Genomic DNA, 72089 nt, shown 5'->3' with positions numbered 1-72089 from the left:
AGAGTTACAATTATTCATGAAGAGTTACAACCATTCATGAAAAGTTACAATTATTCATGAAGAGTTACAATTATTCATGAAGAGTTACAACCATTCGTGAAAAGTTATAATTATTCAAGAAGAGTTACAACCATTCATGAAAAGTTACAATTATTTATGAAGAGTTACAACCATTCATGAAAAGTTACAATCATTCATGAAAAAATATAACCAAGCTCTTGGATTTGAAAGATGTCTGATCAACATCTATATAAAGGGATCATGTGCTCTATTGAACTAAGAGACTTTTTCTCTACATTCTGTCATTCACTTAACACACAAATCAATTCGTAAGAATTTTATTCTTGTTTGACGTTAATACTAAGAGTGAGTATTATCGTTGTATGTGCTCTATTGAACTTAGAGACTTTTTCTCTACATTCTGTCATTCACTTAACACACAAATCAATTCGTGAGAATTTTATTCTTGTTTGACGTCAATACTAAGAGTGCGTATTATCGTTGTATTTCTTCTTTGTATCTCAAAAGCGGATTTCATGATCCCCTTCAATCTTATAAGGGACGAAATATTGCTTTAGGAAAGTGTGTATTCATGCCTAGAAGATTATATCAAGTCTACATTGTTGTTCATCTTATTTTCCTAAGTTCTTGGAAAATTGTTCCAACAGTCTAAAAGCAGACAACAATTCGTGAGATGTCTGCAATCTTTCACAAATTAGACAAGTTTGAAGGCGTTGGTTTCCAATGATGGCAAAAGAAGATGCATTTCCTTCTCTTGGATTACAAATGCAGAAGATCACTCTTCAACTAGTGGTTGGATTTTTCTCCTTGGGGGAGGTGCAATTTTTTGGTCGTCCAAGAAACAAACTTGCATTACAAATTCCACTATGGCTTCATAGTTTATAGCTCTAGCCTCGTAAGAAAGGAAGCCAAATGGTTGAGGAATCTCATGTTTGAAATATCATTATTACCAAAACCAATATCACCAATAGCAATACATTGTGACAATGCTGCAACATTGGCAAAAGCTTAAAGTCAAGTATACAATGGCAAATCAAGACATATTGGTGTGAGACATAGTTATGTCAAGGACTCATCAAAGATGGAATTATTACAGTAGATTTCGTACAAACAAAGTTTAATTTGGATGATGGATTTACTAAGGCATTGGCTAAAGATTCCATTTCCAGAATGACAATTGGAATAGGAATGGAGCCCACGATTAATCACAAGTAAGGGAATCTTAACTTAACGCTTAATATGACATTGAGTCTTAAGTTCAATAAGATTAAATCTCTTATTTGATGATTGAAAGCACAAATAATTAATTCAAGAGTGCTTTAGATTTATGATACTTAGGAGGTTGATTAATTCTTAATTGATTTCTTGAATTTATGTTTTGTCATAGAAACATGTTTACCTAAGAAATCAACTTATGTAAGTGTGAAGTTTGGCCGCTTCAAGAAGTCAAGGGGGCATGACTTTGTTGTACTTATGAATAGATATGGACGCATGGCCCTATTGTGTCAAGTATAACAAGAATATGCAATTTATCTTATATGTAGAGTATCTTCAAGACTTCATTATGTATTATGTTGGTTCAATCGTTTCGACACCAATAAAATACAAATTCCTAAAATGTGTATTCTACTAAGTGAAAGTTCAAGTCTATGTACACTTTCATTTATGTGTAAGATTGCAATTATTAAATTGATGTGTTTGTTAAGTAATTATACAATACTCTCAAATGGTGGAGGATTGTTGGAATTTAAGAGTATTAGAGACAGTTTTCAAATTCATGAAGAGTTATAATTATTCACGAAGAGTTACAACTATTCATGAAAAGTTACAATTACTCATGAAGAGTTACAATTATTCATGAAGAGTTACAACCATTCGTGAAAAGTTACAATTATTCACGAAGAGTTACAACCATTCGTGAAAAGTTACAATTATTTATGAAAAGTTACAATCATTCATGAAGAACTGTAACTAAGCTCTTGGATTTGAAAGATGCCTAATCAACATCTATATAAAGGGATCATGTGCTCTATTGAACTAAGACACTTTTTTCTCTATATTCTATCATTCACTTAACACACAAATCAATTCGTGAGAATTTTATTCTTGTTTGACGTTAATACTAAGAGTGAGTATTATCATTGTATTTCTTCTTTGTATCTCAAAAGCGGATTTCGTGATCTTCATCACTCTTATAAGGGACGAAATATTGCGTACATTCACGCCTAGAAGATTCTATCAAGTCTACATTGTTGTTCATCTTGTTTCCCTAAATTCTTGAAAAATTGTTCCATCATAATTTAGTTTATTATTTTTATTTTGTATACGATTCATGTTGAGAACTGTCTTCGTTTCTCGTTTAAATTATAATCTTATTCGTAATTAAATTAGTATGATTGGGCACATGACCCAAAGATATGATAAAATTGAGTAATAAGCGTCTGTCTTTCTACACTCAACTGTTCTGTCACGAAACTTGAAGAATTAAAGGAGTAGTTGGCCTCACCAAAGACACCTTTGATTCATTCATTGTGAAAGAAGACTAGACACAGACCATTATAATCAATTATAAGCTATTCTTTATTTTGTTTTATTATTTTATTACGATCACTACAATAAAAGTACGTATTAGCGAAGGCTTATTACCGACGGTCTTCATACTTTCGGTAATATATTGGTAAAATTGAATACGGAGGGGTTTTTTCCCTACGGTAATGCCTAGGATGTTTTAAGTTCAAAATTTGAGTATTTGTTGCTCAAATTTCCCAAAAGCAGAACTCTCTCCCTTATTCGTCAAACTCACTCTTGACTTAAGGTTGCAATTTTGGTGGCAGTCAGCCGGTTTGATGCTACGGTTTGACGGCGCGAGTTTGGTGGTATGGACGTTGACAGAGGTTCGTTTCTGGGTGGCGCTCTTCCATTCCCTACTCTCTGTTTGAAGCGGTTCGTTGGTTTGAAGCTTGAGGTTGTTTCCCTAAGGCAGTTTGAAGCGGTTGTTGTTGTGGACGCTGGCGGCGGTTCGTTGGTGGCTGGTTTGCGACTAGGGTTCGTGTTTTGGTCCTTGTGAGTGTTGCGACAGTGGTGGGGGTTGGCGTGTCGAGGGCGTTGCAGTGAAGTGGTGTTGGTTTGGCGACTTGGTTTGGGATTGGGTCGTGGATGTTGTTGTCGCAGATGTCAAGGCGGAGAAGGAGGCGGAGGGAGGATATCTGCTGTGGAATCTTGCCAGAGAAGTCATTATGGGAGAGATAGAGGAGTTCGAGCGGCTTTCGTGGAGTTCAAGGAAGTGGAGGTACACTAGTGGGGAGAGAGAATCAATTGGACCACGGAGGTTGAGGGAAGGGAGGAAGAGGTCCACCACTCTGCCGTTTGGGTTCCCTTCTCATCTGTCTCCCTTTATGGATTCATTCGAAGCTTTGAATGATTTGTTTCGCTCGTATTTTTTTTGTTTGGATCTTTCTGTTATTTGAATCTTAGGGTTCCTCTCCTTATGATTATTATCCTTGATTGGATGCTTTTTTATGCTTATGATCATCTGTAAAGCTCAAATTTTTATATGATCTATGTACTTGTGGCTGATTTACTTAAGTAGGTTACAACAACCGGAGGCAGTTCGCCTTTGTGGATTGCGACGTTCTTTGTTCCTGTTAGTATTTGAAGGTTGTGAAAGGAGTAGTTGATGGGATAGAGAAAATGTAGAGATAGTTGAATGTAGAAGTAGTAGTTGGAAGAAGTGTTGTAGTTGTCTTTAGTTGTAGTAGATGTTGGTTCATACAAATGATAGATGTTGGCTACATACATCAAATGGTAGAGTTCATGGGTATTTATAGACCCATAGATTATTCTAGAACATACTAGCCACAACTTATGTGGAATGTTCTAGATTTTTACCTATGTAGAATATTCTTGATTTTTCTTCCTATCTTAGGTTTTTCTATAATATTCTAGAACTTGTATTACATGTCAATTCTTCTATCTAAGGAGCTTCTACATTCTTCTAGAATTTGCATTACACTTTAATAGTTCCCTTTGGATGATAGCTTTTGGATTTTTCATGGATGTTTTTTTATTATAAGATGGTGTGGGATTCGTTCTCGTGTTTTCCTCTGTTATTTGATATTTTGATTTTGTTTGGTACTTTTTTTTCTTCTCTTTTTAATTCTTGGATGACATTGGTTGAAGTTTTCTATATTCCATTGCTTTGAGGAAATTTATGCAACCTCGTTGTAGCTAAATGTTTCAAGGTCATATGTTCCCTGTCTATACAATTTTAACCCATTCTGATGAAAGGTAACTTATTCTGCTTCTATGATGGAAGTTTAGTTGCTTTCTGATGACATTACCACTCTTGTCTCACTGGATGAATACTTTCTTGCAAAGTATTCTTGAATTTGTTATTCCTTAAGAAGATTTGTGTGTTACGGTGGGCCTAATATGCTGTTGTATGTTATGTTAATTTAGGGTTTTTGGTTTTGTAGTTTTAATTGAGGTTTGTGCATTTGTTGATTCTTTGGGTTATGCTCTTAGTTTTAACGCTTACTTTTTCATGGGTTAATTGGTTTAAGTTTATCTTGTCCAAGTTATGCTACTGATTCTCTGTTCCACCCTAAAGAAAACCACCTTATTCATGAAATTCCTACAACTGTTGCGGCTGTTAAAAACCCTTCTTCTAAAATTATATATGATGAACACAACCATGAGCGATTTGCTCCTGGTGATGGTTTTGTCCATGCCATGGTTCCCATTACGATATTTCTGGCAGAATTAGGAAGGGACTGACACTATACAATCTAGAGGTACCATGAACATTATACCCTTAATGTTAGCCTTTTGTTGAAAATTTAATGCTTTCACTAAGAAAACACTCATTGCGTTGCACAACACTAGGTGATTTCTCCTAAAAGTATAAGCAGTGTTGTTCTTGATGCATCAGAGGCATGCAAGCTACTGAGTGTGGTTGCAATTGCTTTGTCAAATTGTTCAAGGTAACTATTGTTCCTTGTTTTTTAATGTTTAATTAGTTGAGAAATTTACAATAACTTGTGTGCATGGGCACATCTATTTTGCATTTGCATTTTATGTCTGACTACTATTAGTTACTAAAGTGCTACTTGTTAGGATATTTGGGTTTATGTAGTCTCTTTTATCTGAAATAAATTACACTTGCGCCCTCAATATTTATCTGAAATAAAGTTTCCCACGCTCTTCCTGGCTTCAATCCTCTTCATTTGAAAACAAAATGGATATCTCAAAGTTCAGTAAATTGACTATGCTTGGTGTGTTTAATTTGAAAAGAAGGGTGGGATTTTAGACGGAGTGAGAAGGAAAACGTGGCATGATTGGAGAGAGTGAGTGATTGAAGAAGCAAAACGTGGCATGATTTGGTATATATGTCTTTAAGTTTTAGATTGATAAAAATAAAACAAAAATTATGATAGATAAGGAAAACAAAACTTTTATATATATATATATATATATATATATATATATATTAAGTCTTAAGGTTTTATTAAAAACTGTATTAGGTCTCTTTTCACTACTGAAAATGATTAACTAATTTTTTATTCCAAAATCATGTGTTTGGAGTAAAGTTGTTTGGCATTTTATTTGATGAACTTAAAGTTTCATAATCTTTAACAGTCTGCTACTAATAAAGTATTATAGATTACATTATGTTCTTATAATTATTTTGGTATTAATAAACATATAATAAATGATAAAAAAAATTGAAGCTATAGATTTTGGTATTAATTAAAATGTTGAAGGATTTGGAAACACTTTTACTTTCTCTTTTTATATAAGTGAGTTTTTTGGTGCAGATGTTGCAATTTGGCTGCAAAGAAGGGATGAAACACTTGTTCTGTAAAAGGATGGGAAGGATTTAACTAGCTTCAACTACTTTCCAAAATGTCACAGGTTTTTCAGAGCCCAAATCAGATGGGTCTTTTTGAAGAGAATCATATATCACTGTACTTTCCCTATAATAATGGAAATGAGGCAATGTTATTAGCTTTGTCTTTGGAGAAGTTGGTGATTGAGAAACTTCGAAATGTGCATACTGTAATGCCTTTTGAGCTATTTTCTTATTTAGAAGTAGAATTTAAATGTTTTTCCTATGTACTGAAGTGTAAGAAGTTGTAGTGTTGTAGTTTGATTTGATGTCATGAAAAATTTCATAATCTAAAATAGAAAAAGGAAACTAGGGCCATTGTGCTTCGGTAATTACAGAAGGCTTTTGACCTTCGATAATTACCGAAGGCTTTTGCCCTTCGGTAATTACCGAAGGCCTTTGACCTTCGGTAATTACTGAAGGGCAAAGGCCGTCGGTAATGGTTAGCGACAAACGATTTATCGATGACCAATTGACCCTCGCTAATCCGTCGGTAATAGGTATTATCGATGACTTTTTTGCTGTTTCCGACGGAGGTAGGCCGTCAGTAATGTCCTTTGTTTTGGTAGTGAATGCTGAATGTGTAAACTAAATGTAATACTCAAATGCAAAATGTAGTCAATAGGTTAATCTCCTCAAATAGATTTTTCTATTACCGTAGCTTCAAAGAAGAGACTAAAAATAACGCAACTATTCAAACTTAAACTTGGGGAGTCATTGAACTGTAAACCAACCATAAAACAGAGAACTACAAAGAAGAAACTAGACAAGCAGCTAGCCCAACCAAACCATATTTGACCATACCATACCAACTAGACAATTTTACTATTTACTCTTTTCACTAGTAAAAAAAGAGGATTTAAAATCGCTATATACGCTTCGGTTTAAGTAAACCCGAAGCATATAAAAGCGCGGTGGCAGAATCGTAAATAAAGCTAACATATATGCCTCGGTTAAGCTAAGACCCGCGATAGAATAATGATATTGCACCGGTTAATCTGAGACCCGAGGCCTATATCACTGCTACGTCAGACTTAAAGGCCTCGGTTCGTTAGGAACCGAAATCGTAAATGGTTTCCAGCGCTTTATACCTCAGGTGCCATTTAACCGGTGCCAAAGCAATAGCTTATTTTCCTCGGGTTGGCCATTTAACCGGTGCCAAAGCAATAGCTCATTTTCCCTGCCACTCTACACTTAGCGTCTTTGCGTCAAATCAACACTTCCACGGCTTCTCTTTCCTCAGCTTCTCCTTCCTCCTACTCTCCATTCTTCCTCTGCGTCGCGGGTTTCATCCACCGCTCCAGATCGCGACCTCTGCGTCGCGGGTTCCTCCAGATCGCGACCTCTGCCTCTGCCTCTGCCGGAAATAGGGTTCCTCCACCGCGCCACCGTCACTGCTGCGTCTGCCTCCTACAGTGCTCCAGATCGCGACCTCTGCGTCGCGGGTTCCTCCAGATCGCGACCTCTGCCTCTTCCTCTGCCGGAAATAGGGTTCCTCCACCGCGCCACCGTCACTGCTGCGTCTGCCTCCGACAGTGCTCCAGATCGCGACCTCTGCGTCGCGGGTTCCTCCAGATCGCGACCTCTGCCTCTGCCTCTGCCGGAAATAGGGTTCCTCCACCGCGCCACCGTCACTGCTGCCTCTACCTCTGCCTCTGACAGTGCTCCAGATCGCGAAGCCCAAATCGCGAAGCCCTAAATCAGCGTTCAACCTCGCGCGAGTTCGTCTCCTCCGCCTCGGCCACCATCGGCGTTTCTCCCCCAACGGCGAGTGGGTCGCCTCCGGCCCGGCACCATCGCGCGTTTCTCCCTCAACGGCGACTGGGTCGCCTCCGATACCGTGACGATCTGGGGCACGCGATCTTCAGTCCCGACGGCCACCGCAAAACTTCTGATTTGTTGATGATGTTTTTTACCTTGATGTTGTATACTGTGCTATGAAGCTTCTGCGTTGTGCATTTCTGATATGTTATTGTTTTTGCTGTGAACCCCAAATGGCTGGACGGCTTTTCTGATATGTTATTGTTTTTGCCGTGAACTCCAAATGGCTGGACGGCTGAGGACGGCTGAGGACGGTTGAGGATGGCTGGAAAAAAAAATAAAAAAAATAATACGTTACTGCCTCGGTTACCTAGAAACCGAGGCATAATCCTATTGTTTTTTACTCAACCATTAACCGAGGCATGAAACCTACTACTTTTTATCTCGTTCGTATACGCCTCGGTTGTAGAACCGGGGCCTATAAGGGAAAGGAACCGGTGCCATTTCCTGTTATTGTACTAGTGTTTGTTCAACTTATTTCTTTAATATTATTATTTTCTTTATTTTTCTCGTTGAAGCCAAACAGAAAATTAAAGTTCGGAGAGTAAAATCAATTGCTTTAGATGTCCTTTTTAATTCTATAAAAATATGTTATTTTAACCAACTGATTTCCTAATATATTGGTATAGACTTTTAATTCTAGTCTGTCACGAAAATATTTTAAGTTTTATTACAATTATATTATATAAATTTTTTTCAGAACAATTTTTAATTGATAGTATAAATTGTTTGAAAAAATAAAATATTAAGTTAAAGTGTTTTTTATTACTTATAAAAAATATATTTTCAATTTCTCTTAAATATGTAAATTTCAATTTTTTTCTAAAATGTTATTTTTTATTTTTTTAATTTAGAATGGATAATGATATCTCTACACCCCCAACAAATTTACATAAGATACAATTAAAAAAAATTATTTTGTAATGATTCTATTAATATTAAAAGCATGTAATCATAGCTTACATGGTTATATGGTTCTCAAACCATCATTTTTCCATAAATGTTATTTTATCTACTTTTATTTTCTTAGAAAAGCTCTATAAATCAATTAGAAGATGAAAACATACATAGATGTGAGTGAATTTGGCTGCAAATACTTCAAGGAATGACACAAAATTGAGCAGTTGATAAGGTTGGAGGAAATGTGGGATAGTTTTAATCATTACTATAAAAAATAAGTTTTGATTTCCAATGTTATAATGGGAAATATCAATTTGACGTGAGGAAAAAAAAAGACGTTGAATGATGTCGACCATCAAAGAGATCTGAATGCAAAGTCGTTGAACGCAATACCTGAATGCAAGTTTATTGGAATGTGAAAAGGAGACATTGATATTGGCCTTTACCCGATGTCGATTAGACATCCATCCTTTTTAAAAAAAAATAATTCATTTTTACGTTTTTATCAAACTTGAAAAATAGAAAACCAGTACAGATTGATATTTGAATATTTTTAGACTCATTTTTAATTTTGTATGAACTAATCAAAACTATAAACTAAAGTTATTACAAGTAAAACTAAAAACTAAAGATATAAAAACAAACTAATGTATGTTCTAACTCCATCACTCTAGAATACACATTGTCTGCTCCTATTGTATCTTCTTCATTATGACCTCCATTATTGGTAATGGATTCTTTATGCATTTCAAAAGTAAGACAACTTTATTATGTTTGCATTCTAATGTTTAAAGTTGAATGTGATTACTAATATAGAAAAGACATGTATTATTTTCTTAGTCTAATCATTTCTAATTCTTACTCGAATGATACTCTAGGGTCGAGCATTCTATTGCCTACAACACACCATCATAAACAGATACTCTAGGGTCGAGCACAAGAGGACTCCAACGATTGTGGACGAAAATCGACCTCCCAGCAACTAAGTATCTAGTTACAATGTTAATCAAGGTCATCTCAAGACAAGCCTCAAGCATGAATACAAATGTCCACTGATACAATGCCTAACGATGACCCAAAAATAACACATCCAAGAGATTAGAAAAAAATCATATTCCCAGATTTTTACTTAGGAATTCCCTATGTTGTTTAGTTATTTGCTTCTATCATTTATGTTACCAATCACAACAATGTCTCACGAAGGGCACGAAAGGAAGGGCAACCATCCACTACCAGAAAGCCCATTCAACGAACAGGGTACCACAAGCCCTTAAAAAAGCGAGGCACATCAATCACCAAGAAACAATAATCAAGTTTACAGAGATTGCAAACAATAAAGTCCATGAAGATGTCAGCACTAGACAAGAGGAATAACAATAAGTAGAAATAAGAAATGACCACGGAAGCAGTAATGAGAAAACACCACGCAAGTGGTAAATAAGCTACTGAAACATCCACCCAAAGCCCTCTAAGTGATGCACCATAGCTCTCTAGGTGAGGCATCCAAAGCCCTTAAAGCGAGGCACCATAGTTGTCCAAGTGAGACACCCAAGCCCTTCAAACGAGGCATCCAAATCCCTCAAAGGTAGAACTAAAACACTCCAAGCAAGGCACCCAATGTAACATCCCTTTCAGGAGGCCGCGTGTAGTTTATAAACATCCATTAACTTAAAGAAATATAACCTATGATACCATCACAAAATGGTGAACTTAAAGAAAAGCTTTATTTAATCATCATAAACGAAATTAAAACCATTCGGAAACAAAACCTTATTCCAATTCCAAAATTTAAGATATTGTTCAAAAATTATAGTTTAAAATAAATCATGGTTCCAAATACATTTTCAAACTCCCTAAAAGATTTCCCAGTGCACATCCTCACTCTAAGAATCTCTAGCATGATTTGTAATAATACGTGCTCTTGTATAACAATATTAATTGTACGATCATTGCACAGACACAAACATGCAAGGGTGAACTAACTAGAAAAACAACACAAGATGAATACACAATAATCATACTCACCCACACTGTCCAAATCATCCATTTTAATTCATGAAGTGAAAACCGCAATCATGAAACACATAAACACATTACCACCAAGTAATACTAGATAATATGTCACTCTCCTATAACATAGCAACCACACTCGTCTCCTAACGACAACTAGATTGATGAGCCATCACACAATCACGCCCTTCAATGCTAACTAAACCAACGTGACAACAACAAATACACTTGCCTTCCAAATCCAACCGGACCGACGAGCCCACACACTATCACACCTTCTAGTGACAATCGAACCGATGCAATACAACCACACTTGCCTCCCAACACCAACTGAACTGAATAGCCAACACACCATTATGTCTCTGAGTGACATCGAAACCGACAGAATATTAACAAATACACTCGTCTCCCAGCATCAGCCGATTCGATGACCTAACACACTATCACGCCTTCCAGCAACAACCAAACTGACGTAATAACAAACACACTCGCCTCCCAACACCAACCGGACTAACAAACCAACACACTATCATGCCTCCCAACGATAATTGAATTAATTCAATAACAAACACATTCGTCTCCCATCACCAATCGGACCAATGAGCCAACACCCTACCACCACCATAATGACAACCAGACCGATGCAATAATAAACACACTCGCCTCCCAACACCAACCAAAGTTATAAGCCAACACTCTATAACGTCTGCGAGCGAACACCAAACCAATGTAATAACAAACACACTCATCTCCTAACACCAATTGGACTGACGAGCCAACACTCAATCAAGCCACTCAACCAACAACAACGAACACAACTAGACTCAAACATAACAAAGCAATCAACCACACAGCTCAACAATGAAGTAGAACAACACATACAACTCAGCAACAAACAACTCGACAACCTTCACAAATAACTTGACTAAGGTTAGAAACCTTATGGTCGACCTCTAGAACATATAGACTGAGTTCTAGAACCTCGAAACTAACGTCCAAAATAACTTTATCCAACAGCTCAGCCAGAACAACCTAGCTCGACACAAAAAACACATTTCGGCTAAACAACCCAGCTCGGCCAAACAACACTTATTATAAGGATAAGCATACTTATTATCTCCTACAACAACCATGGTTCATTGTGGTGCATGGTGCCAAGTTTTTGGAAAATTTTCAAAGTCTTGGTTTTTGGGGTTTGATGGTTGGAATGCACTCTTTATATCACCAAAAGGCTACTGTAAAAATCTTAGTGCAAGAAACTTTTCATTTTGGTTGGTTTTGAAGCTAACCAAATTTGGTGGTGAAAGTTGGCTAAGTTGGTGCTTGGTGCCAAGTTTTGGGAAATTTTCAAAGTCTTGGTTTTTGGGATTTGATGGTTGGAATACACTCTTTATATCACCAAAAGGCTACTGTAAAAATCTTGGTGCAAGAAATTTTTCATTTTGGTTAGTTTTGAAGCTAGCCAAGTTTTGTGGTGAAACTTGACTAAGTTTGTGGTGCATGGTGCCAAGTTTTGGGAAATTTTCAAAGTACTGATTTTTGAAATTTGATGGTTCATGAACCACTCCAAACCAATAAAAAGAAGGAACATACTTTTAGAAGGATAAGCATACTTATTATCTCCTACAACAACCATGGTTCATGTATAAACTAATCAATTCCCCTACACATCATCGATAACGTGTTAAAGCCATCAAAGCATCACACCACAAAATGATGCTAGCATTTAAAAAAAAATGCCCTTTCCATAAAGTCAATTACTGACATTATGCATGACATGCACACCCAATGATAGAACACCCAGCGAAAAAATTCCAAAACCCAAGAATAATACCTTTACCACATCCTTCCATTAATTATTTAGATAATAATTAAACAAAAATAAACAACAAATCCACCAAATGATCACATGTTGCACTACATAAAGTAAGGTCATGAACATAAAACTAAAAAGAGAGAATTACCACAGACTGTTCAACGTATAATCCATTCAGATACAACTAAATAGAAATAAGGATAGATTGAATTTGACATAGAACAACATCGATTTGAAGCAACCAGTCATAATTAAAGTAGTCAACACCATATATAACAAACTAAAGGATAACTCCTCTTACCTTGGTTTTTGCTATTTCCTATCCTTGATCAGAAAAGACCCTTCTACCAAACTCACAATGTCTCACGAACCTTCAACACGAACATTATTTTCCTCACATGACACACTCATTTTTCTGCCTCTCTTGGTCGGTGTCTAGGATTTCTATCTTAACCTATTACAAATAGGAAACACATTTAACCCTAAGCACAAAGGTAACTAGGTAGAATTTGAGCACGTGAATTACGTAAAAGAATCGAGTACATGAATTACGTAAAAAAGCAAAAGCAAACCCTTAGTCCATGTCAAAAAAAGGAGTGCATAAAAAAGGAATAACAATAGAAGAAAACACGAAAGCTTGCCCTACCCGAACAACAAAATAGAAATTCAGCAAGATCAAATAGCCCCTTAAAGCATCCTAAAATGTCAACAGTCAAAGCCACCCATTTAGCCTCTCAACTGGTCAAAGTTGTCACCTCTATCTTGGCCACCCTTGCTCGGTGAACCTTGAAACAAAGTAGAAGAATAAATACTAAGCCATTCAAACCAGATTGAGTATTAGTATAAGCTCAGCATCTTGCTAAATGAACACAATGGAAGCACATCAATTTAGGAATAAGCTCGGTGTTTCAGTGCTCACGAACAAAAGAATGAAGTCAACATGTACTCGACTAAGAAAGAAGCTCGGTCTTACCATGCCTAGGCACAATTCAAAATTCGTAATAGTAGAGAACATAAACAAGGCAATAGCCTTGTCACCTAGATAACAAAGTCAAAAGACAATACATAAGGGAACCTCATCGTAAGAGGAAGGTGAATCAAAGAGAAAAACCCCAACAACACAATATAAAAGATCTAGAAAATGGCCTAACCTCAACTATCAAGGTCATTTTCTCCTCTCTCGAAGAACCTCACAGGAGATAAGGATCAACACGATAATTAAGCTCAAAGAATAGCATGGAGAAGACTCAAGGATAGGCAGAGAGGATGAAGAGCAAAATACAACATAAAAGCAAAGCATTAAGTCTTCCTCAACTTAGTCAAAATAAACAACAAAGTCATCAAAACCATGCCCGAAGGCGGCATCCAACTTAGTCAAAACAAACAACAAAGCCGACAAACGCATGCTCAAAGTCGGCTAGGTCACAAAAAAACAAGCCCAAAGTTGGCAACACTAAAAGAAAATAATGCTTGAAATCGGTAGTGATGTAACAAAGCCTGCCTAGAGACGGTGGTACCAACAAAAGACTACCTAAAGTTGACAAACACAAGGTAGAAAGGTCATTCCCAAACAACGACAAAGCTAGGCTTGACAAGCCACTTAATGAGCTCAGCCTCAAGGTCAATTTACATCAAAGAGATCTTCCTATAGGCAACTCAAAGAGCCCAGAGAAATGGCCAACTTGCCTAAAGAGCTCAACCTCATAGGCCACATAAGGAGCTCGACCTCGATGCCTATCACATCTAAAGAGTTCAGCCAAGTGGCCATTAAGGAGCTCGGCCAAAAGGCCATCACATCTAAACAACTCGGTCGAATGACCATCAAGGAGCTCGATCAAACAACCATCACATCTAAAGAGCTTAGTAGAATGGCCATCAAAGAGCTCATCCAAAACACTATTACATCTAAAGAGCTTGACCAAATGGTCAACTTATCTAAGAGCTCAACCTAATAGGTGACTCAAGAAGCTCATCTTGAAACGACCAAATCCACACTGAATAAGCTTGGCCTCAATGGCCAAATCCACACTGAATAAGCTTAGCCTCAACGGCCAAACTAAATAAGCTTGGCCTACACAACGGATGCACACCGAATAACCTCAACTTCAATGGCCCATGCAAACTAAATAAATTCGACCTCAGGCTCAATCCAATTACAAACATGGTTTGTCCATCTACAAGCTACACAAGTAAGGTCCAACATGACCTCATACACCAAACCAAACTCTCAGGACTAGGGGGTTTATGTTCCTACCCGGCCTAGTAGGTAGGAATATTAAAGAGTGTGGCCCAAAAAGATCCTTTAAGCCTTTACATTATGGAACATTCCAACCTATACTTATTTGGACCATATTTACATATTATGACTAAATCTCAGTAGTTTGGTATGTTGGTTATTATTTATGATTTTGCTACTATTTATTATATTGTTATTATATTATTCCCTAGCTAAGTATTTTTCTAATAAGAACATAGGCACACAACTCATATTAATTCTATATATACAACTAATATTTCTTAGGAAATATTCACTTCATAACTCACTTATAGATCCTAACTCTCTTACTGACTTGAGCTTGAGAGAGTCTTTTGTTGGTAAATCTTCCCCTCTCAGAAGCAATCAAACCACTGTTAAGATTTTGTCACTTGTTCACAAGTCCACATTCAAGATCTGGATAATAACACCTTTTTATTTGGAAATTTCTTAATTTATGTATTTGTTGTGGTTGTAGATGATATTTTCAATTTGAAGCATTGACCACCTCAAAGTTAAAATCTAGTACTTATTGTACCTGATTATATTTGTTCTTACACCAAGGATGAAAGAGTGAACACAACACTTCCAAATAACAAATGACTAGTAATTTTTTCTATATAAATCATGTTTCTCACTTGAGAAATTTCGATGGAATAGTCATTTAGAGGGGTTCACATTGGATACACAAATGTGGTTTAAAAAGCTATTAAACATGCATTTTTCATCCTTTTTCTCGTAGAGAGTTGACTTAACCATATTTGACTCATTCATTCATAAAACAGCGAGGAACAATGTTAATGAACAAAACAAACTATCATTAACTACAACTGTAGAAGCAGGTACCGCAACCAAACCATATTTGTAGTATTCCATTTTCCATTGCACACCCAACATCTTTTCTCCAGTCATGGCAGTATCTTGCTACTGTAAGAAAAGTTATGTACGTGCTTGTTTAACATTAACGCTCTTGCTTCTTATAACACCTCATGCAGCTTCATTGGAATTCGACTATCAGAGCTTTGGTGACACCGGAAACTTCTTCAATACTTCGGGAGATGTTAAACCTCAACAAGGAGTGCTCAAACTCACCAAAAATGAAACATTCAGTTATGGTAGAGTCATATATCCCAAACTATTGCATCTTTGGGACATAAACTCAGGGAAAGTCACGGATTTCACTACCCATTTCTCCTTTAGCATCAGCGCCTTAAATAAAAAACATGCAGATGGCATCGCCTTCTTTCTGGCACATCCGGGCTTTCCATCGCTTTCCCCAAGAGATGGAGCTGGTATTGGTCTTGCTAGCCGTGATCAACTCAGCAATCAAAACTACAAAGTGGATCATCCATTTGTGGCAGTGGAATTTGATACCTTCGTTAATGAGTGGGATCCTCAGTCGTATCCCCATGTGGGTATCGATATCAATTCAATCGTATCTTCTGCAACTGCAGAGTGGTTCACCAGCCAGTCTGAGAGTGGATACGAGGCTGATATTAGTTTCGATTCCAGTTCAAACAAATTAAGTGTCACCTTTACTGGGTATAAGGCGGACGTCGTAGTTCAAGGGAACTTATCCTCTGTGGTCAATCTGAAAGATGTCTTACCTGATTGGGTTGAATTTGGCTTTTCTGCAGCAACAGGAGATTATTACGACGAATATGCTCTTAGCTCATGGTCCTTCAACTCTAGTTTTCACATGGAAGCACATAAGGGTGGAAGCAAAAGAGGGCTGGTGATAGGGCTGAGCCTTGGACTTGGTGCAGGTATTTTAATTGTTATTTTGGGGGTAACTTTTCTTGTGAGATGGATGCTGAGGACTACAGGTATGGAAGACGCCTCACTTTTTGACCATGCCATGGACAATGATTTCGAAAAAGTCTCTCTACCCAAGAAGTTTTCCTTTGAAGAACTGGCCAGAGCAACTAATAACTTCGCTAGAGAAAACAAAATAGGACAGGGAGGTTTTGGGGCCGTCTACAGGGGATTTATTAAAGAGTTGAACACCGATGTTGCCATCAAGAAGGTATCTCGTGAATCTACACAAGGGGTCAAAGAGTACATATCTGAAGTAAAGATCTTTGGTCAACTGAGACATAAGAATTTGGTTCAACTCTTTGGGTGGTGCCATCAGCATGAGGACCTGCTGCTGATTTATGAGTTCATGGAAAATGGAAGCTTGGATTCTTATCTGTTCAAGGGAAAAGGCCTGCTAACATGGAAAGTGAGATATAATATTGCGAGAGGTTTGGCTTCAGCATTGTTATACCTGCATGAAGAGTGGGAAGAATGTGTGCTTCATAGAGACATAAAATCCAGCAATGTTATGTTGGATTCCAATTTTAATGCAAAGCTTGGAGATTTTGGGTTAGCCAGACTAATGGATCATGATATAGGATCAAAAACAACTGTTTTAGCAGGAACAATTGGGTATTTGCCTCCTGAAGCTATCACAAGAGGCAAGGCTAGTAGGGAGTCCGATGTGTACAGCTTTGGAGTTGCTGCTTTGGAGATAGCCTGTGGTAGAAAGGCTATTGAAGCTAATATGGTCGAAGATATTTATTTGGTAGATTTGGTTTGGAAACTCTATGGTATGGGTGAACTCCTCAAAGCCTCTGATCCAAGCTTATATAGACACTTTGATGAGAAGGAAATGGAGACTTTACTGATAGTTGGCCTTTGGTGCACTCACACAGATTACCTTCAGAGGCCTACTATGAGGCAAGCAGTTCAAGTGCTTAGTTTTGAAGTGCCAATGCCCACACTCACACCACGGGTGCCATTCTCTGACAATAACACATCATTCAGCTCTATGGACTCTATGACTCCTCCTTTTTCAAATAACCACTTCACAATCTAGCACAACGCTTGAAGTCATTTCTCCAGGAGCTGCACATTTCCATGATTACTAAGTTTGATATTTATATAAAATGCCTTTCTTTTCTTAGAGTGAAATTCTGCATGTTTCATGTTCTGGTCAATTTGTTTTCTTCGTACAATTTCAAGTTAGAAACTCGCTTTGCCATTTTGTAATGTTACAAAGGATGCCTGAACTGAAGTTGTACATAAGAGACACAAGTGACTACCGTTTCTAATTTGATACGTAGCATCCGATGTCTAATTTTTTTTTCCTGCAACATCTAACTCATTGCCATTCTTCATTTGCGTCAACTTCAAAAGCATAGTCACACTATATTAAGATGTCGTTTAGATTAAAGGAAATGTGTTTGTCTTAAAAACATGTTTCATGATCACCGACTTTATGATCCGAACACAAGGGGAAAGGGGAAGGAATACACTGGAACTGTTGGACTATAGCTATTTATTTCAAAATAAAATAGATTTATCATTTCCTAACATTTGAAATTAGATTTAATTTAATATCGAAAAATCAACTTCCGAAAGATATAATATTTCTTACTTGTATACATTTTAATTTGGTTATATCAATATGAAATCTCCAATACCCCTTTCTTATCACAAATACTACACATATTGATGGTGAAGTTTTAAAGAAATAAATATTTACATATAGTTCTTCTCCTTGCCTGACCTGATAGACCTAGCTACAATTGTTAGATTCGACTCTGATATCTTTATCATTTAAGTTTGTTTCTTACTTGATCATCCAAATCAATGTGTAAAAACAAATTGTTACCCATTTATATTCATATACTTTATGTAGGGTGACTTTACCACAACAATTCTCTGGTACAAACCTTATAACATGCTTTTTAGAGTTAAGTTTTGGAGACAGAAAAAAGACACACAAAGTATTTAATTTTAAATTAAAAAATATATTGTATAGAATAATAAATAAATGGTTAAGACACACTAATGTATTTCACTACCTCTCATTTTCCCTATATCTTAATTAATCTAAAAAATTATTCAATTGTTATAATATGATACAGGATCTATCCAACTCATGATGTATTGTTTATCATAAGGGTGTAAGTCATTTCTTCATTGTAACCTTTTGAATTTAAATGTAATAAATCACATTTATATACCATATGTCATAAAATTTTTAATTTAATATATGTTGAGTTAACGCGTCAATTAATGATTTATGGATTCAACTTTAAATTCAATAACTCGGGGTCTCAGTGGCCATGATTCGTAGACAAGGAAGATCATGGTGGGGTAGAGTGGATGGTAGGACAATAAAACCTTTCTTGTTCTCCAACTTCCCCAATAACTACTAGAATTTAAAATATGAAAAATCGTTCAAATATGTGGTGGAGGTCTTTATTGCAAGAACGCTAAACAAGAGTGGTGGGGGGAGGTACGGATTTGTCCAGTTCTCTGATGTCAAGAATGTAGAAAAATTAGAAAAAGAACTGGACAGTATAACTATCGAAACTATGAAGCCGGATGTGAATAGGCGATGACGGAGGTATGATCAAAAGCATATAAAACGAGACACTCAGAAGGCCGTTGTGAGATCCCTAATAATTAGCAGTAATAATTTCTGTCACATCAAATTAATACACACCACAATCAATGCTTATTTCATTAAAACCCACTCCCAAATCTGATACACCACTCTGCTGTGCACTGTGAACCGAGCCTCATCATTACTCTGAAAGCATTAAAAACGCACCTTGCACCACATGCACACACGCCACCTGTCGCGGGAGAAGCTTCCAATTCAGAGTTTGGTGTGCAGGTGTCGGCTTGGGAGGCGTTCGTTCAAACGAACGTAAGCTTAACAAAATTTGATTTTTGAAAACTCTCTCTCTCACCTGCACCACTCATCTTCTACCTCACGAAACTCAAACCTTCATCTTCTCCAACTTCTCTCTAAAACATCTAAACTTCTCTCTTCTGTAACTCACCGGTTCCTTCTCCGATCACGTTTCAGAACCGTAGGAACGTTCGTCCAGCTGTGATCTTCCTTTTGGACCGAACAGAACTTGGATCGGAACTGGTAAGTTCTCGTCGTCAACCTTTTATTTTTCTGGATTCATGCGAACCTTAGTTTGGTTACACGCATGGGTTCTAGGTCTGAGTTATTCTGATTTTGGTGTTTAGATCAAGTGAAAGTGTCTAGTGAAACTGAGGGTAGAACGCTGTGAGAGACAAACCCAACTTTTGCATTAGGGCGTACACTGCTATCCAGGTAAGGGAAGCTTATATGTTTAATTTATACTTGTATGCTGCATGATTTGAGCTGGATATATGAAAAGTATGCTGTTTGAGTTGTATGAACGATCGCTGATGTTGAGTATGTTTTTTGTTGGTTGAAATGTATGTTAATTTGGGTACGTATGAAAGATGCATGGTTATGGTACGGTTGGATGTATTAAAATGATGAGATCTGTATAGTATGAAAATGAAGCATGAATATGAATTTACTAGAAATGAATCATATGAAAAATGTTAAAGTTAAGATAGTTGAAAAATCTGGATATGATAATTCTCCTATGATAAATTACGCTCGTCACTGAACGGTCTTATACCGTTCGTGTCCCCTGGAATTAACTTAGAGTAGAATTCTTTCATTTGGGAAGAATTCAATTTGAGAACGAGCGTCCTTATTTCGAATTACTATGTTTGAGCGCTCGGCTCAGCATAGAGTTGTCGTACGCTTTAAATGGTACGGAATTAAGTAACGATCGGTTTTACACTGAACGTTCGTTCTAAAGAGTGTTCGGTCTAATACCGAACGTTCGTCCTAAAGAGCATTCGGTCTAATACCGAACGTTCGTCCTAAAGAGCATTCGGTCTAATACCGAACGTTCGTCCTAAAGAGCATTCAGTCTAATACCGAACGTTCGTCCTAAAGAGCATTCGGTCTAATACCGAACGTTCGTCCTAAAGAGCGCTCGGTCTTGAACTAAGCGTTCGTCATGATTGGTCTTCGGTCATCTACCTAACGTTCTCTTTAAGGTAGCGTTCGGTCTTAAACGAACGTTCGTCCTGGTGATTGATTTCTTAACGAACGTAAATAGCGTTCGTCATAAATGGCTAGTGATTGTATATTGGCGCGTTCGGTCATTGACTGGCAGTCGTCCCATTTTAACCAAAAAGTTCCCAATTTAATTAAGTATTCCTCTTAATGTATATTCGTCCGAGTTGAGTCAATCTGACCTCTTGGTATCTAAATTATTAAGAAAATAGTCCTATTCCTTTGGAGTCTTCCTGATTGTTATTGGAGTCCTTATAAATTCTGATTTTTCACGTTCGTCCTCTTCCTTCATAAAGTTGGACGTTCGTCTTTTTATGAAAGTGGAACATAGAATGAAAATGTTATGAATAAGAGATACTAAGATGTGTGAACACTATATTACATGATTATATGATTATGGAATTTGGACGAGCGTTCCAGGGTGGAACGTCTCATAATGTTGGATATTAAATTGGTAAAGTATGACTGTGGCTATTGCTAATGCTGGCTTGGTCCATCCTGATATTCCGTGATACTCATCTTCATGTAGAGGAGAGTAGTTCATGTGTGGGAATGGCAGGAGGTCCTTAGTCCATAAGTTAACATGGGCGATGTAAGAACGGACTAACCTCGAGTGGCAGCTGTTGAGGGTCTCCCAGTTACTACACCACTCGGGTGCAAGGACGCCTGTAGCTACACAGTTCATACAGTCCGGACGGTCGTCATTTATATTGATACTACATGATGATTATAGGTTAAATTATGTGTTTGTGTGGAATGAAATATTGTATGTGTTGATGTTTAATTTAAACTATATAAGCTTACCCTTCCGTTTTCCTTGTGTTGTCCATCGTATCTGTACGTTCGTCTTGTCCTTGCAATGATCATCCGTGTGGATGTGAGCAGACGGTGGAGCGTCACTTGAAGAAATGCTAGAAGAAGAAAATTTGGAGGACGCAACTCTGGTGGACGTTGAAGTTAAAGCCGAGCCCTAGAGCGCTCGCTCGTGTGTTTTAGTTTTCGCAAATTTTATTTTGTGGACGTTCGGCTATAGTTTTTGTAAGGCCGTTCGTCCCTAAACTCCTGTATGTTTAAGCGTTCGTTATTTCTGTATATTTTGGCCGTTCGGCATTTAACGCTCGTTCGGTTTTGTAAGACTGCACTGTTTTATTAAATTAATGTAATTAATTCTGATTATGGTAATTACTATATTTTGGGATGTTACAGCCGTGGTAGGGAAAAAATTGTTCGCAATATTTTACTGAATTGAAATGTAAAAACATTTTTCTCATCATATCATAAATAACGGTTTAATTTGGTGAGGGATTAAATTTAAAAAAAATAATTAATAGAGATTAAATAAGGGATATATTAATGTGTTGAGGGATTAAATTAAAAAAAAAAATAACAGAGGTCACGTAAAGACGTGGTTTATTATCTCCAAACATATATTTTTACTTGTGTTTTTTTCTTTTTATCTCCTAAAATAGAAAAGACTTAATACTTATTTTTATTATTATTTTTTTCAGTTTTATTTAAAGTGAACCTCGACTTTTTTGAACATTTAAAGTGGTTTCAATTTTTGTATTTTTTGTTCAATTTGATTTTTTTCTATGACAGTGTCTAAATCGTTAAAGACACAGTGTTCACTTAAGCCATGAGTGAATGAGGTGTAACTTTTTCACATGCGTGACAACTTAAACAAAAGCTGACATGAATACATGGTATTTCAAAGTGGTTTCTGTGTTGAAAGACATTTGACTTTACTATTGAAGGGTTGAAGCTAGATCACATTCGCCTTCAATTTAGTTTGCTTGTTCATTGAAATTGGAAGTGAAGGGGCCTAAGTTAGGTATGTGTTCTTAATCTAAGGTTGCATTTGTGTAATGGGGTATTAGGGTTTTTGTCGCGTTGAGTTAGGTTTTGTTTGTTTTGCAAATTCATGTGGTTATGATTTGGAGAAATGTGTAAAATGTAATTTTTTGTGAGAATGGGTATGAGTTTGGTGTTTAAAATTTTGTATTTGTTTCGTAGTACTCCTTGTCGATTTTCGGTGTTGGGATTCGTCTCCTACATTTTAATTTCATCTTTTTTAGTTGTCCCTTGTCGATTTCCATTTGTAGGGTTCGTTTTGGGATATGTGATGACATGTTTGAAGTTGTGGTTCACCATGGTGGGACTTTGATAAAGGAGGTTCCATTTAAATATATTGGTGGAAAAGTTACATATTGGAAAGTTGACCCCGACAAATGGAGTTATTTCAAAGTGGTGGGTGCCCTTAAGGACGTGGGCTATATTGAAGTAAAGGACTTGTTTTATTGTATTGAAACTATGGTGAATAAGTTGTATGATGATAAAGGTGCAATGAATATGATAAACATGGCTAAATATTATGGGAAAGTTCAGTTGTTTGTGGTCCACGATATGGATGAGCCAGAGGTTGTAGAAAATCATTTGAATGAAGTGTTTCACCTATGTCAAGGACCTTTAGAGAGTGGAGAGGGTAGTCATGTTGCTGATTTGACAGATGTTGAACTGGAGTTTAAGGGTGGTGATGAAGGTAATGTTGCGTTTAAGGTTAAAGTGGAAGTCATTGGTGATGATGTAGTACAAAATGGAGGCCAATACTAATAGGTTGAGTGAGAAGTTGGATAGGTCGTTACAAGAAAATCCAAATTTGAGGGTGAATGAAATACGTTCAAAGTGGGTTGCAGAATGGAAACTTAAGATCTTGGGAGTGGGAAAAATATATAGAAAATCAATTTTTTAAACTTATTTCTACCCAACATCTTAAGAGAGAAAGAGAGGACATATGGGTTTGAATATTTTATGAGATGACATTATTTTCTGTCAATTTTGCATACAACTCTACAATATAACTAAATTGAGAAAAATGATACATTGTTTAAATCCTTTTTGAGTGTGAAGACTTTCCCTAACACACAACACTTTGGGTGGAGAGTGTAACAAAAAAGGATAAGGCTATCCTAAATATGTATGATGAATTTGCTTATTTATATGCCTCTAACAATACTGCCATAATATAGATGAGGTTATTATTATTTTGCGATACATTGTTGAGTTAACATGCTTCGAGAAAGTTGTGATGGTGTAGGGGTTGCCAAGGGTTACAATAAAAATATTATATTTTATAAATGTGTGGTTGTACATCAAATGCAGTGATCAAATCATTCATTAGCCAATCAAAAGTAATCGAGTAAGGAGGATACTTAGAAGATTTGAACTAGGTGATGCTTGTTAAGAATTAAATTTGTAAATGCATTGATGAAGAGAAAATTGACTGACTGTATTATTAATTGTAAATATGGCTTTAAATAGCCAAATGACAGTTACTACACAATTAAAACCCCTCACTGAAAATAAAGCTAGTGGTGGTTACAGGAATGAGAAAAAATAGCAAATATCCCTGAAGACTTGGTAAACCAAGATATTATTCAAAACATAAATAAAATTGTTGCAAACTTCTTTATTTCCTCCCTTAAACTAAATGTTATAAAGCAATTAGAAGCAATTAGTTTATATCAGAAATTATATCATAAATATCACACACTCCCAACAACTTTCGAAGCTTTTGAAAAAATTCTACCTTCAATGGCTTGGTCATTATATCAGTCAATTGATCTTGACTCTTGCAATGAACTAATTCAATTGTACCTTCCTTAGTAAGATTTCTTAAGAAATGAAACCTTACATCAATGTGCTTGTTGCGGTCGTGCATAACAGAATTCTTTGACAACTTAATGGTTGAGTTGTTATCACACATCATAGTTATACAATTTTCATAAGAATGACCCAACTCCTTTAAGATTCTTCTCATCCAAACTCCTTAACAAGCACAAACAACAACTACTACAAATTTTGCTTCTGTGGTTGATAAAGTTACAATTGGTTGTTTTTTGGAACACCATGAGACAACACCTGACCCCATTAAAAATACATAACCTGATGTACTCTTCCTATCTTCCATATTCCCTGCATAGTCATTTTCAATGAATGTGAATAGCTCACCACTTTCTGTTGTCTTATAATAAATTTCACAATTCACAATTTCTTTTAAGCATCGTAAGGCTCTTTTAACTGCCTGCAGGTGAATATCCAGTGATTTTGCCATAGATCTACTTATGAGACATGTACAAACATCATATCAGGTCTTGTCGCAATGAGATACATCAAACTGCCAACAAACTTCTCGTAATAAGTTCATCAACATAATTGTTGGTTCCATCTTTGCTCATTTTGAAACTTGGAACTATTGGCGTGCCTATATGATTACTTTCCAGCATACCAAACCTGCTAAAAAATTCTAATGCATATTTTTTTTTGACATATATAAATACCATCAGGTCTTTGTAGCACCTCAATCCCAAGAAAAAAATCTCATCTTCCACAAGTCAGACATATCAAATTCTATTAACATAGAGCTTTTAAACTCAGACATCATGACTTCATCATTACTAGTAAAATTTAAATCATCAACATAAATACTTACAACGATAATTTTTCCTTATTTGTTTCTCTTGGTGAATAATGTCTGCTCGTTGTCACACCGTTGAAATCCTTCACTAATGAAATGAGCTTCAATTCGACTGAATCAAGCTCGCGGGGCTTGTTTCAAGCCATACAAAGCTTTATGCAATTTATAAACCAAATGCTCATCACCCTTCATTTCATCTCCTTTTGGTTACTTCACATAAACATCCTCATTAATCTCATGAAGGAAAGCCGACTTAACACCTAGCTGGAACATTTGCCAATTTTTATTTTCAGTTAGAGCAATAATCATTCTTACTTTATCCACTGGTGCATAAACTTATGTGTAGTCAATTCCATGCTTTTGAGAATACCCATTGGCCACTAATCTAGCCTTGTACTTATCAACCTTCCCATGTTCATTGTATTTGATTTTGTAAACCCATTTCACTCCAATTATTTTAGCTCCAATAGGTAGTGTAGTGAGTGTCCATGTTTGATTCTTTTTTATGGATTTGATTTCTTCATCCATAGCCCATCGCCAATTCAGATCTTTCACAACTTCCTCAAAACATGTGGGATCATTTGACACCATTAATGCCATATGGGTCTCATTCTCCGACAAACCCTCGCCAGGAACATAATCACCCATCCAAGTAGGAAGTTTCCTGTTTCTTGATACTCGTACTCGATCTTCTCCTTCACAGAAAGTTCTTCTCCTTCGCTGGAATTCTTCTCCAACATCAGTTTTTTGGCCTGCATTTATTTATGCAATATCATTTCTTTCATTCTCACCTGCATCTATTTCTGCATCATCTATCTCTACATCATTTATTTTTTCATCATCATTCCATTCTAAATCTGGTACAGGTTGTGTTTCATCTCAATCCCATTGTTTGTCTTCCTCAAAAATCACATCTTTACTTACAATAATTCTTTTAGCTATGGGATCGAATAGCCTATAGCCTTTGGATTCCTCACTAATTCCCAATAGTACACAACTGATGCTTCTATTATCGAGTTTGGTTCTTCTTGCTTCAGGAACGTGCATATGGGCTACACATCCAAAGACCCAAAAGTGAGCAACCAAGGGTTTCACTCCACTTCTTGATTATTGTGGTGGTACATTTTTCACAACTAATGTAGGAGATCTATTTAGGACATAAATGGTCCAGTTCACTGCCTTTGGCCAGAAAGAGTTGGGAATATTTTTACCAGATAGCATGGAATGAACCATGTTCATCATTGTTCTGTTTTTCCTTTTGGAGACTTCGTTTTGTAGTGGAGTATAAGCAGTGGTCAATTACCTTTTGATCACATTTTGTTTGCAGAAATTATGGAACTCTGTTGAATGAAATTCTCCCCCTCTATTTGTGCGCAAACACTTAATAGGCATTTCAGTCTCTTTCTCAACCATAATCTTAAAACATTTGAAAGAATGTAACGCTTCTGATTTTTCTGCCAAAAAATACACCCATTTTATTTTACTATAATCATCAATTAATAGTAGAAGATACCTTTTGTTGCTATTAAATGTTAGAGAGATGGGACCACATATATCTGCATGGATAAATTATAGCGTCTGACTTGCTCTCTAATTACTTTGTTTTGGAATGGAGTCACGATGTTGCTTTTCATTAAGACAGTCACTGCAGATCACTATTGACATAGAGAGTTGAGGAAGTCCTTGTACCATGTTCTTGTTCAATAATGTTCATAAGCCATTATAGCTTAAATGCCCATACCTTTGGTGTCAAAGATGAGATAGATTTTGAGTGTGTGTATGAAGGCATTGATCAGATTGCGTTTGATGGAAAGTAAAATATTGGGGCAGCATGAAAAACATCATGTTGGCACTTATGGTGGTCTGAATTATCAAGCCTTTCTCTGGATAAAATATTTTTCACATTCCTCCCTTGATCAAAATAGTCAAGCCTTTCTCTTGTAATTTCCCTATGCTTAAGACATTATTTCGAATTTTGGAATATAGTAAACTTCAATGTCGACAAAGTTTACTCCGTCTACCAATAACTTGATGCTTCCTTTTCCCATCACTGTCATCTTAGTGTTGTTTCTCAAGTTTACTAAGTGTCAAAAGTTTTCATCAAACTCATGGAACATAGCAGATTCACCACACATGTGATTAGAACATCCTGAATCAAAAACCTAGCGTCTTTTCCTTTAGTCTCAGAAAACTCCACGTAGAACATCAAAAGAACTTCTTCTTCTTCTTCATCAACCTTCGCATAACTTGCCTCTTTGTTTTGAGAACATTCATAACGAAAATGTCCAAGTTGATGGCACTGGTAGCTTGCATGGGTTGCTCTCGAGGTTTGGCATATGCTAAAGCCATACTTTCTTATAGTTGTTTTGTTTTAATTATTTTCACTAACTACTTACAGCTGTGATGATATATTAGTGTAACAGACAGAGTGGGTCATATGAGTTCAGATACTACGTAATGTATTGGATGGCCCACACCATTCGTGCCCATATCACAAGAGGCTGGGAAACGATAATATTTAGATTTAATGAATTTTGTTTTTCTCCATCATTTGGAATTCATATACACTAATTAATATCATGTGTCTTGTGCAGAGATTCAAGACTCCTACTCCACTTCCTGAGAAACCACTTACATACCTAAGGAAGACACTTGCAAAATATTTAATTAGATTATTCAATGGTTCATAGTTATTAGGATTTTAAAATACATTAGCACATGTTGATTTATTGTTATTAGACTTTGTACATTATGCTTTAAACATTATGTGATCTAAATATTGACTATTGTGTTAAATCTATGTTGTTATTATACTATTTGATATGCAAGTTTGTTTTTGTGATAGTGGATATCACAAAAACAGACCTGCTACTAAAAAAAATTGCAGGAGAATAGGCCTCGGTTGTAGCCAAAACTGAGGTAAAAACCTATGTATAGCTTCGGTTCATCCACAACCGATGCCATAGGATGCACGAGAATTTCAAAAAAAAAATAGGGCTTTGGCAGCGGTTGAAGCTAGAACCACTACCATAAGTCCACGTTATTACCTCGGTTCAACCGAGGTAATAACCCCTTCCCCTCTTTTTTTTCTTCCTTACTACTTCGGTTGTTGATGAACCGAGGCAGTACCCTTTGAGATATTACCTCGGTTGGAACCGAGGCCAAAAGTTTCCCAACTTTTTACCTTGCCAGGATATGTGTCGGTTCGACAACCGAAGCGTATTATCAAAAACAACAGCTATCGTTTCCCTTCATTGCACTAGTGGTTCGACCTCTTCCTCTTCTCTATCATCTTCCTCTTCCTCTATGGCCACCTCGATTATGACTTCTTTCCTCTTCAAAGGTCACTTTTAAGGCTTGCTCCTCATCTTTGTGTCTACGAAACTTCTGTTCATGTACTATTAATGAGCTTTGTAACTCATCAACAAAAATATTATCTATGTCTTTGGACTCCTCAATGGAACATACAATGTAATCAAACTTCTCAGTTAAAGAATGGAGAATTTTTTCAACCACTTTAACGTCTGACATAACTTCTCCATAAGTTCTCATTTTGTTGGCCACTTTCATAACCCTAGAGAAATACTTTGTCACTACTTCACCAGATCTCGTCTCAAGAACTTCAAATTATCTACGGAGAGCTTGAAGATGAGATCTTTTGACCCTTGTATTGCCTTCAAACTTTTTCTTCATAGCATCCCATGTCTCTTCAAAAGTGTCTTTCTTGAGTATGATGTCGAGAATAGTTCGATCAATCGCTTGAAAGAAATAGTTTTTGACTTTCAAATCTTTCTGTCGCATCTCATCTTGCTTCTTTTCTTGTGCTTCAGTTTGTACGGTTCTGCTTGTTGGGATTACATAACCAAGTTCTATGAGATCCCAATACTCCTTAGATCGAAGAAAATTTTTCATTAACATGCTCCAATGGTCATAATAACCATCAAAACATAGGATGGTTGGCTAGACAAAGCTCCCTTCGGTACTTATTTTCTATGTTGTGCAAAATTGCAAAGATTGTTGCTTTGATGTACCAGGCTCAATGGGGCTCTTATACCAAGTTGTTAAGAATTAAAATTATAAATGCACTTATACAGAAAAAATTTTCTGACTCTCTTATTAATTGTAAACATGACTTTAAATAGCCAAATGAGAGTTACTATATAATTAAAACTCACTCAGAAAATAAAGTTAGTAATAATTATGAGAAAAAATAACAAATATCCTTAAAAACTTGGTAAACAAGATATTATTCAAAACAAAAATAAAACTGCTAATTTTTACTAATAATAGAAAAAATATATTATTGGTAAAATTAATCAACAAATTTTTTAATGAAATTTAGAATTTTAATTATCGTCTCATATTCGTTAGTAAAATTGATCAATAATATCAGTTGCTAAATTAAATTTTTTACTACAAATTATTAAAATTTCTTATAACACTAGTGCAATTAACGGAAACGGCATCGGTTGTTTTTGCTCATAGACCGCGGTTCTTGAACCGGTGCATATACAGACGAGGTAGAAAAGGATAAGTTTTTGGCCTCGGTTACAACCGAGTCAAAAAGAAGTACGATTTTGCCTCGGTTCACAGGGAACCGAGGCAGTAGGGTTACTTTTTTTCCAATCTTTTCAGAAGGAATTGAGGCAGTAAAGTGGTTATAATTTATTTTTTTTAATTTTGTTTGTGAAAAGTTGTTTCTCAAGCTTCGAGTTCTCCAAGTAAGCAAGGTATCTTCACTCTCGAGAAAGGTCCCCACCACCCAACAACCGTTCGGACCACCACCCAACAACCGTTCGGACCACCACCCAACAACCGTGCCACCTTTACCAGACCACCACAAACCACCACGCAAAGTCTTCTTCTCCAACAACATTCTCCAGAATCACGCCGCTGTCCAAGGCAACCTGCAAGAAACCAAACCAGAAAATCAAGACGCCGCCGCGACTACAGATCAGAAAGGAGGGAATACCAGAAAGGAAACCATTATCGAACCACCACAGAACCACCGGAGAACCAGGACGCCGCCGTGACTCCACCAATCTTCAACACTCCATCCATCGGACCACTTTTACCGGACCACCACAGAACCACCGCGAGAGCCCTCTCTCTCCTTCGCGCAACCTGCAATATTTCCCCCAATCTCTTTCTCTCCTTCGCATCGAACCACCGCGACTTCACCAATCTCTCGATCTCCTTCGCACCACAGAGCACCATCTTTCCTTCGTGGCAAAGCACCATCTTTCCCCCAATCTTCACTGTCAACGATACCGTCAGCAAACCCTAAATCAAACTCCCCCAATCTCACTTCGCACAACCCCGTTCAACCCTAAATCAAACTCCCCCAATCTCACTTCGCGCAACCTCGTTCAACCCTAAATCAAAGGCAGCAGTGGCGGACGCAGGCGGCAGGGAACCAACGGCGCAAGGACGAGGCGCGGGCAACAACAGAAACAGAGGTGACGAGCGTAGAGGTAGCGGCACGGCGAGGCAGGCACGAGCATTGGCAGCACAGGAGCGGCGTGGCGAGGCAAGGAGTGATAGTGGTGGACGAAACTGCAGAGGAAGAATGAGAGATGAGATTGGGATCGGAGGGAGTTCTTCGTCCCTGAGAGGGTTTCTTGGTGGTATCTGTTAGCTTATAACCATGTTTAATAAAATGTTAATGATGTGAACTATAGAAAGAGGAAGAAAGAAGCTTCATTTTGGGGCAGAGAGCAGAAGAACACAAACGAAATGGGGAAAGGTACGGGTTTGGAAAGCATATTATACCTCAGTTCTACTTTTGCCCGAGGCAATAAAGCACTATATGCTTCCATTAAACATAGCATCCGATGCCATAAGGATGACTTGCCGTGTGGAAGAAGCGTGTCAGTGAGTTGCAGGTGTGGCAGAGGCTTTATGCCTCGGTTCTGCTTTGCACCCGAGGTAGTATCAATTTTTAAAAAGCTGTCAGCCCAAAAGCCTTGGGTTTTAGGCACCGGTTCTGCCTGCAACCGATATTGTAACGTTGTTTTGCTTCGGTCCTACATGCAATCGAAGCATATAAGGTTCCTTTATTTTCAAATCTGCCACCGCGTTTTGATAGACAGCGGTTTTATATGAAACGAAGTATATTGTGCGAGTTTAAAAGCAAATTTTGTACTACTGTAACTCTTTTTGTCTTTCTTCATCTTTCTTTGTCCTCTCTTCATACTTTATTTGGATAAAATATGAAACATTTATATTAATACATAATTTAATTCTAAGAGTTAAAATGAGAAAGAATGTTCACCATCCTTCTCTCAAAATCTATAAATTTTTTTGTTAAACAATTATAAGTAATATCTCCATATCCCAGACACTTAAATCCGCTCTTTCCAAGAAGAATTATAGTAACTATTATTGTTATTACTTTTCCTTTTAGATATTTTTTTTCTCGTTGATTTTCTACTTGATGAACCAATTTTCAAGAGAAAATTATCGATGCAATTATAATATATCTTGTATATTTTTCTATTGAGACTACTCATGAGCTTAGTCATCTTAGCATCACCATCTTCTTTTCCATCAAGTTTCATTATAGTACTTTCTAGGTTCTATCTTGTTGAATTTGTTGTAAATTCAAAAGAAGTTCATTCTTATTGTAAAAAGAAACAATCTATTGTAAGACACAAATCTGGCATACATACATTGCTTGATGTCACGTGAGGCTTCTTCTTTGTTCCAATATCTATCAAAGTTTCAGCTCACCAAATCAAGGCTTAATCTCCAAATTCTATACAAGCTACTTGAATTTTTTAATCCTTATCAAAATTACAATAACATGAAATTTAGTGTAGTTATGTTTCCAATTCAAAGTGCTTTTCCAAATGGTGTCGTAAAACTATATTTAAAATTCAAACATTATAGGATTAAATGTTTTGTGTTTTTAAATTCAAAAATATATTTCAAAATATTCAATTTAAAATATATTTTTTTATACTTTATAAATTCGAAAGATATTTTTCTGATCAAAAATATTTTTTTAAATAAAGTATAAAAGTATTATGAAAAAGAAAGTGGAATAGGGATTTTTATTATAACTTTAATAAGAAATAGTTTGGGAATTACATTTTATAGGGTGCATAAAGAAAAAAAGGAGGTGCAGAAATTTGTTCATATTGAGTTTCATTTCATCAACCCAAACCTTCTTGACCCATACTGTTACAAGTCTTGTTCTTCTTCATCATCCTGGCTTGCATAATTTGAAGGGCTTTTGGAAACACTCATTCTCTTATCATACTATTGCATATGGTTTCTTCAAATTAACTTTCATCCTCTCCACATTGTTCCTTTCTTCATTAATATCTTTTCTTTTTGGTTGAAGTTGTTGATCCTTCATGTGAATTTCTCTTTTAAATTGGTCATTTCCCTTCGAAAGTTTAGTGGCATAGGAAAAAAATATGAAGAAGATCTTGATGTTTTGCCACAAAAGAATGTATAAAAAAAATTCAACAAGAACTAAAACTGCAAGAATTAGAAATAGATACTAAAAAACAAGTAAATTTATCGTATACTTCACAAGGTATCTCTTGACCATTTAAAAGTAAGGTAGGATGATTCAAACCTTTGATGTGTAAAAATATAAGATTTTTTTTTTCATTATATGTCCTTAAGTGAAAGAGGAATTATTTAAATACGAAACTTAAGAAAGTCCAATAAACATGAGATAAAACATAAAATTGAAAATAAATACAAAATAAAATAGTTACAAACAATTGACGAGGTCCCAAAAAAATGATATTAAAAATAAAGTTAACAAAGACAAGATGAAAGTACACTAAAAGGAACAATTATCCAAAGGAGACCATTTCAGAATATCAATTATGAAACAAGGTGAAAGAAGTGTGACTGAATACTACCCATCTTAAAACTCTTTATTGTAGCTACAACCTTAAGTCAACTTTCACAATGTATGGAAATTAGGTGGTGTCTTTGCTACGGTGAGAACGCGTATTTTGTATGGAGTCGTTACCGAGCATTAATCGAGTCTTTTTCATTGTTTTTTTTGGACAACAAAATGATAAAGAACAAGAGTACAATGAAAAAAAAAATTAAGGTAAATAAATCAATGCAGTTTCTACCATAAAATAAATCATATAATCGTGTCACAATCGAAATTACTACCAAACAACGAAAAGGTAAATAACGATTCTAAAACTAAAGTTTGAAATTGTCATTATAATTTATTTTAAAAAACTACGTAAAAATGGAGAAGAGATAAAGAATGATTTATAAAACTATATTTTAAATTCGAAAATCGGTTATGCAATGTATTAATACTCTATAACTCTAGTTATAAGATGATATCTTCAATTAAATGTGTAAAAATATATGATTTTTAAATTATTTAATTTTTTCCAAAAATAAAAAATACTACTCAAAAACAGACATAAATATTTTTTGGCTTAATTAGGTTTTAAGTCTCTCCTAAATTTAACAGTGACATAGAAAGATAACAACCATGTCAACAACCTAATAACCACATAAATATTTTTTGGCTTAATTAGGTTTTAAGTTTCGAACATTTATTAATTTTTGAAAATTTATATACTTTTTCTTGTTAATTTTAACAGGTCACCATGTGATCATTACTGTAACATTCCTTTTTAGTAGTATAAAACTACTGGAAATAAAACATTGCATTTATAATAACTTACTAAGAATTACAAATTCTCAATGAAGGAGAGTTTACACTTTGGAAAACCTCTCAATCTTACACTACTGAAAAGATGAAAAGACATTATCCCTAAGCTCGCACCATTAAGGTGATCATTACAAAAAAAACATACACAAAAACATAGAACACAAAAGCAAGGATAAGCTAGTATATAATTCAAGTCTCGAATAATAATTTAGTTCAACAATTAACAATATTCAAGAACAAGCAATTCATAAATCCACAAGACCACTATACTCACTTATCCGGATAATGCTGATATAGACTACTGCAGGCATGCACTCATGGTACTATTTATACTCTGTAGAGTTATAAACAAGGGTAACTCGACATACTCACCATGAGGTAAATCATCTACTCCTAAAACCTAGAGGGCTTGGGTGAAGGCCTCCTATCATTCTCTCTATCCCCTCATTCAACTCTACATGAGTTAAATGGTGGGTAGAATATTAGGATATCTGGGTACCCTAGTCTCTCTATCAAGCATTCTCTTACAACTTGTTATAATATATAATCTCTCCTTGAGATTCTTCACATAACACACTTTTCTCATATTACATTACACACCAATAGTTTCGGAAGGGTCCAAATCCCCCAAAACGACCTAAAGAACATTCAAAGCGAACACTCGGAAACCCGAAAACCATCCAAAATTGGTATAGCGTCACCTAGTAGCGCCCGAGTGCCCAAGAATAGCACTCAGCGTTGTAACATCAGCGCCCAGCGCTGTTTTTCAACGCCGAGAGCGTAACTTTCGTCATTTTCAGCGCTCAACACTCAATTTGGGTGCTCAACGCTATCAGTAAAATTAAGACTCAATTTTCTCACTTTGAACACTTTACCCCCAACTTCTAAAGACCCCTAAGACCCTTCATACCTTAAGAAAACTCTGAAAACACTGTTGCAACACTTATAAGCTACCCAAACTCAATTCTACACTTTCTAGCCTCTAAAACAGTATACTAAATGCACAACCAAGTCCAAATATACTTGTTAGCACCCTCCAACACCTCATATTGCTCACCTCTCTGCTGTTACAAAATCTCACCATACAAAACCTCAATTTTAACCAAAAACACTTAAGAACTCGTCCTAAAGGCACTATTAATCATTATACACTATACTTTTCTCATTTGACAGCTTAAGCATGTCCTAAATAGTCTCCTAATACAATCCCAACTGTCAAACACAATCCTCACTACTTACCTCAAATTTTCACTAGTTAAAACCTTCTTTTTACACTAAATATACCTCCAACTTCAACATTGATCCCCTTACTTGTTTCATACCAGATTTTCTTCAATCTAACACTTCTAATAAGTCCAAAATGATCTCATAACAATACTCAACCAGTTACTTCATCACTCCAACCTATACCTTTAAAATTCACCTATTTAAACCCTATTTTTGACCTTAAATCCTAAGCAAAAGACACTTCTTTAATTCAACCACTTTGCATTCAATTTCTAAACATTAGGACAACTTCATCACATATAATCAATACAGTTTCACACATCACAAACATACAATTCCAACATGTCAACAAAACATGACCAAATCCTCAATTTCATAAAATCCTCATATAACCAAAAATGGCATTTCTAAAAGTTTAACTCCAATACTTAAAGATACAAATTATTTTAACAAAATCACAAAGTAAAACAAAGGTTCTAGCTTCCCTTATGTCGCAACCGGAATCGCGACGGGACGACGATCCAATAAAAGAATAAATATTGAAAAGAGATTTTGGAGTCGCCACCATAGTTTATTCTGGAAAACTACGGAAAAACCATAAAATGATAAGGCATGGTCAAATAGAACCAGATTCTTGGTTCGGGAGTCGGTTACGTGTAGGGAAGGTATTAGCACCCTACAACGCCTGCCCTAAGGCAGTACCTTTAATTAAATGCGCGAATGTGGATGTGGTTTTCAAAGTGTTTAACTTTCCCTTAAAATAAAACTCAAAAGAAACAAACAATATTTTTTAGCTTTTTGGGGCCCGACAAGGATTGACCTTGCTCCTACGTATTCTCATTCAGAATGAGAAATCAGGGTTCCGTAGTTCATTTAGAAACTGTTTGAGAAACTTGTTTGAAAATTGTTTGAGTATTTGTTATGGATAATTTGGATTTTGGGGAGAGTGAGCCTGACAAGGACTGGCCTTGCTCCTACGTATCTCCACTTTTGATGGAGAATCAAGGATCACGTAGTTCTGCAAGGCGATATTGTTTGTAGTTTGAAAAGTAGATGTTTTTTTAGTTTTTGAAGATTTTATATTTTTTTGGTATTTTTTTTTTATTTAGGAGAATGAAAAGGTTTTTTTAGCACAAGGACGATGCGTGCGATCACACATGTGCCTAAACCTTTAAAACATATTTTTTGTAATTTTATTTAAAAAAGAGAAAAGGTTTTTAGCACAAGGACGATGCGTGCGATCACACATGTGCCTAAACCTTTAAAACATATTTTTGGGATTCTGAAGAAGGAGAAAAGGTTTTTGGCACAAGGACGATGCGTGCGATCACACATGTGCCTAAACCTTTAAAACGTATTTTTGGCGTTTTTGATGAAAGAGAAAAGGTTTTTGGCACAAGGACGATGCGTGCGATCACACATGTGCCTAAACCTTTGAAACACATTTTTGACGTTTTTGATGAAAGAGAAAAGGTTTTTGGCACAAGGACAATGCGTGCGATCACACATGTGCCTAAACCTTTGAAACATATTTTTGGCATTTTTGAAGAAAGAGAAAAGGTTTTTGGCACAAGGACGATGCGTGCGATCACACATGTGCCTAAACCTTTAAAACATATTTTTGGCATTTTTGAAGAAAGAGAAAAGGTTTTTAGCACAAGGACGATGCGTGCGATCACACATGTGCCTAAACCTTTAAGACATATTTTTGGGATTTTATTTAAGAAAGAGAAAAGGTTTTTAGCACAAGGACGATGCGTGCGATCACACATGTGCCTAAACCTTTAAGACATATTTTTGTAATTTTATTTAAGAAAGAGAAAAGGTTTATAGCACAAGGACGATGCGTGTGATCACACATGTGCCTAAACCTTTAAGACATATTTTTGTAATTTTATTTAAGAAAGAGAAAAGGTTTTTAGCACAAGGACGATGCGTGCGATCACACATGTGCCTAAACCCTTTAAAATATATTTTTGTTATTATTATTTTTATTGTTTATAAAAGTATATTTACAAAAGGTAAATAAATATTTAGAATGGAAACCAAAGGAAAGATAAAAAAAAATAAAAATAAAAGATAAATAAATAAATAATGATAAGTAAATAACAAAAGGTGCGGAGGTGCCTAAATAAGAGAAAGGGGTGCTTAAGCTATTTTTCCTTTTATACACGGATTGGGCCTAAACCCAAGTGGAAGAAGGGGTGTGAAAACAAAACAAAGGGGGTGCCAACCAGATTAAATTATGATAACAGATTGGGCCAGAACCCAAGTGGGAAAAGGGGCTCGACTTAGAAGAAATGGGGGTGGCAGAGGAGAAACGGTCAGAAGAAAAAGGGGGTGGCAGAGGAGAAACGGTCTGGACCCAGGCCCAAGACCTTCCTCCCAGCTGAAACACTAGGGGTTCTGCCCCTTTCCTCCCATTCTCACTCATTCGAAAAAAAGAAAAAAGACCTAGGGTCTCTCCTCCCTCAAGCACGACCACACGCCGGCCTCCTCTTCTCCAAGCGGCCGCTACCCCCCGACAGGCACCGCGCCATCCAGTCGGCCCTAACGTCGCCAGTACTCGTTCCAACTCTTCCTCTCTTTCCTCTTATTGTTTCCTTGACTGTACAATGGGCTAGGTGTGTGGATGTTGTTCGGTGATGACGAAGGTGAAGGCTGATTTGGAGATGAAGATGATGAAGTGGGGAACGACGATGATGGCGTGGAGGAGGATGACGGGTTCATGGGGTGATGGGCAGACGTCGGAGGTATAGTGGATGGCGGAGTTGAAGATGATGAAGATGAATATGAAGATGGTGGAAGTTTGAAGTGGAAGCGTGAAGGTTGTGGGTTTTCACGGTGGTGTTGAGTTTTACAGCAACACACCGACAACGACAAGTTTAATGATGACGCGAAAGGGTGTCTCGGTGGTGATTGAGTTGATTGATGGTGAAGGTGAATGGGGTTTCGTGGTGACGAGAGAAGAAGTTGATGGTGGTTGGGATGGAGACTGTTTGACAGTGGAGGTGCTATAGGGATGTTGATGGAGGCAGACAACGATAGGGAGTTTCACGATGGTAGCAGGGTTGAGAAGGTGATGGTATGCGGTGACTGCCACTACAGTGTTGGGTTAGATGAGGAATATGATGAAGTTGGGAACCGAGTGATTTCTTCTATTTTTTTCAAGTCTTTGTGTTTGGGATTTTGATAGTTGGAAGATGAAGGTTGTTGAAAGGTAAATGATTGTTGGCCGTGTATAAGGTGTCGACCGTGAGGTGTTAGAGATGATCACGCGTCTTGAAGATGTTTCGGATTGGATGAAGGCAATGAGGTGGGTGATGGTGGTTTTGAGGATCAGCAGTGGTAGCTGTCAAGGATGGTGGCCTGAGGTCCTGTGGAGGAGAAAGGATAATGATTGATGTTGGATGTTGACCGTGAGTTTAGGATGTTGAAGATGGTGTGAAGGATGATGAAGGTGATAGGTTGTTTGGCCGTGGGATAAGGTGTCAGGATAAAGATGATGGTGATGGTCTGAGGTGAAGGCCCCGGTCCGAGGTGAATCTGGGTGGTGAAGTGAGTGACGGATTGGAGCAATGAAGCGTGGCGAGCAAAAATGGTTTCTGTTAAGTCCAATGGGGTGGATTATGTTTGGTATGGGTCAAGAAGAGAGTCTCGTTCCTCCTCATGCCATGACCGTATTCTATGTGATGGTTGTGAGAAAACGTTGATGATGGATGAAGATAAGTATTGGCCGTGAGGATGTTAGCAGTGGTCGTGGGTGTCAAGATGGTTGGGTGTGATGATGGTTCAGTAACAGCAGACATGTACAACAACATCTATTCAAAAGCAACACATGCTAACATAACACATGCAGACATAGTAACCACAATACAGAGACATACTTAACACATGCAGACTTAGTAACCACATAACATAGACATACGCAACAGAGACATCTCGAGGGCAAAAATAACCAATTCACTAAAACCTGGAGTGTAAGGCATCACTTACCTCTTGAGGATCCGTGCCTTGTGTGTCTGATCTCCTCTTTTCTTTGGCTTTCCTTTTCAACAAAGCGTTCCTTCCCCAGTTCTTGAAATGATGCTCCTGGATTCAATTTCTTTCCTTTTTTTGTTGTTGTTGGTGAGGAAATGGAAGTGAAAAGAGAAGTGGTTTACTGCGGTTACGGGTGTTGGGGGCTGATGAAGTGAGTATAGTTATGGCGACTGGTGCATACGGATGGAGGTGATCTGGGTGAGGATAGGTGGTGGCCTTTAGGTGTGGTAGTTGAAGGTCGTGGATATGGAGGATGGGCAGTTACTAGTAGCATGTGGGTGTAGGGATGAGGAGATGGATTATGATTGAAGGTAGAGGTATTCCCAGTAGCCGTGGGTGTATTTGGGTTGTTGGGAATGGATGAAGATTGAAGATTGGGTGAGGGAATAAGGATTGTGACGGGAAATGTAGTGGAGGTAGTGAATGAGTTGTGAAGAAGAAAAATGGTTGGGATGGTTACGGGTGAGCAGTATGAGGGGTAGAGAGGAGTTTGAAATTAGGCCATGGTAACTCTCGGCTGTCTCTCCTAGATGATGGTTGATTAGGGTGCTTAAATTGGCAGAGATTACTGTCGGCAGGTTTCATTGGTAGGTGTTGAAAGTGGAGATTTTGGTGGGAATCAATAGTGGGTCTGAAGTGGGATGGTGGAAGCTGTTGGTGGTGATGAGTGGAGCACTTAGTGGGAGGTTGGTGATGAGTGGAGCACTTACTGGGAAGGTTGGTGATGAGTGGAGCACTTACTGGGAAGGTTGGTTGGTGGGAATGTTAATGGAAGATTGTGGGAATCATTACTGGGGAAATAATTAAGGGTAGGTGAGGGGAAGGAACTGGACGAGCGGCAGAGGATAGAGAACGACCAGGACGAGCAGTCGATGAACCAGGAGTGATTAGTACGAGCGGTATTTTGCAAAAAGCCGAACGTCTGTGATATTCGGTCTTTGCAATGAAGGAACGAACGCCTCAGACTGTTTGGACGAACGCTAAGAGATCAAGCACGGACGAACATTAAAACCGAATCCACTGGATCCAACACTATTGGGCCGAACACTGACATTGAACCAAACTAGACCGAGCGCTGAAAACTGAACGCGATATATCAGTCGCATCCCAAGACCGAACGCTAGCCACCTAACACTTGACCGAACGGTATAAATTAAAACCTGACCCAGATTAACACCTATTATACACAGTTTGGACGAGCGCTTCAGATTCAGACCAAATCAAAACCGAACGCTAAAGAGTTACCGAACGGTAAAACCGAGCGTTAAAATCACTAGTACCAAATCATTAAAATCGAACGCTCATTACTACCACGCAGACCGAACGTTCAAATGAAGTGACCGAACTTTCATCAGGACAAAATGACCGAGCGTTAATAATTACCAAAGAAACGAACGGTTTGAACGCTCAACAACGAACGCTAATCATCACTACTACCAAGACCGAACATTCAATTGAGAATCAATAATTTCAAACCCGAACGTTCACTAACACAAAACATGACCGAACGGTAAACTTGTCAGGACGAACGGTTGATGACGAACGTCCAAAGGACCGAGCCGAACGGTCGAATTATGAACGGGTTGAAGATGACCGAACGGTTGAACATGAGAATTGTCGAACGTCCTAAAAATGTGAAAAGGCCGAACGCTCAAGCAGTCGCTTCTGGGCGAACGGTCGCATAAGGCGAGGACGAACGGTCACGAAAGGCTGAGGACGAACGTTTTATTGTAGGGACCGAACGTAAGAGGCTGAGAATTAACGAACGTCCTATGAAACTGAATGACTGAACGGTTGAGCAAAAAGGAGCGAGCGTCAAGGAGACGCATGGTGGAGGACGATCGGTTTCATGGAGAGGATGGAACCGAACGTTCGCAGTGGAGCAGGACGAACGCTTTAAGATGAGGACGAACGTTTCATAGTTGAAGAAACCGAACGGTCGGTCAGGGCAGAGGACGAACGGTCGCGCCATGTAGAGGACGAACGGTCGCGCCATGTAGAGGACGAACGGTCATGCCATGTAGAGGACGAACGTTGAAAGTTGGAACGATCAGGACGAGCGCCTGGGGCTGAGAAATGCCGAACGTCCTAAAGGCTCACGTTTGAGGACGAACGGTCACAGCAACAGTGGGAAGAACCGAACGCGCTCAATGGAGGACGAACGCTTTCCTTCCTTTTCTTTTTTTTTTATTTTTTGTTATTATATACTTTTTTTTTGTATTTTTTTTTATATTTATGTCTTTTTTTGATGAAAATAAATTTTATTTAATCAACCCGGACGAAATTGAGTGTTGACAGCTGCCCCTCTTTACTTAGATTTTACTAGATCATATGATAAACAAAGTTTTCATATTATCAGAGTAAAAGATAAGTAAAGATAGAAATACTAATTTCGTCTGGATTTCAGAATACACAAGGAAAAAAAAACAGAGAATTTTCAATGAAAAGGAACCAGGAACAAACAGGGAATTTTTCATTTTCTGAATTAATTAAATTTTTTTTGTTTTTTTTTTTTCAAATAAAATGAACAAGATTAAATGAATGAGAAATTTGAATTTGATTGGGTTCGACCATTGCCATGCATAGGGTCATTTGAAAAAATTAAAATCTGGACTTGACCATTGCCATGCAGAGGGTCATTTGAAAAAAGTAAAAAATATGTACCTGACCATTGCCATGCAGAGGGTCGTTTAAAAAAAGTTAAAAAATGGGCTCGACCATTGTCTTACAGAGGGCCGAGACACCAAAATTCAAAAGTGCTTTCGACCATTATCTAGCAGATGGCCGAGATAAGACAAAACTAAAGGTGCGCTCAACCATTATCTTGCAGATGGCCGGGATAAAACAAGAGAAAAGTGCTTTCGACCATTATCTAGCAGATGGCCGAGATAAAATGGAACTGAAAAAGTGCGCTCGACCATTATCTAGCAGATGGCCGAGATAAAAAAAAAAGAGAAAAGTGCTTTCGACCATTATCTAGCAGATGGCCGAGATAAAACAAAACTGAAAAGTGCGTTCGACCATTATCTTGCAGATGGCCGAGATAAAAAAAAACAGAACAAAAGGTGCTTTCGACCATTATCTAGCAGATGGCCGAGATAAAAAAAACAGAAAAGTGCATTCGACCATTATCTTGCAGATGGCCGAGATAAAAAAAAAAAAAAAAAAAAAAAAAAAAAAACAGAAAAGTGCATTCAACCATTATCTTGCAGATGGCCGAGATAAAAACGAAACTGAAAAGTGCGTTCGACCATTATCTTGCAGATGGCCGAGATAAAACAAAACTGAAAAGTGGTTTCGACCATTATCTTGCAGATGGCCAAAATAAAACAAAACAAAAAGTGCTTTCGACCATTATCTTGCAGATGGCCGAGATAAAATGGCAGAGAGAAAAATGTTTGATTGCTTTGAATTTGAAATTTGGAATTGGTTGAAATTTTGAGATATTGAATTTTTTGATTTTGATTTTTGATTTTTTTTTGAAAATTTTGCATAAGGTTGAAATTAAGAAACAAGGTGCTGCATTTTTGTACAAGGATTTGAAATCTTGATATGCAAGAGAAACTTGGTTAATGTAAATTTTGAAATTTGGAGAAGAAAACTTTGATGCATGTTGATTTTTTGTCTTTTTGAAGGAAGAAAATTTGATGTAATGTACATGGAGGGGAAAACTTTGATGCATTTTTTTTGTCTTTTTGAAGGAAGAAAAATTTGATGAAATTTTTGAAATTAGAGAGGAAAACTTTGATGCATTTTTTTTTTGTCTTTTTGAAGAAGAAAATTTGATGAATACATGGAGGCAAATTCAAAGTTGATGAAAATATGTACATGATGTATTGGAAGATTATGAACCTATGACATTTTTTTTCACTGAGTCAATTTGCTTTCTTTGAAATCATCAAATTTATGACGATCTAGACTTCCAATTTCCTTTCAATGGATGTCCAATTCTAAAGTCAACTGTTCAAAATGAAGCTTGTGTGCCACACATTTCTTGACGAGATACCAGTGTGTACATGCTTGATATCAAGGGTTGGGACAAAAATGTGGAGGATGATTGGAAGGATTTGGAGAGTAACGGGTTGGCTACTTGAGCCTCTTACTCCTTAAAACAGCTACAAAGGCCAATGTGAGGTAGTAGATACCCGGAAGCTGCTTTGGAACATGGTAAAAGTATTGGTATGGACAAATGTATCTGTGAATTGTGAGGGAATAAGTCATGAATCAGGGAGTGAGAATATCATGCGGGATTTGCAAATTGCCCCAATTTTGGTTGTGATGGATTTCTTTGAAGTTCGGGGCGAACCAAGATCATGCAAGGCCCAACAAGGGATACCCCAGTCTTTGTATGAGCTTTGAATATTCAGATGAGAAAATTTGAGTTTTAACAAAGTTGCTCAATACTCTGAATGGGTCGAAACATATGAAAGTTACAGAGTTGCCTTGGTTTTGGGTATGAGTCAATTAAGCGAGGTTCAAAAAAAAGGTTGCCCCCCACTTTGGGTTTACGAATGATAAGATGGACTCAAAATCATACAAAGCCCCAAAGTGTCTGCCCCTGTTTTGAGGGTGGATCTATGAATTTCAGTACGGACAAAACTGAGAGGCCCAACAAGGGATGCCCCGGTCTCGGTACGAACCTTGAATATACAGATGAAATAAATGTGAGATTAACAAAGTTGCACCATATTTTGAAAGGGCCAAAACATATGAAATAAAGTTGCCCAAAATTGCCCCCTAGTTTGGGAATCGGGGGAAGAGTTTGAATGGGATTTGAATTTGTTCAGAAATTTGTGATGGATATGAAATGATTGGTTTGAAAAGATTGCCCCAAATGGTTTGATTTTCCTTCATCCGAGGACATTTATTTTTTTTCATCATTTTTTTTACAACTGCATTGTTGGTCATTTTTGTCTTGTCTCGAAAATTAGGCTTTATGAAAATTTAAGCAACCATTATTCAATCTGTGTGGACTTTTATTGGGCTTGTAATGTGGCTTGGGCTAAAGGGTGTTGAAAGAAAGGATATAAAGGCTCAAATAAAATTTTGTGGGTATTTTTTTTGAAAAACAAGAGTTACCATCTATACTTTGTATCAGTTATTCGTCAAAACTGTTTTGACTATTTTGCCCTTTCTCAAATTTCATTCTTTGCTTGCCATCACTTCGTGATTCTTTGTATTTTTGCCTTGCTTTTGCTGAATTCTCTTCATTTGATCACTAAGTGTGTTCTTCTCGCACTTTGAGTCGACTTCTACTGTGATGGTAACCCTTGTTTGGGTAAATTTTGAAAAGAAATTTCTTATTGGCTCAAATTTGGTATCAAAGGATGTATTTTTGTTTTTTTTTTTGGATGAAGAAAAATGGCCACACATCATTTCAAATATTGGTTGTTTCATTTTCAAAAGATTAATTAGGAGACAAGACTAAATGATCTCAATAAGAGTCATTTTTTCCTTTTTTATTTTTCCCCCTTTTTTTTTGTCCTAACGGATTCAGGAGTTTCCCAAATGAAAACCAGTGGAGGTAATGGAAAATCTGCCCTAGTGTAAAACTTGGTGTTTATCATTTGGGCTCAAGAACATGATTGGGCCAATCTCTTGGTATAGCGAGAGCTGAAGGATGATGTTTTCAAGCAATGCACACACATATATCTCTTAAGAATATTTGACTTGATCAATTGACTCCAGGAGATTATGACATCCATTACATTTTGTTTTTTGAAATCTCATAAAATGGATGATTTGCGTCGAAAACAAATGACTCAACTTTTGTGTATTTTTTGGTTTTATGCATGAAGAAAAGTAAAATGAAATGAAAATGATGATGCTAGTTGAAAACAGATTTTTTTTTGTTTTTTTTTTTTTTGAAAATTGGGCTTTGCGGACCAGCCTGGAAACTGGACCTTGTGAGCCATTGGGGAAATTGAGATTTTTTTTGGAATCTGGGCCTTGCGGGTCAGCATGGAAGCTGGGCTTTGCAAGCCAGTATGGGAAATGGGCTTTGAGAGCTATTGTGGAAATTGAGATTTATGGCCTTTGTAGAAATTGAGATTTTTCGGCCAATGTGGAATCTGGGCCTTGCGGGTCAGTATGGAAACTGAGCTTTGCAAGCCAATATGGGAAATGGCATTCTGAGCTAATGTGGAAATTGATATTTTTCGGCCATTGTAGAAACTGGGCCTTGCGGGTCAGTATGGAAACTGAGCTTTGCAGACCAGTATGGGAAATGGGCTTTCTGGGCCATTGGGGACGAGTGCAGAAACTAGACTTGGTGAGCAATGCAAAAAAAAAATGATATGAGAAAATTTGATTTAGAAAAAAACGTTTGAAAAATAAAATGTTTTTTTTTTGTTTTTACTTTTCGACACGGGAAAATCCAGATCGGATCGGACCTGAGGAGAAGTAACAAAGAAGGAAGTTGGACTTACCAGGCACATTGACCCAATGGATCAGATGACCTGAGCCGTGTGAACCTGTCACAAGAGGATGACAAAGAAAACAATTTTTTGCATTTTTCAAAGTTTATGGAACAAGCTAAAAGAAATTCATTTTTTTAATTTTTTTTGTTATGAGAGGATCTCACAAGATTGAACTAGAGGAAATTTTGCAACACAACTAGACTCAATGGGCCCAACACTATTCTTTTTACAACCATGACAAAATCTTCAGACAAAGGTCTGAATTCCTTTATTTTTTATTTTTTGCACAAATACTTATCCACACAAATGAAAAGGGAAAATTTGAATTGAAAACATAAAATCTACATAAACATGCATTTTTTATTTTTCAGAAATTCAGATGCACTGGTTCAAGAGAAACCACATATGACAACGGGGCCTAATGGGCTCAAAAACTGTTCATCTTTCATTCTCAGATTTTTTTTTTCAACTACAAATTCAAAGAAAATCACACAGGACAATTTGAACAAATGTATAAAACATCATTCAACAGCAAAAATGTGAAAACAAAATATTTTTGACATATTTTCAAGAGAAGTAGACTCGAGAGAAAACCACGAAGGCCATTGGGCCTAATGGGCTCGAGCACTCTTCCCTTTCATTCTCAGATTTATTCAAAATGTAGAAGAAGAAGGAATAAAAATCAAACAAAATGGTGTGATGTAAAATTACAAACATGCCAAAATAATTCTTCACTCAAATTTATTTCAGAAGAAATGGGTTCAAAGAAGGTTAACATGACAATGAGGCCCAATGAACCTGAGAAATGTCCTTTATCATGCAAATGAAAAACAATTTTGAACACTTCAAATTTTACATCACTCCAATTATTATTATTTTTTTTGAAAATTTTCTATTTATCGTTTTTTTATATTTTGTTTTAATATTTTTTTGTGTGAAATCGGGTCATCTAAGAAGTCTTGAATTGGGCCGGGTCGACCCAACAAAACCCTACCCGTTTTCAGATTTTCAAATTTTTTTTTTTTTTTTGAACTCAGAAAGAAATCAGACCGACACCAGACGGTTGCAGCGACCGGAACTGTAGCCACAGTGGATTTGCTCAGCTATAAAACGGGTACCCCTTCGGCGTCTGAGCGGCATTTTCCCGATCTCGCTCTCTCTCTATCCTTCTCTCTTCCTCTCTTCCTTGAGCGTCTGGATTTCTGAGAGGAGCCTCTGCCCCGTATGCTTTCGGAGGCGTCCCAGTGCTGCGACGAGCTTCCGTAAGCCCTTCTGCTTCCAGGTAAGTCCTCTAAGCTCTTAATCCTTTTTCTTTCCTTTAAGTTTTTTCCTTTTTGTTTTTCTTCCTTCCACCCTTCCTTCTCTGCTTTTCTGTTCTTCTTTCCCTTTTCTTTTATAATTTCTATTCCTCTTTCCTTTTACTTTTTAGCTTTCTATTTTTTGCTTTCCTTCCCCTTTCCCCTTTATGTTTTTCTTTTCTGCTTTCCTTTCCTGCAAGCTCTTCTATTCTTCCTTTTGATTTGTCTGCTTTTATTTCCGTCTCACCCTTCTCTGCATTTCTTTCTGATGCTTCTTTCTTCCTCTTTTTTTTTTAATTTTAAAAACTTAAAACACAACTGTCTTAAACTTAAGGGGTATATAGGCTAGAAACCAGACGTTAATCTCCCTTCGATTGAAGGTATGGCAGAGACAATCGGATAGAACAACGCCACGTACCCCATAAAAACAGAAAACTTAAAAAAAGAAATTTATTTGTATGAACCGGACATGGACAATATGGACAAAGACAAAAGGACATAGATCCGTTTAGGACCCTCTTGCAAGGACCGTGAAACAGATCCGAGACCAGACACTGAAATAACAAAGACTGACCGGACAAAAAAAACAAAAAAAACTAAAAGGAAACAAAAACGAATAAAGAAAACACTGAAAATACTTTTTGTTTTATGCTTTTGTTATGTTTTTGTTCTTTTTATTTTTATTATTATTTTTTTTGTTTTAGAAAACTTAGAGAGGAAGGATGAGCGAGATGGAGATGGAGAGGTACACCAGTCAGCGGTGGCGACCTACCGATGATCAGGTCAAAATGATGACCAATATCTACAACTACGGGGTCACACACCCAAGCAGAGCGCAAGTCGTCGAGATCGCGTCTCGACTAAGGACCTTCGCAGATGCCAGCGAATACAACGTGCACTGCTGGTTCAACAACCATGGCAATCGGGTCAGGCGCTGGCAAGCGGAGATAGACCCCACTGGCACTCTCTTTTCACAACTGCCGCTATACATGTATGGTAAGAATCCTGATCATGTCCATTTTTTTGAAAATTTTCTCCTCCTCTTATTATTGACAAAAAAAATTTTGTTTGTTTTTTTTTTTTTTTGAAGAATATGACTGGGTGATCATGAGGGCGCCGAGGCTGCTGGACTTGTTCCCCGTTCCGATCATCATCGACGACGATAGGGACGAGCGACAAATCCCTCCACCCATGCTTCTCACATTCCGGACCAGAGCTCCCTCAACGGAGCTCTCCCTTAGACCACCACAACCAGCTCGGGAATTTTTCCGTTGAATTTTTTTATTTTTTTTTATGGTCTGTAACTTAATGATCACCCGTGATCGAACCACGAACATTGTTTATTTGCTTTGCTTTATTTTTTTTTTTGATTTTTTTTTTTGAATTTGTGACTTTGCACTTTTTTTGTTATATCTGCTTTTTCTCTTTTTTATGCATTTTTATCTTATTTATCAAATGTTAAGATCGTATGAGTGTATTTAAATTGATGTCCTTGTTCAAAATCAACTCTCCGACCTTACTGTAAATCTCTCTTGATGGTGAAATGAAATAGATTTTTTTTTTATTTTTTTCTTTAATTTCAGTCTAAACAAAATTTCTAATCTAAACAAAATGATGGAAAACCGGGTTCAAAAGAAAATAAAATTATTTACAAAGAAAATAAGGAAAAATGACTTCAAATAAAATGAGATCCGAAGTGAATGTCATGATCAAAAGTTTTGAACCATTATGCGTATGAGACAATGAAATGGGAAGAGAAAAACAAAGAACTCGTAAAACAAATTGAACAGTTTGAAATTTTGGTGACTCCCTCTTTTTTTTTTGAAATTTTTTTATTTGTTTTCTTCCACGACATCCTTGAGGAGCGAGTTTGTGCTCAATGGAATATACCCGTGATGCTTTAATCATTGTCATTTCCCTTTATTTTATTTTTAAAACTCAGTGTGATATGAATCGTGACGAGAGGCAAAAATGAAAGAATTAAATGATGAATGAAATGGTAGGGCATTTATTGAAAGAAAATAACACAGAATATAACAGAATTTTTACAAAACAGCGTTAATATCCCTTAGTAGCATCCACTATCTCAGAATCATCACGCGTAAAACTTTTTTACTGCATCCGAATTAACTGGCAAAGGTAACTCCTCTCCGTCCATCCTTGTGAGGATTAGTGCCCCTCCAGAGAATGCCTTCTTTACTACAAACGGCCCTTCATAATTTGGGGTCCATTTGCCTCTGAAATCCCTTTGTATGGGCAATATCTTCTTTAACACCAGTTCGCCTTCATGAAATTCCCTTGGGTGTAGTTTTTTGTCGAACGCCTTTTTCATTCTTCTTTGATACAATTGCCCGTGGCACGCCGCTGTCAGTCTCTTCTCTTCGATGAGATTGAGCTGGTCAAACCGAGCCTGAACCCACTCAGCTTCCTCCAATTGGGTTTCCAATAAAATCCGTAGAGATGGGATTTCCACCTCAAATGGAAGCACTACTTCCATTCCATACACCAGTGAGAAAGGTGTTGCACCAGTTGACGTTCGTACTGACGTACGATATCCATGTAAAGCAAAGGGAAGCATTTCATGCCAATCCTTATAGGTGACCACCATCTTTTGCACGATCTTCTTGATATTCTTATTAGCAGCTTCTACTGCCCCATTCATTTTTGGACGGTAAGGAGAAGAATTAAGATGATGAATTTTGAACTCCTCACATAATTCCGCCATCATCCGGTTATTTAGGTTGGTGGCATTATCAGTGATGATCTTGTTAGGCAACCCATATCTGCAGATCAATTCCTTTTTTATGAATCTGGTCACCACCTTTCTAGTCACGTTGGCATAAGAAACAGCTTCAACCCACTTGGTGAAATAATCGATTGCGACTAGTATGAAGCGGTGTCCATTTGACGCTTTTGGCTCTATAGCTCCAATAACATCTATCCCCCACATTGAAAATGGCCATGGTGCAGATAATACGTTCAAAGTCATGGGCGACATATTGATATTGTCAGCATGCATCTGACATTTCTCGCACCTCCTCACGTGTGTACAACAATCATTTTCCATAGTTAACCAGAAGTAACCAGCTCTCAAGATCTTCCTAGCCATCGAATGCCCATTCATGTGTGTGCCGAATGTACCTTCGTGCACTTCTTTCAATATCAATTCGGCTTCTTTTGTATCTACACATCTGAGGAGAATCATGTCATGATTTCTCTTGTATAAAATGTCCCCACTTAAAATAAAGCTACCAGCCAACCTTCGTAACGACCTTTTATCATTTTCAGATGCTTTTTCAGGATATTCTCGGGTCTTAAGATAGTGCTTGATATCAAAGTACCAGGGTTTACCATCCACCTCCTCCTTGATGAACTGGCAATATGCTGGCTCCGCATGGCTCTTCATTTCAATCACTGGTAATTCTGTATTTGGGTCAACCTCAAACATGGATGACAAAGTAGCCAACGCGTCTGCTAATTGGTTATCTTCCCGTGGTATGTGGTTAAATGTGATGATGTCGAAACACTCCATTAATCCTTTGATGTATGCCTGGTAAGGGATTAATTTTGCGTCTCTTGTTTCCCACTCTCCCTTCAACTGGTTGATGACTAAAGCTGAATCTCCATATACTTCCAGAATTTTCACTTTGAACTCTATTGCCGCCCGAATACCCATAGCGCAGGCCTCATATTCTGCAATGTTATTCGTGCAATTAAAACACAGCCTTGATGTCATGGGCATGTACTGCTGCCCTGGAGAGATAAGTACTGCCCCTATGCCATGCCCCATCATATTCGATGCTCCATCAAATAGTAATATCCATGTTTCTTCGTCTCGGTCTTTCCTGCCTTCTTCGAATAGAGCCATGATACTTTCATCGGGAAATTCAGGTTGCATTGGCTGATAATCGTTGATGGGTTGATGAGCTAAGTATTCTGCTAGAGCACTACCCTTGACGGATTTTCGAGTAACATATACGATGTCATATTCTGACAATAGCACCTGCCACCGAGCTATCCTTCCAGTGAGAGCGGGCTTTTCAAAAATAAACTTGATAGGATCCATCTTGGATATCAACAATGTAGAGTGACTCAACATGTGTTGCCTTAGGCGATGAGCGGCCCATGCCAATGCACAACAAGTTCGCTCTAACGATGAATATCGTTGTTCGCAGTCTGTGAATTTCTTGCTCAAGTAATATATTGCATGCTCTCTTTTTCCAGCTTCATCATGTTGACCCAATACACAACCCATTGACCTTTCCAATACAGTTAAGTACAAAATGAGTGGTCTTCCTGGCTCGGGTGGACGCAATACAGGTGGGTCTTGCAGGTATTGTTTGATTTTTTCAAAAGCGGCTTGACAATCCTCGTTCCAAACCATAACCTGATTCTTTCGTAGCAACTTGAACATTGGTTCGCAGGTAGCGGTTAATTGGGAGATGAATCTAGCAATGTAGTTCAATCTACCTAGAAAACCGCGAACCTCCTTCTCCGTGCTAGGCGTAGGCATTTCTGATATCGCTCGCACTTTGTCAGGATCCACTTCTATCCCTTTTTGGCTAACCACGAAGCCCAACAACTTCCCGGATTTCACTCCAAATGTGCATTTGGCAGGGTTTAACCTGAGTTTATACTTTCTCAATCTCTCAAATAATTTCTTCAAGTTGAGGACGTGTTCTTCTTCCGATTCAGACTTTGCAATCATGTCATCCACATAAACCTCGATCTCCCTGTGCATCATATCATGAAAAAGTGTCACCATCGCCCTTTGATATGTTGCCCCGGCATTCTTGAGCCCGAAAGACATCACCTTATAACAAAAGGTCCCCCACAACGTGATGAAGGTCGTCTTTTCCATGTCCTCAGGCGCCATCTTAATCTGATTATACCCCGAAAAACCATCCATGAACGAAAATAGCGAGTACTTGGCTGTATTGTCAACTAAAGTGTCGATGTGTGGTAACGGGAAGTTATCCTTCGGACTTGAACGATTCAAATCACGATAGTCGACGCACATTCGAACTTTCCCATCTTTCTTAGGCACTGGTACAATATTTGCCACCCATTGTGGGTATTTCGCCACAGTCAGAAATCCCGCGTCGAATTGCTTCTGTACCTCTTCCTTAATTTTCAATGACATCTCGGGTTTCATTCTTCTTAACTTCTGTTTGACCGGAAGACATTCCTGCTTAAGTGGGAGCTTGTGTTGCACAATATCGGTATCCAACCCTGGCATGTCATTGTAAGACCAAGCGAACACATCCTTAAACTCCTTCAGTAGGGCTTGCAGCTTTACCTTCACTTCCTCTTTCATAGTAGTGTCGATCCTTACTTCTTTCATCTCATCTTCCCCTCCCAAGTTGAGTATTTCAATTTCTTCCTGATGGGGTTTTATCTCTTTAGACTCTCGTTCCACTAATCTCAATAACTCTGGAGAGGTTTCCAGATCATCTTCCGAATCATCTTCCGGATCATCTTCCGCATTAATGACAGGGTGCGCCCACTTAGGGATATTGACATTATTATTTTCAAAACATTCATTGTCATATCTGCATTATTTAAGTTTGCGAAAAAAATAAATAAATAGGAAAAACGATGAAAAAGGCTAAATGATGATAGAAATGAGAACAAACACGATTCAAATATCACACTGAAAGCAAAATAAAAGCATCAACCCGTGAGCCATGAATCCCAAAGCTCGGGTGAAGCGATAGGGTTAATTAATATATTACATTTCAATTGATTTAAACATCACGGGTAAATCCAGAGTCTTCCAATTGTTGAGCCGTGCACCTGGGGAGCAAACCCACACGAAGTTTGAGCTTTCAGATCTTGCTTCCTCTTCCACCACCGCTATATGACTAGTGTTCACCCATCCAACACTGCGAAAACTCTCTTTGATACCACAAATGTGGATTTTCTTTGCCCTTGGTTCCCGTTTCCCCATTCGAGCCAGACTGCGTTCCTTCCTTTCCTCAATCACCCTCTTGTTATCTTCCTTGCTGGGTCTATACCCCAGGCCATATCTGTTTTTGTTCCCAATCACCTCCAATGGGAATGTACGTCCTTGTCCATACTTGCCTAAACCATTCCCGTACTTATAACCTTCTTTCAGCATGACCTTGGCCATCATGATAGAGGTGCATGATAAATGTGGGTTCTTAGGAAATGGCTCAACATAGGTGTTTCCTACGATTTCTAATGATTGAAAAGCTGTTTCCAGAGCTTCCTCGGCTGCCTCTATGTAACGGGTGGAGGATGGGCCATTCACAAGGAGATCCTCCTCTCCAGAAACTATGATCAACTTATCTCCCATGATATATTTCAGTTTTTGGTGCAATGTGGAGGGCACAACTCCCGCTGAATGGATCCATGGGCGGCCTAACAGACAGCTATAAGCTGGGAGGATATCCATGACCTGGAAAGTAATTTGAAAGACACATGGACCAATTTGGACAGGCAATTCAATTTCTCCCATCACTACCCTTTTACTGCCGTCAAATGCCCTCACAATCATAGAGCTTGGCTTCATATGCATTCCATCACAGGGTAGCTTCTCCAATGTTGATTTTGGCATGACATTCAGAGAGGAACCATTGTCCACCAAGACACGCGCTATAACGTGATCTAAACATTTCACGGAGACATGAAGAGCCTTGTTATGACCTCTCCCCTCAGTGGGTATCTCCTCATCAGTAAAGGTGAGGTAATTATTAGAGATGATGTTGCCAACGATGCCCTCAAACTTGTTCAACGAAATACCATGCTCGACATGAGCCTCACTGAGTACCTTCATCAACAACTTTCTGTGAGAGGTAGAATGCATAAGCAATTCTAACAAGGAAACCCGAGCAGGCATGCGATTCAACTGCTCCACCACCTTATATTCACTCTGTTGAATGAATTTTAAAAATTCGCAGGCCTCTTCCTCAGAGATTTCTTTCTTGTCTGCCTTGTCAGAGGTCTCCTCTACTTGCACCCCTTTCCCCTTTAAATGCTCCTTAGTATTTGCGTCCATTGGTGTTTCATTATTGCTAGCTCCTCTTCCCGTCAAGTTTGGTGGCGTGAAGATTCGACCACTCCTCGTCATTCCGCCGATGCTTGATATATTTTTAACAACTGGATCCTCGCTAGAGAAATGGCTTTCAATGCACTGTCCTTCGTCGACTACATGTGTCCCATACCTCCAAGGGACAGCTTTCTCGCTTTTGTAAGGAAAAGGAACTGGTGTATGGATGACAACGGGCGATCTTCCTTGAATTACTGGTGTAGGGGTGGTTCGAGTGAAACGGATTATCAACGGCTCTGGCAAAGTTACATCTAGCTCCATACTAGTTTGTGCAAACACCTCCTCATCCTTGTCTTCATAGCACACTTGCATCAAATTCCTATCAAGCAGATCTTGTAGAAACTTTTCGAATTCAACGCATTCCTCGATAGAGTGTTCCGTGCATGGATGGAGTCCACATGCTCTTTCCAAATCATAATCCCCGTTTAAAAATCCCAACTTTAATAATTCCTTGAAAATAAACCTTCTGGAACTTCGGATCTTACTTGCATCCCTTATCAGTTCATGCTTCTTAACTTCAATGGCATTTGTCGAGGAATTACCATGTCCGGATAACGGATTAGTATCAATGCTAGGTTTATCTTCTTGAAATTTTAGCCACCCAGCGTCAATTAGGGCCTGCACTTTACGCTTGAAGGCCATACACCTCTCAGTTGAGTGACCCACACCTTCCCCATGATAACTACACTTGGCATCTGCATCATAACCCCTAGGGTATGGAGGCTGCAGGGGTATCACTGGACATATAGCAACCAGACCCCTTTTGACGAGGTGAGGTAATAATTCAGTGTAAGTCATGGGGATGGGGGTGAAGTGGACAAAGTTTCTTTCCTGGGTTCTTCCCGGATAACCGCCTTGACCTACATTCGGATTTGGATTTGCACTTGGCCCAATCCTCCAAGCATTGCTTGTGACGGGTTGTGATTGGTAGAATCCTTGTTGTTGTTGAGGCCTGATTGGATGAGCAAAAGCCGCATTGGCTGAATATGGAGGTTGACCCAGGTATGGTTTATAATTGTGAATAGGAGCCTGACCTCTCCATACAGGCATTGCCAATGTTGCATGCACATCTCCCTCTTTTTTCTTTCCTGGATTGAAAGAAGGCTTCTTTTTAGAGTTCTCTATCGTAGATGGACCGCCTGCAATCTTCCCGCTCTTCACCCCAATCTCTATCCTCTCGCCAATTATGACGACGTCAGCGAAATTGGCGGACACATTCCCCACCATATATTCATAAAATGGTGGCTGAAGCGTATTTACGAACATCGCCACCATTTCTTTTTCAAACAAAGGCGGCTCCACTTGTGTGGCCAATTCTCTCCAACGTTGGGCATATTCCTTGAAGGTTTCATCGTCTTTCTTTCCCATATTCTGTAATTGCAGACGGTCCGGTGCTACATGTGTGTTGTATATATACCGTTTTACAAAGGCGTCGGCTAGATCTGCCCAACAATGGATTCGAGAGGGCTCTAAGTGGGTATACCAGTTTAATGCTACCCCAACGAGACTGTCTTGGAAAACATGGATGAGTAACTGGTCGTCATATGCGTACGCAGCCATTTTTCTGCAATACATGGCCAGATGGATTTTAGGGCATGTATCACCCCTGTACTTCTCGAATTTTGGCGCCTTGAACTTATACGGTATTTTTACTCCAGGAACCAAGCTTAGTCTTGCAACATTTCCGAACCCATAATTTTTCATCCCTTCAATAGCCCTCATTTTTTCCTCCAGAATCTCCAGTCTGTTTTTAGCACCGTTACTGATGTCGGTTCCTGCACGCGCCGCGGTTTGTGATGCGGCTCTTGCTGAAGAATCGTGGTTAACAATCATATGCGGTATTGTAGTCACTCGTGTTCCTTCAACTGTGATTGCTTCATTCGTTTGAGTACTTACCAAGGGAGCTGACACATAGGTAGGTCCATGAGTGGTGACTGGCGGGATATCAATAGTTGTGGGAATGGGAAACGACACATGCCCCCCTTCCAAATATTCTCCTATGGGAGGAGTATATCCCGAGGGTAACCCATACAACGGGAAAGGAATCGATTGGCTCGTAGCATTGAAAAACGGGGGATAAAAATGGGCATTCCCGCCAACCAGTGTAGATGAAGACTCTCCAGTAGCCTTCAGGGATTCAAGGGCAACCAAGATTTGGCCAACCTGGTCTTTCAACTGACTCATTTCAGCTTTGATGGATTCTTGTGACTCTTCCCAGCTTTCCATGATCCTTGAATTGGCTCGAGTCCTGTAGGGATGCCGTGGAAAGTTGGCCGTTTTTTTTTTTACTGTTTTATTATTAACTTAAGTTAGATGAAATGCGCCAGACAAAAAAGAAAGAAAAAGGGAGAGAGAAAGGACAAGGAAAAATGTGATGCATGCTAAATGATAGGTGGAAATCATAAGATCACTACAATGTTAATGATGGAAATCGATACAAGTTGATACCATACAAAACATCTTAAGTCTTTCATATAGAGACATAAATCACTTCCTAACCTGAGCAATGAAGGCCTTCATTTCGCCTACTAGCCATTTACAATGGTTAATAAAAAGCATTATCTCGGGAGGCGGGTTACAAAAGTGGGTCGTGGCTTCGGCGTCCAACACCATCTTAGGAACGTCTTCAATTGCTCCGTTCGCCAACATAGCCAATTGGGAAAAACTTCCCTTCCAATGCTTCACAGCCTCTTCTTGCATCGCGATGTGGTCTTTCATTTGTTTTACCAAGGCATGATGCCTCTCTCCAAACTCCATTGACCTCCACCGTTCCTCTTGCTCTTCAATGTACTCCTCCATTTGCTTTATCATGGAGCGATGCTCTTCTTCGGCCTCTGCCAGCTTCCAACGCTCTTGGTTCATATCTGTCTCAAAAGACAAGGCCATTTCCTTCATCTCATGTCCCGCCTTTTCTACTTGAACCTGCGCTTCTCTTAGTCTCTTCAGAGCCTCTCGCTTATCTTTTTTAGCCTCTTCGTAGAGGAGCCTCCATTGTTTTCCCTCTTCTAATGTTGCGTTCTTCTCCTTCACTCTCATGGCCAGCTTTTTGCTTGCGGTTACAAGGTCCTGTTTTAATTGGAATGTATAAACTCTTTCAGCCTTCTGACTTTTGACAATTTCTTCATAGGCGTGTGCTTTTTCTTCTTTATCATTCCTCATATGAACAAAATCGTCACGCGTGGTTTGTAATTCTTTTTCCAACCTAGCGTTCTTTTCCCTCAGTTCTTCCATCTCTATTTTTAATTTCTTCACCTCTTCGCTTTCTAGTTCTTGGGATGGCCCTTCGTTAGCTAGCTGATGAACGATCGGTTTGAAAGGCAATTTGACTTTCTTTACCCTTTCCCAGATCCAGGTGTGATAATTAATTTTGTCGTCCATCACTCCTAGTCTTAAATCCTTTTCTGCTCGCACAACATTTTCCCAAGCACTTCTCGCTTTCCTCAGCATTTTAGTGCAATGCCCATCTTCATAGTAGATGAAAAATGCTGTGAGATAGTCCGGTGAAGGTGCCCCTTTCATGGGATGCCCGAATTGTCTTTGAACCAACAGAGGATTGTAATTGATGCCATATCGGGCCCCTATGAGAGGTACATTGGGAAAACGGCCACAATGTTGGATAGGCTGTCTGAGCTCAAACCAAGGAAGACGCCATTTTATTTTTCCTCCATTTAAACTAGCAAAGAAATGAGCCCACTCACTTCCTTCTTTGTTCGTAAGCCCCTGGCATGACAGTTCTTCCGACAGACGCTTGACATTGACCGCACCTTTAAAGAAACGTGCAGTCATCCAAACATACAGTGCCGACACACAACAAAGGATTTTCTTCCCCTTCCTTTCGTGACAGAAACTCATGGTCCCATAAACCTCAGCAAGGACTGTCGTTACAGGATTCTCCGATCTTATTTTTCTCGCCACGAATACATCTATTGCGGTATAATCCACAAAGTCTTCTATTCTAGGGAATAAAACAATGCCGTACATGGTGAGAGCTAACACATCCATAAAAGTCTCCCACTCTCCCTTATCAGCCAGATGTTGTAGGTACTGTTCCAGATACCCTTGCGTCAGCCCAAGCTCTTGATGCCTTGTTACCAACTTGTCTTCAAGTTCCTGGGGCTGTAGTTTCATTATGGCAGCAATAGTCGCGATAGAGGCATGATGCTCCAAATGCTGATACGGCGTGGTACCCTCAAGTGGTAAACCGAGGATATGCTCAAACTCTTCTATAGTCGGTGCTAACTGAAAGTCTTGGAAGGTGAAGCATCTTAGCGGGGAATCATAATACTGTGCTAAGGCTGTGATAGCAGGCAACTGTACCTCCACTTCCATTAGGCTCAACAGGTTTCCATATTTTTTCTTGAAAGTTTCTCTTTTTATGGTCGTTAGTTGTTTTCCTAAGCTTATCAGCCCTGTCAAATTACCCCCATGAATCCTCAGGCGAGGTTTCTTTCTTAACACGACAGAATCGGTATGTTGTGTGGTATCAGATCTTGTATCAACTTCCATCTTGTAAAAGACAAAGTAAACACTTGTGATTTCCCCTAAAACCAGCATGTCACCAAATGATGTATGAACACGATGCATGATAACATAATGAAGTAAAACATGAACAACAACACAAATGCATGCGTAACATGAAATGCAAAGTCATTACTTTCGAAAAGAACAAAATATTGAAGGACCTTTCTCTATCAAATGTTGAAGGACCAAAGTTCTAAGGCAAAATATATGCACTCACAAGGATAGCTTCCTAATGCTTAAATTAAGGCCACCAGAGCTATGGCTCTTTTCACTGTTTCTCCACAACAGTCAGAGTAATCAACTAGATGTGGAGATACAAATGAAAAGAACAGACTCTGGCTGGGGTTCTCACGATAGTCAAACAGGAAGTATGTCCCAAATGACACCGCTACACAACCCCTCTATTTCTAAGTTGCACTCAGACCCGGGTATAGGGCCTCACTCATGATATGCATATTGTGTGTGTGTGAAGGGAGAATGCAATTGTACACCCCAAACCCCCACCTGCAAAACAACCAGAAAATTCCCAGGCAGATATAACATGTTTTCTATCCTAGGGTTCAATATAATCAAAACAAACACACATACAATTATGACAAATATCAAACAAAGATAAAGGAAAAGGGGAAGAAAAACACAAAGAAAAACCACATTAAATTCGCACATCTAATTAAATGGCCTGACTCTCTTCATGATCCCCAGCGGAGTCGCCATCTGTCGCAACCGGAATCGCGACGGGACGACGATCCAATAAAAGAATAAATATTGAAAAGAGATTTTGGAGTCGCCACCATAGTTTATTCTGGAAAACTACGGAAAAACCATAAAATGATAAGGCATGGTCAAATAGAACCAGATTCTTGGTTCGGGAGTCGGTTACGTGTAGGGAAGGTATTAGCACCCTACAACGCCTGCCCTAAGGCAGTACCTTTAACTAAATGCGCGAATGTAGATGTGGTTTTCAAAGTGTTTAACTTTCCCTTAAAATAAAACTCAAAAGAAACAAACAATATTTTTTAGCTTTTTGGGGCCCGACAAGGATTGACCTTGCTCCTACGTATTCTCATTCAGAATGAGAAATCAAGGTTCCGTAGTTCATTTAGAAACTGTTTAAGAAACTTGTTTGAAAATTGTTTGAGAATTTGTTATGGATAATTTGGATTTTGGGGAGAGTGAGCCTGACAAGGACTGGCCTTGCTCCTACGTCTCTCCACTTTTGATGGAGAATCAAGGATCACGTAGTTCTGCAAGGCGATATTGTTTGTAGTTTGAAAAGTAGATGTTTTTTTAGTTTTTGAAGATTTTATATTTTTTTGGTATTTTTTTATTATTTAGGAGAATGAAAAGGTTTTTTTAGCACAAGGACGATGCGTGCGATCACACATGTGCCTAAACCTTTAAAACATATTTTTTGTAATTTTATTTAAAAAAGAGAAAAGGTTTTTAGCACAAGGACGATGCGTGCGATCACACATGTGCCTAAACCTTTAAAACATATTTTTGGGATTCTGAAGAAGGAGAAAAGGTTTTTGGCACAAGGACGATGCGTGCGATCACACATGTGCCTAAACCTTTAAAACGTATTTTTGGCGTTTTTGATGAAAGAGAAAAGGTTTTTGGCACAAGGACGATGCGTGCGATCACACATGTGCCTAAACCTTTGAAACACATTTTTGACGTTTTTGATGAAAGAGAAAAGGTTTTTGGCACAAGGACGATGCGTGCGATCACACATGTGCCTAAACCTTTGAAACATATTTTTGGCATTTTTGAAGAAAGAGAAAAGGTTTTTGGCACAAGGACGATGCGTGCGATCACACATGTGCCTAAACCTTTAAAACATATTTTTGGCATTTTTGAAGAAAGAGAAAAGGTTTTTAGCACAAGGACGATGCGTGCGATCACACATGTGCCTAAACCTTTAAGACATATTTTTGGGATTTTATTTAAGAAAGAGAAAAGGTTTTTGGCACAAGGACGATGCGTGCGATCACACATGTACCTAAACCTTTAAGACATATTTTTGTAATTTTATTTAAGAAAGAGAAAAGGTTTTTAGCACAAGGACGATGCGTGCGATCACACATGTGCCTAAACCTTTAAGACATATTTTTGTAATTTTATTTAAGAAAGAGAAAAGGTTTTTAGCACAAGGACGATGCGTGCGATCACACATGTGCCTAAACCCTTTAAAATATATTTTTGTTATTATTATTTTTATTGTTTATAAAAGTATATTTACAAAAGGTAAATAAATATTTAGAATGGAAACCAAAGGAAAGATAAAAAAAAATAAAAATAAAAGATAAATAAATAAATAATGATAAGTAAATAACAAAAGGTGCGGAGGTGCCTAAATAAGAGAAAGGGGTGCTTAAGCTATTTTTCCTTTTATACACGGATTGGGCCTAAACCCAAGTGGAAGAAGGGGTGTGAAAACGAAACAAAGGGGGTGCCAACCAGATTAAATTATGATAACAGATTGGGCCAGAACCCAAGTGGGAAAAGGGGCTCGACTTAGAAGAAATGGGGGTGGCAGAGGAGAAACGGTCAGAAGAAAAAGGGGGTGGCAGAGGAGAAACGGTCTGGACCCAGGCCCAAGACCTTCCTCCCAGCTGAAACACTAGGGGTTCTGCCCCTTTCCTCCCATTCTCACTCATTCGAAAAAAAGAAAAAAGACCTAGGGTCTCTCCTCCCTCAAGCGCGACCACACGCCGGCCTCCTCTTCTCCAAGCGGCCGCTGCCCCCCGACAGGCACCGCGCCATCCGGCCGGCCCTAACGTCGCCAGTACTCGTTCCAACTCTTCCTCTCTTTCCTCTTATTGTTTCCTTGACTGTACAATGGGCTAGGTGTGTGGATGTTGTTCGGTGATGACGAAGGTGAAGGCTGATTTGGAGATGAAGATGATGAAGTGGGGAACGGCGATGATGGCGTGGAGGAGGATGACGGGTTCATGGGGTGATGGGCAGACGTCGGAGGTATAGTGGATGGCGGAGTTGAAGATGATGAAGATGAATATGAAGATGGTGGAAGTTTGAAGTGGAAGCGTGAAGGTTGTGGGTTTTCACGGTGGTGTTGAGTTTTACAGCAACACACCGACAACGACAAGTTTAATGATGACGCGAAAGGGTGTCTCGGTGGTGATTGAGTTGATTGATGGTGAAGGTGAATGGGGTTTCGTGGTGACGAGAGAAGAAGTTGATGGTGGCTGGGATGGAGACTGTTTGACAGTGGAGGTGTTATAGGGATGTTGATGGAGGCAGACAACGATAGGGAGTTTCACGATGGTAGCAGGGTTGAGAAGGTGATGGTATGCGGTGACTGCCACTGCAGTGTTGGGTTAGATGAGGAATATGATGAAGTTGGGAACCGAGTGATTTCTTCTGTTTTTTTCAAGTCTTTGTGTTTGGGATTTTGATAGTTGGAAGATGAAGGTTGTTGAAAGGTGAATGATTGTTGGCCGTGTATAAGGTGTCGACCGTGAGGTGTTAGAGATTATCACGCGTCTTGAAGATGTTTCGGATTGGATGAAGGCAATGAGGTGGGTGATGGTGGTTTTGAGGATCAGCAGTGGTAGCTGTCAAGGATGGTGGCCTGAGGTCCTGTGGAGGAGAAAGGATAATGATTGATGTTGGATGTTGACCGTGAGTTTAGGATGTTGAAGATGGTGTGAAGGATGATGAAGGTGATAGGTTGTTTGGCCGTGGGATAAGGTGTCAGGATAAAGATGATGGTGATGGTCTGAGGTGAAGGCCCCGGTCCGAGGTGAATCTGGGTGGTGAAGTGAGTGACGGATTGGAGCAATGAAGCGTGGCGAGCAAAAATGGTTTCTGTTAAGTCCAATGGGGTGGATTATGTTTGGTACGGGTCAAGAAGAGAGTCTCGTTCCTCCTCAGGCCATGACCGTATTCTATGTGATGGTTGTGAGAAAACGTTGATGATGGATGAAGATAAGTATTGGCCGTGAGGATGTTAGCAGTGGCCGTGGGTGTCAAGATGGTTGGGTGTGATGATGGTTCAGTAACAGCAGACATGTACAACAACATCTATTCAAAAGCAACACATGCTAACATAACACATGCAGACATAGTAACCACAATACAGAGACATACTTAACACATGCAGACTTAGTAACCACATAACATAGACATACGCAACAGAGACATCTCGAGGGCAAAAATAACCAATTCACTAAAACCTGGAGTGTAAGGCATCACTTACCTCTTGAGGATCCGTGCCTTGTGTGTCTGATCTCCTCTTTTCTTTGGCTTTCCTTTTCAACAAAGCGTTCCTTCCCCAGTTCTTGAAATGATGCTCCTGGATTCAATTTCTTTCCTTTTTTTGTTGTTGTTGCAGGTGCATGTTGGAGGTGAGGAAATGGAAGTTGTTTCTGCTGAACTGGAACGGGGTAGACTCCTGCCGCCACAGTCCTGAAACACTCCTTTTCCAATGTTCCGGGTTCCTTCCTTCTACTGGTGGTATCAGTGTAATAGGGGGTGGACCTGCAATAAACACTCCAACGCTCAAGTTAGAATGGTTTTATTAATATATTCTTCTATCAGAATAAGATGATCTTACCTTCTATGTTTACCCCTTATTTATACTAATTTAAGATGAAAGTAACGACGGAATTTCCCGTAATAGCTGGAGAAATAAAGGTGGAGGGTCCCTCCACTATCTCCTTCAATTATTTGTTAGTTACTCATTTGCGCATTACACCTGCTTGTATTGCTGTCAATACCGACCGCGAAAGCTTTGTCGAGGCCGAGCGGAAAGCTGAGTCGAGGCCGAGCGGAAAGCTGTGTCGAGGCCGAGCGGAAAGTTGTGTCGAGGCCGAGCGGGAAGCTTTGTCGAGGCCGAGCGGGAAGCTTTGTCGAGGCCGAGCGGGAAGCTTTGTCGAGGCCGAGCGGGATGCTGTGTCGAGGCCGAGCGGAAAGCTGTGTCGAGGCCGAGCGTCTGATCGGATATATTGCATGCCCACTTCCGATCGGTTCGTGCCCACTTCCGGTCGGTCATCCGACCAGGGTAGTAACAGAAGTGAAAAGAGAAGTGGTTTACTGCGGTTACGGGTGTTGGGGGCTGATGAAGTGAGTATAGTTATGGCGACTGGTGCATACGGATGGAGGTGATCTGGGTGAGGATAGGTGGTGGCCTTTAGGTGTTGGTAGTTGAAGGTCGTGGATATGGAGGATGGGCAGTTACTAGTAGCATGTGGGTGTAGGGATGAGGAGATGGATTATGATTGAAGGTAGAGGTATTCCCAGTAGCCGTGGGTGTATTTGGGTTGTTGGGAATGGATGAAGATTGAAGGTTGGGTGAGGGAATAAGGATTGTGACAGGAAATGTAGTGGAGGTAGTGAATAAGTTGTGAAGAAGAAAAATGGTTGGGATGGTTACGGGTGAGCAGTATGAGGGGTAGAGAGGAGTTTGAGATTAGGCCATGGTAACTCTCGGCTGTCTCTCCCAAATGATGGTTGATTAGGGTGCTTAAATTGGCAGAGATTACTGTCGGCATGTTTCATTGGTAGGTGTTGAAAGTGGAGATTTTGGTGGGAATCAATAGTGGGTCTGAAGTGGGATGGTGGAAGCTGTTGGTGGTGATGAGTGGAGCACTTAGTGGGAGGTTGGTGATGAGTGGAGCACTTACTTGGAAGGTTGGTTGGTGGGAATGTTAATGGAAGATTGTGGGAATCATTACTGGGGAAATAATTAAGGGTAGGTGAGGGGAAGGAACTGGACGAGCGGCAGAGGATGGAGAACGACCAGGACGAGCAGTCGATGAACCAGGAGTGATCAGTACGAGCGGTATTTTGCAAAAAGCCGAACGTCTGTGATATTCGGTCTTTGCAATGAAGGAACGAACGCCTCAAACTGTTTGGACGAACGCTAAGAGATCAAGCACGGACGAACGTTAAAACCGAATCCACTGGATCCAACACTATTGGGCCGAACACTGACATCGAACCAAACTAGACCGAGCGCTGAAAACCGAACGCGATATATCAGTCGCATCCCAAGACTGAACGCTAGCCACCTAACACTTGACCGAACGGTATAAATTAAAACCTGACCCAGATTAACACCTATTATACACAGTTTGGACGAGCGCTTCAGATTCAGACCAAATCAAAACCGAACGCTAAAGAGTTACTGAACGGTAAAACCGAGCGTTAAAATCACTAGTACCAAATCATTAAAACCGAACTCTCATTACTACCACGCAGACCGAACGTTCAAATGAAGTGACCGAACTTTCATCAGGACAAAATGACCGAGCGTTAATAATTACCAAAGAAACGAACAGTTTGAACGCTCAACAACGAACGCTAATCATCACAACTACCAAGACCGAACATTCAATTGAGAATCAATAATTTCAAACCCGAACGTTCACTAACACAAAACATGACCGAACGGTAAACTTGTCAGGACGAACGGTTGATGACGAACGTCCAAAGGACCGAGCCGAACGGTCGAATTATGAACGGGTTGAAGATGACCGAACGGTTGAACATGAGAATTGCCGAACGTCCTAAAAATGTGAAAAGGCCGAACGCTCAAGCAGTCGCTTATGGGCGAACGGTCGCATAAGGCGAGGACGAACGGTCACGAAAGGCTGAGGACGAACGTTTTATTGTAGGGACCGAACGTAAGAGGCTGAGAATTAACGAACGTCCTATGAAACTGAATGACTGAACGGTTGATCAAAAAGGAGCGAGCGTCAAGGAGACGCATGGTGGAGGACGATCGGTTTCATGGAGAGGATGGAACCGAACGTTCGCAGTGGAGCAGGACGAACGCTTTAAGATGAGGACGAACGTTTCATAGTTGAAGAAACCGAACGGTCGGTCAGGGCAGAGGACGAACGGTCGCGCCATGTAGAGGACGAACGGTCGCGCCATGTAGAGGACGAACGGTCATGCCATGTAGAGGACGAACGTTGAAAGTTGGAACGATCAGGACGAGCGCCTGGGGCTGAGAAATGTCGAACGTCCTAAAGGCTCACGTTTGAGGACGAACGGTCACAGCAACAGTGGGAAGAACCGAACGCGCTCAATGGAGGACGAACGCTTTCCTTCCTTTTCTTTTCTTTTTTTTATTTTTTGTTATTATATACTTTTTTTTTGTATTTTTTTTATATTTATTTCTTTTTTTGATGAAAATAAATTTTATTTAATCAACCCGGACGAAATTGAGTGTTGACACCTTAACTTGCAGTAAACTGTCCAACTCAATGAAACGTTCCACCGATTGGTTGAAACGCAAGGAATCTCTAGATGAACCTACGAGACACCAAATTAGAAACGAATAGAGCACTTAGAACTCTAGGTGAACCCATAATGACTAGAAGAAGCATGATTACACATGCAACAATACTAGATTACTCTAAAACAGATTTGGGAATGGAAGGGGAAAAATGAGATAAAACTTACTTGCTCTATTATTTAAAATGATCGACTAAATTTGTAGACCTTGATGTCGTGATCGTAAAGGCACCTCTTGATCGTCAAACGACTCTGGAACAAGAATACTTAGAGAAAAAGTAGAGAACTCTAGAAAAGTGACTTCAAAAGATGGTACGTTTTAAAATAATGAAACTCGTTTATAACAAAATTATTTACAATTCTCAAGAAAAAGGTTTATACCAAAAAATAAAGAAAAGATTCGGTCAATTCCACGGTGAAGGCCTATAAGAAACTAATCAATGATCAAAGAAAAAAACTATTTTTTTTTCAATTTTAACTTTTTTGAATTTTTTTAATATTTTTGTATTTTCGTATTCTTTAATTATTTAAAAGATGTTAACGTGATTGGACAAACTCCAAACAAACAATTTTGACTAAAAAAGAAAAATATTCTTTTACTTTTTTATTTCTCATATTTTATATATGTTTTTTATAAACAAAAATTATGTGAGTAAAAAGCGAAATGCAAAAACTAAAAGTATGACAGAGATATGAAAAATAAAATAAATCCTTTATTAACTTCACAAAAGATGAGTAGGAGAATGAGTAATAAGGACGAGGGCAACCAAAAGGCAAAAGGTTTAATATTTTGGTAGGTCTCTTTTTTCGTCGAGAATCTCAAATAGGTCTCTTATTTATTCAGTGTCTCAATTGGGTCTTTGTTTTTGAAAAATTGAAATAAATAGAGATTTTCCGTCAATTTAGACAAACGCCATTTAAGAGACCTATTTGACGAAAAGCTTCTATTTGTTTCAATTTTTCAAATATAAAAACCCAATTGAGACACCGAATAACTAGGGGACCTATTTGAGATTCTGGATGAAAAAAGGGACCTACGAAAATATTAAACCGACAAAAGAAAAGTTCATGAAAGTAATATTTGAAGAATGTAAATAAATGTACTCTTTCAATTTAAAAAAAAATGTTATATTGTATCCTTACTAAAAGATACTACTATAATAAAGAAACAAAAACTGTAAATATAATTTAAGAAATAATATATTAATATAATTTATTAAAAGAAAATAGCAAGAAAAAGTTAAATAAATTTAAAACAAAGGATTCGACGACATGAGAGTTGGATTGGATTCGATTTTAATGTAATAATTCAAAAATATAGTTGTAAACTATATTTAAGAGTTCTTACATTTACAATACAATAGAACCGTTACAAAAAATAAAATTTAATTTACAGTTATCCTAAAATAACCATAAATTTAAAACTTTACAAAAACCCATACTAAAACAAACCATAAGAGCAAACTGATCGGTCATACAGGAGGTGTATCAACCGAACAGTCCTATACTGAATAAAAAGAACAAGCACAAGACCGAACGGTCTTACTCTAATGGAAATCATCCTCTCATGTCAGCGCCTGCTCCAGAAAACCTTCCTCACCTTCTGCTTACACCCACAAGGTGATCATTGTAATGACAAAGACGACTGAACGGACAACATGACAAGACAGGAAATAAGGGTAAGCTAGAGTAATTTAATTAACCTAATAAAACATATAATTCAAACAAATATAAGAGTAAATAAAAATCAACATGTCAATCATGCAACAACCAAACATACATTTCCAGAAATGACCGAACGTATAATACATGTAATGACCGACCACTTTTTCTTTGATTGTCCGGACTGTATGAATTATATAGGTACGACGTTTTTGCACCCGGATTGTGTAGTAGCTGGGATGCCCTTAACAGTTGCTACCGGGGTTAGTCCGTTATACCTTGCCCAAGTTACACTTATGGACTAAGACCTTCTATCATTCTCACACATGAGTTACTCCTCTCTACGTGAGAATGAGTAATCACAAAATATCAGGATAAACGCCAGCTTAGCAATAACCACATTCATACTTTACAATTCCATAAACATTCATGAGATATTCCTCCTTGGAATTCTCTTTCTTATCCACATATCATACCATACTTCAATACCAACATACTTCCTCATCCATAACACATTTAAGTAAAATCAAACCGAACAGTAAAACAAACACCACCCTTGAGCACGACCGAACATAAACGATCAATTCACTTATGAACAATACTGAACGGGAGAAACTCTCCCTACATACGAACATGACCGAACGTTCATTTAGAGAGTAAGACTCAAGTAGGAGTCGAACACTTGAACTTATACCGAGCACATCAATTCCTTTAAGCTATCCTTCAACTGTATAGTCTCATACCTACACAGTCTCTAGATCCCTCTCATTCCGGTGTATGTTCGATTCGTCCATGTACCCCTTCCACTCGAAGCCTGCCAGGAGCCGCTCCTTATCTGTGCCCCCTGCACCATGCCTCTTGCACCGGCGTCACTCCCCGCCCTCGTCAGTGCCCGGATGTCACATGCTATCTGTAACATCCTGGCAACTCATAGAGACCATCGACTGCCCCCACAGATCACCACCAAGCTTTCCAGTGTGCTTTGTCCTCACTCGCACACTTTTCGGGAAAACTTCCCAGAATTACTGCAGGCTAAGCACGCTTAACCATGAAGTTCTTATGAGTTAGGCTATCGAAAAGCAAATGCATTTTGGTGATATGAGTAGTCAAATCAATTCCTTTAAGCTATCCTTCAACTGTATAGTCCCATACCTACACAGTCTCCAGATCTCTCTCATTCCGGTGTATGTTCGATTCGTCCATGTACCCCTTCCACTCGAAGCCTGCCAGGAGTCGCTCCTTATCTGTGCCCCCTGCACCATGCCTCTTGCACCGACGTCACTCCCCGCCCTCGTCAGTGCCCGGATGTCACACCATACAACCCAATAATACCAAGCGCTAACACTATCATAAATGCTAGTATTATACTGAGCGTTAATACTAACATAAATGCTAGTATAAGACCGAGCGCTAACAAGAACGAGTGCTAGTACAAAACCGAGCACTATATCGAACAAGCACTAGTACAAGACCGAGCACCACCAAGAACGAGCGCTAGTACAAGACCAAGCACTACCAAGAACGAGCGCTAGCACGGGACCGAGCGCTACGCTAGGAAACCCACCCTTCTAAGATCGAACATCATGAACTGGTAGGACTTTGAGGAGACCAACTTCAGTTAATAACCGAGCACAAAACAAGACCGAGCGGTCAACAACAACCACTCGGAATTCTACATAATTCTGCATAACTTCTATAGAATTATGAACAATGCCTAACTTAACCACACCAGAATATCTTTGTCAATATCTAATCCTTCACTTTCGAATTCAAAATCAATTCAAACCTATCCAAATATATTTAAACCATAATAACATCAATCAAAAGAATCCCATAACCGATTTCTCCCAATTCACTTCCTGAACAGAACAGACTGAACGCTATAATGCAGAAAACCCAACTCGTTCACAGGTTTCGACTATACACATCATTTAAACACAAAACCAGACAATCATCCAAATTGTTCATACATGCACACTTCCAACCAACAATTTCAAACATAAACAAACATAATTAAATTACTAGCTTCCCTGACCTCTTAACTGGATTGAACAGTTCTACCTCTTCAAAAATTTGCTCTTAACACCAAACAATCTCAAAAACCTACAGTTCGCCGATTTGCGGTAATGGACCAACCCAAAATACCAGAAAAAGTGATCAGAATCTAATAAGAAGAAGTTGATGAACACATGCAACCAAAAACTTGGCTTGCATGTGCCAGGAAACAGAATTTCTAAGAAGAGGATGAACTTACCGACTCTAAGCTTGATTTTTGATCGGTGGAAGAAAATGATATTGACTCCTAGATAGCTTAAACGGTGGTTGTTTGAGGAAAGATGAAAGAAGATGAAGAATTTCTAGAGAGAAGAAGAAAAGGCAGATGCTTGAGTTTTAGAGAGATACATATTCTGAGAAAAATGAGATGAGTTGCGGTTTGGAAATTTCTATAAAATGTTCAATCTCTTTATTTGAGACATTTGTCCCTCCCTTCCACATGTCATTTTCAGGGTTTGACAATTAATAGGGTCAGGGTCGACATATATTGAATTGGATTGGATTTAAATTCAATTTGATTAATACAATTTAATTTAATATTTTAAAATTTATATTTAATTTTATGGATTGATTATGGGTTAACAATTATTCAAATTTAATTTATATTAAATTAAATTTCTTTTCAAAAGGATATACTATACTTTTAGTTTAGTTATAAATAAAAGAAATAAAATAACTACTATGTATTAAAGAAAAATCACATCAAATGATCTTAATAATTTATCTTATGCTTAATACCACATATAGTCCCAATTTTTGTCAACTTTGTTCGAAATGGTCTTAATTTTTTTTTATGTTCAATGTAGTCCTAAAGATAGTAATTTGTGTTCAATTTAATCCTTTTTGCAAACGGGGTTTAAATCGTTAACGGCCAAATGCCCAGTTGTGTAATTAATGACACATCACCATTGACACGTCATCATCATCTCCTACCTCCAAAACCCTAATTTCCCCCTACATAGAAACCCTAGCCACCAACCCTAATCGTCGTCGTCACTCTCATAGTCAACCACCATCTTCGCACCTCCATCATCAAACATCTCGAAACCCTAATCAAATGGTTGCGCCGCTGTTCCAAACGCTCCGACACAAGCATCACGAAACCGAATCGCGAGTTTTCCTCGCGCCTTTGAGCAACGTCGTGAAGCTTCTTCATTCTCCACCAGCCACCACCAACCTGAGACACAGAAGATCAAAACCCACATAACCAAAAATCTCCTTCAAACCAAAAGTGTGATTCGCGCCGCAACGGTGAAGAGCCATCAACATCATCATCAACCTCTCGTGAGCAAAATCCAAATCGCTAACGCAAACCCAAATCGCACCAGTGCCTCTCTACAAGCTTCTCCACCGCACCTTCTTCATTCACCTGCAGGATAAAAACGTAGAAGCAAACGAACTATCACGAAGTTCACCATATTCACCGTGAAGAAGAAACCATATTCTCGCGTGACGGCAATCGACTAAGCTTTTTCTCAATCTGCTGATGCAAATCTAAAACCCTAATTTTTGGGTGAAGAAAGGGGTTGTCACATGTCAAGCCCTCATTGGTGTGACCATCCTTAGTTAACTGTGGTCCTAGCCACGTTAGCCAATAACTGTCATGTAATTCACTGATTGGTGATGTGTCGTTAACGATTTAAATGACGTTTACAAAAATTACTAAATTGAACACAAATTACGATATTTAGGACTTCATTGAACATAAAAAAAATTAGGATCATTTCGAACAAAGCTAACAAAAATTGGAACCATATATTAAGCCTTTTATGTTTATAATAAACTATAAACTTATATAATTTATTATTACATTTTAATAAAAAAAACATATCATATCAAAAATAGAATTTCAAATATATTTATAGATATTATAATTTCATAAACTAAAATTCGCTAATAAACAAATAGTTATGACTTATTTCAAGGTAAAAATAAAAATAAAATTTGTAAAGGAGTAAAAAGCACAATCTTCAAAATTGTGAGATTTATTGCACTATTCTTTATCTTTTCCATTATTTTTTGTCTTTTACTAAATTAAATAAAATCCACAATTTTTAATGATTTTTCTTATTCTCTTCTATCTATTTTACTCTACCAAATTACTAAATATTCAATTTTACTATTTACTCTTTTGTTCAACTTACTTATGTTATTTCTATTCTCTTTATTTTTCTTTATTTTTCTTGTTAAAGTCAAACATAAAATTTAAGTTAGACTCTAACATCTCATTTTTAATAGTAAAATATTACTAAAATGAATATTACATATATGATAATGGAACTACTATAAGAAACAAACCTACGAAAGACAAGATCTAAATGTAGAATTATTTGACTTTCCAACTGTTTCACCCTCACCTCTCGTTGGAATAACGGTAAAGAATGTATCCCTAAGCTTACACCATTTAGGTCACCATCGCAAAAGAGAAAACAACACACAACAGACAACACAAAAACAAAGGTAAGCTAGAATACAAACAATTAATGGTATATATAAACGTTTATACATTATACACATGATACACATATCACATCGATCAATTAAACACTTTATGCATGATCATACTTTGACTAGACTATCCGGACTTAGAATGAATTTCGAGCTATGACAGGTTGTGCACTTATGGTGGCCTCTACTGCTTTGCAAAGTCATTGTCAATGGGTTTCACCCTACCATCCTAACAAGGTTAGTCTATTATCACTCACCTTAGATCATACTAGAAACACCCAAGACTAGGACCTTCTGATACTCATGAGTTATTCT

At 38.3% G+C, this 72089-nt stretch overlaps 2 protein-coding genes and 1 long non-coding RNA gene across 3 annotated transcripts; 2 read left to right on the top strand and 1 right to left on the bottom strand.

Moving 5' to 3' along the window:
- Positions 1-4063: 4063 nt before the first annotated feature.
- LOC128194964 (uncharacterized) lies at positions 4064-6179 on the top strand. The gene is made up of 3 exons (XR_008246446.1): positions 4064-4814; positions 4906-5003; positions 5838-6179. It is a non-coding gene; the product is annotated as an uncharacterized LOC128194964 (long non-coding RNA).
- Positions 6180-15331: 9152 nt separating this feature from the next.
- LOC108318726 (L-type lectin-domain containing receptor kinase IX.1) lies at positions 15332-17863 on the top strand. The gene has a single exon (XM_017556438.2). It carries the CDS (start codon positions 15620-15622, stop codon positions 17567-17569), a length of 1950 nt encoding a protein of 649 aa, XP_017411927.1. The 5' UTR covers positions 15332-15619; the 3' UTR covers positions 17570-17863.
- Positions 17864-48845: 30982 nt separating this feature from the next.
- Positions 48846-56048, bottom strand: LOC108320289 (uncharacterized). The gene is made up of 2 exons (XM_052872351.1): positions 52486-56048; positions 48846-52302 (listed from the first exon to the last, which is right to left on the bottom strand). Exons 1-2 carry the CDS (start codon positions 56046-56048, stop codon positions 48846-48848), a joined length of 7020 nt encoding a protein of 2339 aa, XP_052728311.1.
- Between the last annotated feature and the right edge of the window lie 16041 nt (positions 56049-72089).

The sequence above is a fragment of the Vigna angularis genome, chromosome 1 (assembly GCF_016808095.1).
Source record: "Vigna angularis cultivar LongXiaoDou No.4 chromosome 1, ASM1680809v1, whole genome shotgun sequence".
NCBI classification, from domain to species: Eukaryota; Viridiplantae; Streptophyta; class Magnoliopsida; order Fabales; family Fabaceae; genus Vigna; species Vigna angularis.
This window is presented reverse-complemented; position numbering and strand designations above follow the sequence as displayed.

Excerpts from the sequence above, each read along its gene's own strand:
- LOC108320289 (XM_052872351.1), bottom strand. The coding sequence starts at position 56,048 with ATGGAAAGCTGGGAAGAGTCACAAGAATCCATCAAAGCTGAAATGAGT. Across the intron at positions 52,303-52,485 it reads ATGTTTAAATCAATTGAAAT|ATATGACAATGAATGTTTTG; the intron begins GTAATATATTAA and ends TAAATAATGCAG.
- LOC108318726 (XM_017556438.2), top strand. The coding sequence starts at position 15,620 with ATGGCAGTATCTTGCTACTGTAAGAAAAGTTATGTACGTGCTTGTTTA.